Source organism: Solanum lycopersicum, chromosome 1 (assembly GCF_036512215.1).
Source record: "Solanum lycopersicum chromosome 1, SLM_r2.1".
NCBI lineage: Eukaryota > Viridiplantae > Streptophyta > Magnoliopsida > Solanales > Solanaceae > Solanum > Solanum lycopersicum.
In genome coordinates, this window is record NC_090800.1 from 80,149,918 (window position 1) to 80,217,365 (window position 67,448).

Genomic DNA, 67,448 nt, shown 5'->3' on the forward strand with positions numbered 1-67,448 from the left:
ATTGTGTTCGATTAAATACTATATATATTAAAAATGAAAAGAATAAAATTTTATTTCGATAACAAACTTACTATTCATCATTTCAAACAAATCAGAATCAAGAAAAAAATAATCAAATTGATTGCCTTCTCTATCTTCCGACACACTTTATTTTTACTCCGACTTTAAGACTCTCCTATCCTACCACCCTTTACACATATCCTTCATCTCCACCTACCATTATAAATAAATATTTTTAAAATAATATATTTTGCTATATATAAAGAATAAAAAAATCACTTGTTTTCAATAAAAATTATTAATCATCGTAACAAATATTAGAAAAATAATAGAAAATATATTTGAAGAAAGAAGATAATGTTGAGGTGTGTAATCGATTTTCTATAAAGAAATATTTCTCATATACATATTAGGGTTAATACAAATAATTCTCTTCAAGATACAACAGAGCTTTTAAATATATATGCAATTATTTTTTAGATTACTTTTAGAGAATTTTTCTATTTATATATTTAACAGATAATTTTTTATAAAAATTATATTATTTCTTAAACAAATAACTTTTCATAATAATTATAACGAATATTTTAAGACCTCTGCGTGTTACAAAATATCCAAAACACTCAAAAGTCTTGTGCGGAAGATAAATGGTCATTAATTTCAGTAACTTACACCACCAATCTCTGAGCAAAGCAGGCTCACAACTGCCTCTAATTATTATTCTCACTACTTTCTCTCTCCCTATTCTCTACTAAAAACACTAACATATACTCCGTCCATTCACAAAGATAAATCTGATTTAATTTAGCACAAAATTTTAAGAGTATTTCAAAGAATTTTGTATCTTCTGATTTTAAATTAAAATTAGATTAATTATACAAAATTGTTTCTTATAGTTATAAACATGTCACATGAAAAATTAAAATTCAACTATTTTCAAAAAAAAAAAACTTTTTTAAACAAACTAAAAAGAGAAGGAGTTTTAAACAGAGACAATAAATTTGATTTGTTATATATATTATATACACTAAAATTAACTTGATTTGTTAAAACAAAGAAGTAGAATAAATTATCTATTTTTGGTATAAATATCATCAATACCTCACACAATTGATATACTTATATCATTGAAATGGAACGAGTACTTCATACGTCTTAAATCATGTACATTGTATTCATCTTTCTTTATGCTTTTATTCAAAAGAATATATTAAGATATATCTTTTTAAAAACCATATATAAGAATAAATTTTTTTTAAAAAAACTAAAATTTATTTTTAAAATAATAAACAAATAATTTAATATAGCCATTTATAAAAATTACAATTCATAATTGAAACGTAAGAATAATTAAGATGAACAAAGTTAAATTTTTAAGTTTATTGGTGATTTTTATGTAGCCACTTGAATGTATGATAATTTACTTTTTATATTTTTTTTAAGAACACTCAATTGACAGTAGTTTGGATTAATAATGTGACGGGTTCATTAATTTAGAGGGATTTAATTAGTAATAGGTGAGTAGTGGATTGATTTATAAATTACATTAATAAGTTAAATTATAACAAATAGTTGAGAGCCACGTATTTTAAAAAATATTTAAATAGTTTAATATAAAACTGTTAAATAAGTGGTCAATTTTGAACCAAAAGGTGGATGACAAGGGTATTTTGGACCAATAGGTGGATAGGAAGGACATTTTGGAGTCAATAGGTGGATGAAGGATTATTTTTATACCATTTTTTTAATACTTTAAAGATATTTTAGACACTTTTTTCGTTTATAAAAATTACGATACATAATTTGAATGAATGGAGTATGAAAGAAGAGAGAGAAGGCAATTATTGTAGCGTAAGAAAAAGAAAGGTGACATTATTTGATAAAGAAAATAAATGCGTTTACCTTATTGAGTTTAACTCATTTGAGTTTGTAATTAATGACCAAGTGTTTTCAGCCCTTCTGAATGGCTCTCTGTATGTCCAACACTTCCAAATTAAATATCCTAAGGTCACACTCTTTTATCCCCTACCCCACCACCATGCCCAGCAGATTATTTATTTAATAATTACTAAAATAAATATATATATACATAAAATTTTTACTATACCACAACAACAAATTTTTTTTTATCAATAATTAAGATCGACTATATGAATTTAGTGATAATATTTTTTATTTAAGTTTAACTGATATTCTTATCATATTATTTAAAAATATGAGTCAATCAAATATTGGTATACTATGAGATAAATTGAGACAAGTAAAGAAAGTTTTTTAAAAAAAATAATATTTAAGAACTCTAAAAAAAATCAACAATTCACTTAATATCTAATAAATATGACCGCGTCCTGCTCCTCCAAATTTGTGCAGGTTAATGATAACAATATGACCATGTCCAGCTCATTCATGTTAATATTAAGTCTATTTATTGATTTGACCAATTTTTTATTTTTTTTTAAATTCAAAGTTATCTAAAATTTGATTAATGTTGAATAAATAGATAGTACTTGGTAATCCTTAAATGATCTTGTCAAAATATTTCTTTCAATTTTTTTCTTCAATATTATATGCAATCATAATAACAATTTACAAAATACTATCACTTTTTGATTACTAAACAAACAACGAACTTAGAATGTAGTCACGCTATGACTCAAAATTTAGCTCTTATTTAGTAATAGATTTTGTAGTTGAAAGTTGTGTTCCACGTATATTTTGAGAGTCCGAAGTCTAAAGCGTAAAAAAAAGTTGAAAATTTTTTCAAAAGTGTATATCAAAAATATTTTAAATTAAAATGGTAAAATTACTACATCAGTAGCGTTTTTGCATAATTTCTTTTAAAAGGCAAATCGCTGTAGGGGCAGCGTTTTTGCATTAATTTTTCATATTTTTTTCTGAATTGTCTGCCTTGGCAGCGTTTTCTCAAGAAATGGTTTTTTTATTTTTACATTTTTTAAAGGCAAATCGATGTAGGGCCAGCGTTTTTGCATTCAATTTTTTTTTATTACATTTTTTTAAAAATTAAATTATATATTCATGAATATTATTTCAATTAAAGTGTGTCATATTACATGGGAGAGTCTAGCAATGCTTTCAGAATTTTTTTTCATCGAAGTCGCTTGATAGCTAAATAAAGTAATGCTTTTTTACTTATTAAAATTATTTTTTTATATGCAATATATTTATATTATTATTTTTGTAAGTATGACCAACTTAAAAAAAATTTAAATGCAAACCCGTTGTTCCTGCAGCGACTTTTCTTTAAAGAAAACGTAAAAAAAGAATTCTTGAGAAAAACGCTGCCAAGGCATCGAATTCAGAATTTTTTTTAAAAAAATAATGCAAAAATGTTGCCCGTGCAATGATTTGCCTTTAAAAAAATAAATATACAAAAATGCTACTGGAAGAGTGATTTTCAATTAACAGCGTCAAACTAAATCGCTACTGACATCGCAATTTTATCGTTTTAATTTAAATTTTTTTTGATATATCCTTTTGGAATGGAGGTTGAAATTTTGCGTCAATATTTTAACATATTAGAAAAATTATCAAATTTTATGATCGAATAAAATTTATCAAATTTTATAATCGAATCGAATGATCTAATTCATTCCAAATAGTTCTAAATCGAGTCATAAATCCATATATTATTTTAATTTTAATATTTTTAGAATGAATTAATTTATCCATTTGACACTTGTGCTTTGAATTGAATTAGATAGAGGAGCAATTGGGTAAACAGAGCCGCCTCACATCAGTGGCTACTTATTGTTCTATCTTTCCCTAGCTAACAAACACAATCATATACTAACACTCTGTACACAGACTAAACAATTATTGTAGCCTGAGGAGAAACAAAGATGCTCCGTTTTATATTACTTGTCTACTTTTTTTTTATAAAAATATATTTTTACTATCTATTTCATTTTAATTGTTTTAAATTATTTATCAATTTATGAAATTAAAATTAAAAACAAATATAGGACGGAAGAAAATAGTATTAATGGTCATGAAGGACTATATTTAGTTGTTGTATCTTTGAGTTGTAATGAATGGCTCTCTTTTCATCTCTCACTCCTCCAAGTGTTTTGCCTACTTCTTTTTACACACAATGGAAATAATTTAACTTTTTTTTAAATAACATTAATTTATATACTAAGATCTCCATGTGGCATTGTGTTGAATTTTAAGCCAATATATCCCAACAAAACACCTTTTCACTTTCTCAAACTTTATTATAAGTTCAAAATTAAATACTTAATATTTATACAGCAAGAAAAGCAACAAGTTCCTCATAACCCGACATGTCTCTTTAAAGCCATTATAAAACTTCACACATAAACTCCTCTTTTTTTTTTTAATTATTGAACACAAAAAGATAGGGCAAAAAATGCTCTTTCTTTTATTAATATTGTTGTTTTTATTAAGTATACATACATATAAGTCCTATAAAGCAACACCTATTAAAACTCTTCACTGAATGCTGAACAGTAAAGTCTTTAAGCTGCAGCTTTTTCCACTACATAAAATCTTCTTCTACTTAAAGCTGACAGATTTCCTCTCCCATTCCTCCCAAATCCCAACTACAAAATATTCCAAACTTTTTTTTTTCTTCTTCATTTTCAAAAATTCAATTTCCCCACTCTATTTATTTGGCTATCAAAGTGAGGGGAAAAAAAAATTGAGAAAAAATGTTGGACTATGAATGGGAAAATCAATCTAGTTTTATGTTTACAAGTGATCAAAACACTCAAGAAGAAAATGACCAAAATAACAATCAATTTTTGGATCCTCAAGCACATTTTCCTCATATAACAAGTTACCAACACCCGCAGCAGCAGCAACAACAACAATTACAAAATCCGCATTTTCCCCAATTTCAAGCAACACCAAATAACACCCATTTAATTAGCTCCATGTACGATCCACGCGCTTATGGCGTTCCGTACACGCAAACACACGACACATCCATGCTTTCTCTACAACCAACGGGTGGATTTATGGTAGTGCCGAAGAGCGAACCGCAATTTGGAGGCGGAATTCATGATTTTTCAAGTAGCAGTAGTCGGATTGGGTTGAATTTGGGCGGGAGAACTTATTTTGCTTCGTCATCGGAAGATGATTTTGTGAATCGGCTTTACCGGCGGACTCGCGCGGTTGACGCCGGTTCAGTGAACTCGCCCAAGTGTCAAGCTGAAGGGTGCAATGCCGATCTCACTCATGCAAAGCACTACCACCGACGGCACAAAGTGTGTGAGTTTCACTCCAAAGCCTCTACCGTTATCGCCGCCGGTTTGACTCAGCGTTTCTGCCAACAATGCAGCAGGTTATGTTAATAATACATAATTATTCTTAAATATCAGGTTAATTAAATTGATCTGGTATAATTATAATTTTCGAACTAGTTTAGAATAAGAAATCATAGTCAGACAAAATTTACACGAGATTCAACAAATGAACCTCTTCCATCTCATATTTGCGTTGAATTTGTATGAAAAAAATGTATAATACGTACTTAATGATAGATTAATGTGAATTAGGATTTGTTACGTTTGATACGAAGGTGATCAGGTGCAAATATAATGGGAAACTTAAAATGACGAAAAAGCCCTTGGATGTGTTAACGAGGTAATGATTGGGGGGAGTAGAAAAGTGGTACGTTGATCCCGAGGGCAATTATGTCCGTAAATTTATGTCCCCCAATGAGTTTGCTATTCCCCGTTTTGGTGTGTTACGTACTGGTTTGATTTTGCTGCTTATAGTAAACACAACTTTTTTTGTTTTTTCTATTTTGGCTTAATCATTAAAAAGAATCATACTGGGAGTATCAGCTTTTAATCAACACAGAGAAAAAGAGAGTATTTTTAGCAGTACAGATATATACTGTATTTCTCTTTAAAGAGTTAATTTACATGTTAAGTTATATTAAAAAAATATCAGTAAAACAAAGCATTGGTTTTTTGTTTTCATAACAAGAGAATATATCATTCATGCACCATACTAGAAAACACCGAATTAGCTATAAAATTTATCAGTAATCTTCAACTAATTTGTAGCAAAATAGCTCCTGGCTAATTGAATTTTTTAAATAATAATTGCTATGGTTTTTTTTTATATATATATATACACATTTTTATCTGTCACTAATTCTTTATTTTCTAGTAGTTTACTAGAAAATTACATAAATGACAGTTGTAGAAGAATTTACCTACATAGTTTTCCTCATGTAATTGTACGTTAGTATTTAAATGACTTAATATGCACAAAGAGATATTTATAAGATTTGCCATTAAAGTAAAAGGACAATTTATGTCATTTCCTAATTCTTTTTCTTAGGTATGAGTTATTTCGTGAAAAATAGGCCTAACATGAGTGATTTTATTGTTTTAAGTAAATAATTCATTTTTAAATTCAATTGTTTCATGAAAAAATATATATATATATATATATATCTGATCATAATTATATTTTGATAAAAAAACAGGTTTCATGTTCTGTCGGAATTTGATAACGGAAAAAGAAGTTGCCGGAAACGGTTAGCAGATCACAACCGGAGAAGAAGGAAGAATATTCAGCAAGAAAACAACAAAAAGCAGCCTCAGCCTTCATCAAGTAACTTTATTATCTTTTCTTAGTTTTGACATATATCCACGTATTAGAGTTTTACTAATTTTAAGTTTGATATAAACTTTTTTTAATATGTTATTTGTTTTTACGTATATCCATTTATTAGAGTTTGATTAATTCTGAATTCGATATAAATTTCTTTTAATAAGTTCTTTATTTTGATATATATTCACGTATTAGAGTCTGATTAATTCTAAATTCAATATAAACTTCTTTTAGAGTGTGTTTGGTATGAAGGAAAATGTTTTCCATAGAATATGTTTTCCTGGAAAACAAGTAGATTTTGGACTTTTTTTTTCATGTTTGATTGGTGAGTAGAAAATATTTTTCGTGTGTTTGATTTATGAATGAAATTAATTTTAGGGGGGGTGGGGCTGGTAAGGGGGTGGGTAGGGGGCTGGCCAGGTGGGGGGTAGGAATTTAAAAATAAAAATTTGAAGTTGAAAATATTTTTAAAAACAAAATTAATTTTTTGGGGAGGGGTGGGGTTTGGGAGGCTGGTTGGTGGTGGGTGGGTGGGGGTCAGAGATCAAGTGAAAAAATAAAATTTTAAAATTGAAAATATTTTTTTAAAATGGATGTTTTTTCGAGAAAAAAAAATGTAATAAAGTTTTAGAAAATGTTTTTCTTAATTTCGAAGGGAAGTCATTTTCCTTAATTTTGAGGAAAATGAGTTGATTTGGAAAATATTTTCCAAAACTTTTATTTCAACCAAACATGTATGAAAAGCTGGAGGACTTTGTACCATCCATTCCGGTGTGGTTGGATTCTGTTCAACAGCCCAAGGACTTGGAGCAAATGATCTTATGGATCACCCATCCCATCTTTTAGGTTCCATTTGGGCAATATGTATCCCGCTGGGTATGGCTCGTAGTAAACCTCTGTAAGATAAGGAGGATCCTAGGGTAGGTAACCCTTTCACCATTCTTTGTGAATGGTACCTTCCAGTAAGGAAGAAGCCTAAGCATCAATCTTAAATGATTGGCTTTCGACTCCTATTTCCAGGATTGAGTAAGATTGACTTCGATTTCATTCGTTTCAGTATTTCAGTTAGGCCTGGTTATGGAAACTCTTTAAGCATAGGAAACTCCAACTTAAACAGGAACTGGCCTGGAACTATATGTAAGGGCCAATTGGGAGTTTTCACGCCAGGAACCGCTTCGCCCCCTAACTTTGTTCTATTCTATTTGCCTTCTCCAACATTTCCATAAATGCGGCTAGCTCTTTTGCTAACGACTGTACGACCAATCTTGTTGCGCTTGCCTTCACTTAGAAACTCTACGCCCCCTATTAGAGTAAGGCATGCTCTCGAAACATGAGAAAATGAGAACACATTTTTCAGAAAATATTTTCCTTCATACCAAACACGCTCTTAATATATGCTTTATTCTGATGTATATCCACTTATTAGAGTTAGATTAAATAAGTTTTCATCTCTTTTTTTTTTGTTGATATATTTATTTTTATTTTTTTTGTGTAGAGTCTCCAGCAGAATCAGGAGCACAATCATCAACAGTGACAGTGGCCATATCACCACCAAGAATTCCAGTGGATGGATTTAGGCAAAGAACATACCAGCAAGTTACAACTTCTTCTTCTTTTCCAATGGGTGACTAAAATATTTTTATTTTTCAATAATTAATTATTAGTATGATTATTATTTCAAACTTATGCTTTAATGGCCATAACAATCTAGTATATGTTAGTACTAATTACATTATAGGAAAGTTAATTTAGATATGAAATTATGATTAATGATGTAATGGAGAGGATCAGGTTAATGTTAACCCTTTCTAGCTTGTGTGCTCCACCTAATTCATCAAATTATTGTTCCATCTTTTTAATTTATTTGTCATTTGAAAAAAAAAAACTTTTTTTTTAAATTTTTTTTTATATAGCATGTTTCAGATCATAAAATTTCGTAATATTTTAGTACATTCTATAAATATTTAATTTAAGCTCACAAAATTCAAAAATCTTCTCTATTTTCTTAAATTTCATTTCAATTCAAAATTACAAAATACAAATTGAAACGGATTAATTGTTTGTATAAAGAAATAAACTTTATCTTATTGTTCATATGCATGCATGTACGTAGACACTGATTGATGTTGAATTGAGAAAGATTGGATAAATATTCCAAATTTTCCTCACTCTTTGATTTGCATTTTGGCCTAATCCGATCCCAATTTGTAGTACGTACGTAATTAATATTATGGGTTAAAGAAATTAAAAACCAAAAAAAAAAAAAACAGAAAACAGAAAGTGGTTTCTCTTTTGTTATATAGTCATAGGATTTAATTAAATTAATTACCTAACACTCTTAACAAATGTTTCATACCATTCAGAGTAATTAAACATGATTAGCTTGTGATTTTAGTACATTCACTTTGGATTAATAATAATCGATACCCTAATATATTAGATGTGAAATTTACCAAACTACATTTTTAGGACAAGATGTGAAATTTCCAGTTGCATCTAGGGATGTTCGTTCGATTTTTTGTTTTATATTAATTAGTGTGGATTTTTTGGTTTTTAGTATTGAAAAAGTGTAACCTAATTTAAATCAAAATAAATTTAACTTGATATGATTTTTCTCTTTTCGATTCAGTTTGATTAGTCGACTATGTTATTAATTTATAACATGGTAACAAATATAATTTGAAAAAAATAAAATTATATATATATATATATATAATATTCAATTTTTCTGGTTTGTTATTTTGTATTTTTCTAAATTCGAAATTAAATCAAAAATTTCAAACAAATAAATTATTTATCCAATAACCAAACAAAAAGACAAAAAAAAAAAACCAAATTAAAGCTTATTTGATTTTTGGATTTAATCAGCCAATACACGTAACTTCATGGATACCATTTTTGTAATAAAAAGAAAATTATGGGGGTGAGGGTCCACAAATGAGATTTTTAATGATCAAATTCTACTGAAATAAATAAATAAATCTCTATTTTAATAGCCTTTCACTTTTCCTTTTCAATTTCCTCTTTTCTTTATTGTTTTTTCCTAATAAATGATATATTTCTCAATTTTATTTTTTTTGGGGGGGGGGGGGGGGCATTGTGATGTTGAGGTGGGGTGAATAACTGACTGAACAGCGATATTTTTATAAAAGGAGACATTAATTTAGTATGTATACTATGCTATAATTAATTATATCAACGGTTGTGTATGAAAAGTATTAGTTGGGATACCCAAAAAATATAATGGACCCGAATTATTATTGGCACGCTTAAGTTATTAATAATTTTAATTATTTTTCTCATCGACTATTTGATACTATTTTTATTATATAGTAATTTTAAATTCTTTTTTATTTTCAAATTTTATAATTATTTTTTTTCTAGTTAAATTGGTAATAAACACCTTTTCTTTTTTGGGGGGGGAGGGGGGGTTGGGTGGGTGTATTTTATTTGGCTAAAATAACGAATTTCAACCAATTGTTTTTAAAATTTTGCCCGAAAATAATAGTAATAATCATTACATCAAAATAAGATTAAGATACAACTCAAATTATACAATTAAAATTCAGTATTATGCTAAACTTTTTATTTAGCTGAAATAAAAAAGAATTCTAACCAGTTTGTTTTTTTTTTTTTTAAAAAAAAAAAAGAAGAATTGATTTGGTTTGACAAAAAAAAAAAGAAATAGATAGAAATTGCAGATAAAATAGAAATAAAAAAAAGTAGTACACAATCACTCTAATATTTTGGTTGATTGAATCTTTATTTATTTGACTAAAACTAATGAAAATCGGAGTTTTTTCTGGTTGCGGTTTGAAAAAAATGTATAGTATCCAAAATAAATATACATGCATAGTATCAAATAAATATACATGGCATGTAAAGGAGAGATACAATTAATAATTAATAATTTGGGAAAAATTATTCTCTCTACCAAATTGACTTGGAAAAGATGAAATTAACGTTAAAACAACAAGAGTAGGAGAGCATTAATTTTTAAATATTTAATTATTAATTAAGTTAAAAAGATGTTTATTAACAACTTTAAAAAGTGTGGATAACCAAACAGAACTACTCAAAAATTAAGATGAAGGGATAACTTGTATATCTCGATTAATTTTATAAGGTGTTTTTTATTATTCATCAATTATCAATATATATATCAAATAATTATGTCCAATAAAATTCAAACAATGAAAATGTAATTTAAAATCTGCTATTAACTTATCCATGACAAGTAAAATTCTAAATTTATATACTATTTTTTTAAATTATGAAATAAACTAGAAAAATTTCCACTCCTTTCGAATTATAAAAGGCGTAAGTATATTATATAACTTACTCTGCATATTGTATATAAATCAACAGCAGTTGAATTATACTATGATATTCATGTAGTATATGTCAATATTGATAATGTATCACAAAAGAATTGGTTCATTTTCTTAATACCAAGTCAATATAGATATTATATATTTATATGCAATTATATATGGGAGGTTTCATCATTAATAAAACACTACTTAATCCTCTATGATGTCTACATTTTAAACATAAATAATCGGTTTGTTCCCTCAAAAGAAAATACTTTTCGATATTTTGTGATATTCATATGATATATCTAATATTAGTTGAGTATTATTATATAAGACTGATTTATCCCTTTATAAAAAAAAACTCAATTATGTATATAACACACATGGCGTATATGATATAATTACATGGTATCACTAAAATTGATAATTTTTAATTTTAAAGTAGTATATCGTATCTATATTTAAGTAAATGTCAGATAAGACGATATTGATATTTATCTTTTTTTTTTGTCATATGATATATTTTTTTAATATACAAAATAGAAGTTTTTTTGGATTTTTTAATACAAATTAATTATATGTACATAATAATACGAAATACTTACTATGGTAAAATAAATTTCAAAATTATATCTTATGATTTTAAGAAAGTGAAAATACATTTCCAATTCAATAATGACTGTCAAAGGTTTATAGAGCAACATGTTTTTTAAGGATAGGATACGAGTTGGGGTCACAAATGAAACTTGGATCTTTCTGTTCTTCAATATCACTAGCCCAACTGAGGGACCAAGAAAGCGGAAAAATCACTTAAATACATATTTTGTTTCGCAATAATCTCTAAAAAATTTCATTATTTTAAAAAAATTGAAAAAAAATACTCTTAGATACATCAATCCTCTTTCACTAATACATTCTTATTTCTCTCTCGAATACATCCCCCTCTAATATATTCCGCTCCTATGTATTTAGGTGTCATATTCCTTCTTTGATACATCCCTCCCTTATGCATCTGAATGTCATATCTCTTCTTTGATGCATCCATTCCCTTTCGGATACATTCCTATTTTGTATGTTTATATGTTCGCACTGATGATTTCCAACACTTCACGATTTCTTGACTTTCAACTTTGTAGAAGTGTATAGTTGGCAGAACTTATTTTCTAATTTTTCAGAAAAAAAATTATTTTTATGTCTTTTTCATATGAGAATTTCATGAAAAATCTTGTTATTTATTGGCTATCTCAACATCCACCACCTTATAAGTGACTAGTCAGGTTTCAATAACAAATCTTTAATATTACATTTAAAAGATTTAAAAACATCATTTAATAAAGGGAACATAATCATCAATTATTATTCTATTCAAATAATAAGATGCACTAACCTCATTTGTAGATTTTTCTAAAGTATATATGTTAGTTATTAAATTGCTTTCTTTATTTTATTTATCTACCGTTTTTATTAAAATTATATGATTCTTAATGTTTGTTATTTCATACAATTAATCTATAAATGACACTATTTTCGAGATTAAAAAATAAACTCTTGCTTAGAATCTTGGCTACAAATATAAATCAATTCATTTCATTTTAATAAAGGGAACAAACATAATTACATCGATTATAGCGTTGCCGCAATTATCTCAATTTTATAAAATAGTTATTGAATCAAAAAGCTTATAATAAAATGTACTCTATGGGTCGTTATCATCGTTGCCCTCAAGCCTCAACAATAACTCTCATCAATGACGATGCCGTAGACACTACCTTTAATAATTAAATAAATCGTCCTATGGCATATGGGATGACGATGAAAATATTTAAAATTAATTTTTTTTTATCAAAATATTAAATATAAAAATATGATTTAACTATTTCATATACAAAATAGAAATGGGAATTACTAATTTTATTAATTACCCCAACCATGACATATCTTACTATTATTATAGCAAACGACCCATTAAGAATGACAAAAAATTTCAAAGTTGATATTTTGGCTAGTGAATTCCAAGTGTCAGAATGATAGAGACTTCAAATATTGATGAATGACACATCGATCTAAATTATAAGTAAGAAAGAATTTTAAAAATAATTATGTGATGGTACAAATTTTTGCATGCACTATTTAATGAGTTGATTTAGTTGATGCTTGATATATAAAGAATTTATTATTACCAATATTATTAATATTGCAGGATAGGTAGATGACTCTTTTGAAGTATATATACATTAATGATCAAATAGACATTTTGACTTTATTAATGACAGTAACATATCTCGTAAATCTGTTACGCTGGCATATTTGTCTTCCACCCAAATTTAAGCACGTAACTCTTTTAAAATTTAAATGTCCATTCAAAAAAATTCGGATCTAAATAAAAATTTAACCATTAAATCCTAGAATAACCCCAAAAAATCAAAAGGCCCAAAATATAAATGTAAAAGGAAGGAAGAATTTGGGAAGAAGGAAGATGTGTCGTAAAAGTAGAAAGGTTATTTTTGAAAAATTTACGACTGAATTAACACTATTATGATAAATTAAAAATGTGTATAATTAATGGCTGGCTCGTCATTATTAACGCACTATAATAAAAATGATCATTAGCGGTGATTGTCGCTCTTTGTATATGTCTCTAAAATATTTAGCGATATAAATTATAATGATACTTAACTAATGTCGGTAAAGACTTTAGCACTCTTTATTAATTTTCCCCACACGAAGTTTATGAATAAGTGATTGTCTGATAATGAGCAAGGAATATCCGTGTTTCTGCTAAACAGGATAGATTGAATTCATAATTTATTAAATGCTTTTTATGAATGCCAGACGCTAAAAATTGTTTTTATTATAGAGACGTGCTTATTAATTGGTGTAACATTGAATAAATTATTCAAGCATTTGCATATTATGCATGTATAGTATTATATGGTTTTTCCAAATAAACTAATAAAAAGTCGAGTAAACTTTACAAAAAGACACGTACTTGCAAAAACTAAAAAGAGAAACAACAAATGAAAAGCACATATGTAGCTTGAAAATAGTGAAGATATATATATATATATATATACCACGTTAGCAGACAACATTGAATGGATGGAAAAAGAATTGTCTGCGGAAAAGTTATAATTAAGATTAAATTGGCTGACTAATAGTAGTAGTATTTTTTTTATATATATATAACATAAGAGCTACACATTTACGTTATTTTCTTGCTTAAATAATACGTTAAAATGAATCGTTTAATAGCTAAATTAGAGATAAATATATATTAAATCTTGCATTGATAATATCACGTGTGTTTAGGAAATAAATTATTTAAATAAAAAATTAATATGATATTTTGCTTTGTCATCTTAAAATATGTATACATTACGAAGGAATCCACATATATAATAAAACAATGAAGAGCAAGCTAGGTAGAATATTGCATGCAAATCAGTGTTGCTTGTAATAATCAAAAGTTGTGATTTGTGAAGCCAAGCAAGCCCACCATGTGGCTTCTCCTTTTTCATAGTTTACAAACCAAGAAAAGTGAAAATAGACACTTGGATATCCACAACTACTAGTACACATAGAGGAAATTTTGTAATTCTAAAATAGTAAATGTATGAATGACGTATCAAAATATTTTTAAATTTTATGATATTAGTTATGATATATTAAAATCGTTAAATTATTATTTTTAAAAAAGTTATTCTTTCTTAAACATGCTATCAAAAGAAAGGTGAGTTGGATATTTTTCGTTATAAAATTATATTGATTAAATAAATTAAATATCTTTTTTTTAATCGCATGTTTTACGTGAATTGAAATATATAAAAATAGGTTTGATTTGCTTCACCTATGAGAATTTCTACCAATTCTTCTTTTATTCATCAAAGCTCATCCTAATCTCCGTCGAGATTACTGTTATCCATTGTAATAGTTCGGCAAAATTTGCTATTCATTTTTTTAATTGTATAAATTTTGTATAATTTGGTCCTTGATGATATAAATGTAAAATTTGTAAATTCGGTTGCTGACTATATAAACAAAGAATTTGTATAATCCAATTGCGGACGATATAAATTCAAAATTTGTATAATTTGGTTGCTGTATAAATATAGAATTTGTATATATGCTTACCCTAGCTAATTCTATATGATGTATGAAAAATTCATGATAAATTATTCTATTTATATATTGACAAGCAAAACATACCAATGAAGTTCCAAAAAATTCTAAATATATAAATAGAGAATTTCTATATACTTATCACGATTGTATTCGCAAGTGAAATATGCAAACTGCATCCTCCATTTAGATATTACCATGTTATCATTTTTGCGAGCGATATACAAACCACAATTTTCATAACAAATAAAACTAAAGCTTTAGAACGTAATTATAAAAACTATAGTATATAACTTTATTATGTCTATCATCCTTCTATTTCGGAAAAAAAAAGTACGTACGTAATTTGAGACAACCCGATCACACAAAAATGGCTACTCCCTTTTTTCAATTTATATTATATGATATATTTTTCGGCTTTTTACTTTTTAAAGTTTAATGTATACTTAATAAGCAGATAATCTTGATTAGCTAGCAGATAAATGTCACTTTATTTCATATCAATCTTCTTAAAATCCCATTAATGCACATAAATATCACTTTATTTACTTAATTCTTACCGATCTTCTTACTAAAACCCCATACTAAAGCAATTCTACTGGAGTATTACTCAAATGACATAATACATAAACGTGCCCTTTAATTTGGCTTCAAATCACATTTATGTCCTTCTACTTTGTATGTGCACAAATAGACACTTAAATTGGTATAAAGTTGAACAAATAGACACATATGTCCTACATGTCATTTTGTGTCCTACATGGTGTCCTACGTGTATTGTGTCATATAGGACTCATTTGTCTTTTTATTTAAAAGTTGGATAGTTAAAGTGTTTGTTTGTGCATTGTGAAAGTTGGACGTCAAAGTTAAAATTTGAAGCCAAATTTAGAGTCTAATATATGTATTATGCTTACTCAAAAGGAGAAAAAAAAAACTTTCATATAGATCTAATATTTTCCTAAATGTTTTCCATAAATATAGTATAGATGTCTCATAAATAGCTTCAATGAACCTGGAGAAAAAAAGTTATGAGCTTTAGATACTATGAATTCTTATGGAAGAAGGAATCAAAGGTGCATTCAATTCCTCCTTTAAGAGACTCAACTCATAGAGTGTACAAGTGCAACTTTAGCCCCACCAACCTGGATCGTAGTATAACGGTGTAACTATTTTATGTTTAATCATTAAATTCGAATTCTGGTTATGAAAAGAATAATATCAAAATCTGAATTTTAATTGAAATTTCAATATAGACTATGAAAATCGAATGAAAAAAATAAAATGCAAAACTTTAGCCCCATCCACTACCCCTACCCCCACCAAAGAGACATCTATCGAGTTGTAAGTTCACTTATAGACGAAATCTCCAGCCCCTACCATACAAACCCTATTATATCAACAAAGTTATCCCTACTCTATAACCGTGATGTATACACAAATTAAGTCTTTGTATAATTAGGTATTTAAAAAAAAGACTCATCACGTTTTATACAAATAACTGAAAATACCATTAGATATACCATTTATACTCATAAATGTCGTCTAAAGTTTGAATCGATTAATCTATATAATGGATGTCTTTCTCGTATGAACTACGTACTTAATCATTATCATGTATTGCGAACCCATCGGAGGGGTCTCAAACGTCACCTTGGGAATTTCAATGGCGGGATAAGAAATTTATAACCCCCTTAAACTTTAGGGCATTATCATGAGATTTTTATCGATATAATTTGAAATGCAAGTTGGAAATTCGTGACAATGATATGATTGCTATTTCTACACGATTAAGTCATGCAAGTCCCAATCCAAGTTATAAATACATCAAGAAAGATATTAGGCGAAATTAGATAAGTCAACAACTTTATATTTTTTGGAGGTTTCTTTAATGTTCATCTGAATTCACATCAGATGAGAAATAATGCAACTTACTTAGAATTTTTTATATTTACGATTCAAACTTGAAACTTATGAATTATAAAAGAACAATTTCATCTTCCACAACCAATTGTTTGATGATAACTTAGATAAGAAAATTGAAAGCTAGGTTATGGTTCACCCATAATTATCATCTACTAATTTGTACATATAATATATATATATATTAGAGAGAGTGAACGCTACATTGAGAACTTATTCAGCTAGCTAGCTAGGTAGCATAGGCCATAAAAGTAGTACTCTACTAGTCAAAAGTACAAAAAAAAAAAAAAAAACTTACAATTATCCTTAAGGAAGATAATTTCCATAATATTAACATATGAAAAGTTTTTATTTATTTTTTCCTTTTAATTTAACACATGACATCCTTGAGAAGTTTGTACCTACGGGTGGGCGTACGAGGCGATGGTGCACCACCATGATTATTCTTTGGTTTTTGATCATGAGCCGTTGATTCTTCTCTATGACTATGATGATCATGGTTTTGCTGTTTGATTTTGTCGCCACCTGGATATTCTGATCTGCTGCTGCTCATCATGATCCCTTCAGCTGATGGTTTTCTGGAAGAACTTCCACGCCTTGAACTGCTGTTTCTTTCTTCACTTTGACACCAGTCACACACCTCTATTCCCTCTGACAATTCACTATAATAATTGCTACAATACCTGTAATACGAATTCAAAATTTAAATTTTACGAGTTTCAGTTATTAATTGCTATAATATCTGTAATACGAATTCAAAATTTAAATTTTATGAGTTCCAATTCTTTATGCATGGTCTACTACAACTAATTAAGTATCATATAATACTAACGGTTGATCACTCAATCTTAAGGATCTGCGGTTGATTGATCAAAAGACCTTTGTTTTACTCAATTTAAGTTTGTGTGTCGTACTATATAAAATTAACACAAACATAAAAAGTAGAACCAGAAGTAGTTGTGTATCTTTTCTAGTGATAGATAAAATTTCTGACATGACTAAACGGTTCATAGAAAAGTTAGAAACATGACCTAATTACACAAATTAATAATAATAATAATAATAATAAATCATTAATTATTAATCTGTTGAACATCCTGAGAAATAATTAGTACAAAATTGTTGGTAGAATGTTGGTTCCCTCTATGGTGGCGGTGGGTGGACGAGTGTCATGTTTGGTTTGCCACAAAATAAGAAAGTAAAAAAATAAATAAAATGATAGATGGAGTAATAATAATACGGACAGAAAATCAGTCAAAAAGACTCTAATGAAAAGCCTGACTCAAGACGAACCCCAAACTGTGGACTAAAGTTTTACAACAAAACTACTATTTCATGTAGTGAATTGATCATAAAAATTGTGAAAAAATTCATCATGTACATGAATGTGTGCGCCGATTCAAATTCAATAGTTCCGATGCAAATTCAAAAAGTTAAAAAAAAATATCAAAAAATTCAGAACTCATACACTAAAAATTCTGACAATTACTTACGAGTGTTGGTAACGTTGGTGGCACTTGCAGCAGCGGAAGAGCTTTTCCGGGAAGCCAACGTCGCCGCACATGGAACATACCTTCTGAAGATCCACCATTTTTTCTTCTTCTGTTTTTTTTTTTTAGTTTCAAAGCAAAAAAAAGAAAGAGAGAAGCAAATGCCTAAAACAACCAAAACAAAAGCACTTTTGAGTCGGTGTTTGCGCGTCATATCTCATTTATATAGAGGGACACACTCTTGGTTTCTTATTTTATATTAATAAATATAAACTTTTATGTATATTAAATATTGTGGAGCTAGTCTCGATATAATTTAATAATTTTAATTAATATAATAACATATTTAAAATTTAATAAGTTAATTTGATTAATTAAATGTATGATAATTAATGTGAGAGGGATATATATATATATACAGGTAGACCACAGGTAGCTTGCAGTCGTTTTCAGTTAAAGGGATAGAAGATGTGAACCTTAAAACACTCTCGAGATAAAATTACCTCTATACCCTTGTGCTTGACATAAGGGTGTGTTTGGTTAAAAGAAAAGGTTTTCCTAAAAGATATTTTGTTGGGATATAAGGATTGTGATAATACATTTTACTATATATTTATTTTAATCCAATTTTTATCATATATTTTTGTCATTTTCTGTCTGGTACTTTTTCAGGAATAAAGGTTTTGGTTTACGTATTTTGTTTTGAGTAGCCATGTTAACATCAAACCCATCTCCTTTAAAAAATAGTTGATATATAATCTGAATTGATTTTATGAAAGATTTGTAAAAAAAAAATTTAGAAAATTATTTTATCGATTTGATTTGTTGTATATATTTATAATAAAGAAAAGAAAAATTTATTAGACACTAAAATAGGTTTACAAAAAATAAAATAATTTAATAAAAAATTGATTGGATTGGATTTTGATATGCATTATGCAGCATAACCTTTACCTAACTCATTTTACTCAATACATTTTAACCTAAGTAAATTTAGATTGAGTTAGATTTTGATTCAATTATTATTTTAATTTATTATAATTCGTTTAAATTTAATTAAAATTACTTCAATTACCACCCGTAATTTTGAGATCTTTTAAAGAGTGAGGAACAATTCATTCCACAAGGAATTTTGACTAGAAATTCTATTTTCACCTTCTTCAAGTCATAATAATCAATAGAAAAATGGCGATGAACTCTTTAAATATATTATATCAAACAAGAGGGTGGAACACAACAGTTACATTTTCTCTTATATGAAACAAAATAGACTCAACATATTCCCTCTGTTTATTTTTATTTATCATGTTACATTTTTTGAAAGTTAATTTAATTAATTTTTAAAGTTAAATTAGATTACATTAATTTGAGATTTTCTTAAAAAAATCAAAAAAATATGAAAAATACCATAAATTGTAATTTTTGCATATCGATGTGAAAAAAATACATTTTAAAATGTTAGTCAAAGTTCATATTGTTTGACTTTAAAAATAACAAATAATAGTAGACGGAGAGAATTTTAAAGAGCAATATATTAAATATCAATTTTCTTCAACAAAATATATTAAATATAAATTTTACTAAAATCATTCTTGAATGAATATAATAAATGTAATGTTTTAAAAAGTGACTGTAGATAATAATGGTAAATCAAAACTAAGAGGTAAATTATTTTTTATTTATTAGATTGAACAAATAAAAGACTAACACCTATTTTCAATACAATAATAAGTAAAAAAATAAACACGGGAAGTAATTCATTATACATGGTATTAAAAGCTCGTGTCTGTTGTACTGATGCATTCTCTTTCTCTTGGCTAAAGTATTATTCCTTCTTCATTTTACGGTAACAGCCTAAAATATTTTTGAAATATTAGAAATAATATAAAATTATCTTTCATCTATTTATTGGATTCAAAATGATCTTCTAATCCATTTATTATTTTAAAATATCTTTGTTATTCACCTTTTAGGTTCAAAATTGATCACTTATTTAACGATTTTAAAAATATATTTTTTAATATACTTGACGCTCAACTATTAATTATAATTTAATTTATTAATATAATTTGTAAATCAATCCACTACTCACTCAAAACTAACTAAACGCCACCCAATTAATAAATCAATTATAATATCAAAATCGACATAAACACTACTAAAACACGACGAAATTATAGATTCCTGAATGACATCCTAAATTATTTGAGTCTAAATCGAAGCCCCAATTAAATTTAAGTTGAGCCGCTTATTTAGGAGGACACTTTCAATAGAATTCTCTTTCAAGTTTGAATTCGAAATTTATGATTAAAGGTAAAAAAGTAGTACATCCCGAATTAATTCATGCGCTTTTTTAATATAGTTTTATAAATATTTATAATTTGTTTTAAAACCTTTAATATATTATTTTTTAAAAAAAATTATCTGTGAAGTAACATCACGTAATTGAGATGAAAAAATAATTAAGATGAGCATAGTCGGACTTTTAAGTTTATCAGTAATTTTATTTAGACACTTGAATGTATGATAATATACTTTTATAGCCATTTTCCCCTCAAATATTTAAAAACACATAGGCAGTAGCTTTTCTGTTGTTGCATTAGTAATTTGACGGGTTTACTAATTTGGTGGGTTTAATTAGTAATGAGTGGGTAGTGGATTGATTTATAAATTATACTAATAAGTTAAATTATAACAAATAGTTGAGTGCCACATATTTAAAAAAATATATAAAAATAGTTTAAATTTAAAACCGTTAAATAAGTGGTCAATTTTGAACCCAAAGGTGGATGACACGGGTATTTTGGAGTCAATAGGTGAGTGAGAAGAGTTTTATGGAGCCAATAAGTAGATAGAGGATAATCTTATAACATTCCAATACTTCAAAGATATTTTAAGCCCTTCTCCATTCGATTTATTCGTTAAATTTTGACGTGAGATGATTTTTTTAAAAAAAATATTTTTATTTTAAAATAAAATAGGTAGAATATATTAAAATATTTTGTACTTCCTATATAACTCTAAAATATATCATATACAACATTAAAATTATAAAATTATGCAAAGGAAAAAAAGGCGTGTTTTTAAACTTAAAACAAATAAATTAAAATACGGGCGTAGTATACACAATGAGTTACAAGTTACAACCAAGTTGTTTCCATGAGAATATACATACAACAAACTGTATACTCCATTATTTTACTTACCACATGTAATAACAGGTGTAATCCTTATCTAGTTCATCAAATCAAAAACAATAAATAATATGCTATTCTGATTATTATTTATTTATTTATATGCAGGTTTCTTACCTTGTAGGCTAATAAATCAAATGACTGCCCATACAAGAAAAAGATCTCATCATTAGACTTAACAATATTCTCACATAATAATTACTATATAGTTAACTAAAGAATGACAAAATATAACGTACCACCGATATAAACATTCTAATGTGTAGTACATTCTCTGCCCAAAATAAAAAGAAAATATGCAGTATATCTTGATAGGAAATATTCTTTATTAATAATTCTTACATAATATAAATTGAAAATTAATTTGAGTTATATATAAAAAGTAAATGGTGTATGACGTTGTACTTAATATTATGCAATACGTTAAGGATTTTGATCCTCTATCGATCGAAGAATGTCGATAAATATGTCATTGATCAAAATTACAAGAGGTAATTTAATTAGAATTAGACTTACTTACTATCATAAAAGAGATAAATTATAACTATATCCTGATTTTCAATACTTTTCTCATTTTTGAAGTTATATTTAAAAAACAATCAGCGTATGAATATTAGTTCAAATTATTATTTACATAAAATATAATCAAACATAAATACTGCACTATTATATCTTTAACTTCATTTTCTAAAATTTTATTTTTCAAGCACATAATTAATTGGGAAGAACATGAACACAGATCAGAAGGAGAATGTATACACATAAATGAGAGACATGAACACAGAAAATATTACTGGATTTATTTTAGAGATTTTCCTTAAGATTCTCTTATCACACGAGGCCCCTTAATATTTTGTAAAAAAAAAATTAATTTATGTATTATCGCTACAAAAAAATCATGGCACGGCTTTGCTAAAATAACTCTGATTTAATTAAATTTATAAGAACTTTTTCTAAAAATAAAATAATAATTCGTTTTAATTAAAAATAAATAAATAGTTTGGCTTACAAATAATTGAAAATAACAAAATGATGATAAAGATATACATATAAAAGCTCTTCCCTATATGTGATCAGATCAATACTTGTAAATGAGTTCACGTTTTTCTTTCGTTTTTCAATCTTTTTTTTTTTTTTTGGGTTATTGGAAAATGAAATTGCTTTATTTTTTTTGTTTTCTTGCGTTTCTTTCCAAATTTACTTGTTTAAACTTGGGAAAAGGGTCTGATATATCCCTCAACTTTGTCATTTAGAGCTAATATACCCCTTGTTATGAAAGTGGCTTGTATATATCCCTACTTGTAAGTAAATGACTCACATATATCCTTTTCCTCTAACGGAAATGAAAAAATAATAATTTTAATCTAAATTTTTATTATTTTTTTCTAAAAAATATAATCCTATATGAGTAAACTTAATCCTCACCAAACATATTTTTTTTGACTTTTCTTTTGTTTCAATAACTAATTTATAATTATTATTTTGATAATCAAATTTATTTATGTTTCACTAATATTCTTGTAAAACTTATTGTAGATGACCAAATTTTTTCTTCGAATACGAAATTAAATTACAATACACACAAAAAAAATACTTTAATTTTTTTATTTTAAAGTAAGGAATGAAATAAAAAAACAAAATAAGAATAAGAAATTCAAATAATTATAATAAAAGAAGTAAAAAATAATTTATGTATGGAAAAAATTAAAATATACCTTGAACTTTGATAGAACAATCATATATATCCAAATTAATTTTTTAAAAAAATTAGAAGTAATAAATATAAATTCAAAACTATTTTTTAAACTTCCGTTAAATGAAGGGTATATGTGAGCCATTTTGTAACGACAGAGGTATTTGTGAGCCATTTGTATAACGGTAAGGGCATATATGAGCCACTTTTATAACGAGGGGTATATCAGCTCCAAATGACAAAGTTGAGGGGCATATCAGACCCTTTTCCCTTTAAACTTTAAACTGCCGCCTATTCATAAAAAATAAAAAAATACTCTTTCGGTCTACTATTGCTTGTCATGATTTTTATTTTTAAAATTAAATTATAATATTTTTAACTGACATTTTAAGATAGATTTTTTTATTATATTGATATGCAAAAAATTGTAATTTATAGTACTTTTCATATAGTCTTTTGTATATCTAAATTTTTTGTTTAAAATATCGAATTAATATAATATAATATAACCTTAAAAATTAATCAAATTAAAAACGTAACATGACAAATAAAAGTGAATGAAGGAAATATATATTTAATTATCATATTAATATTAATGAAAATTAGGTAAAAGGGAAAAAAAATTACATTAAAAAAATAACTTAAACTACGATAGCGGCTAATGTGATGCACTAAAACTTGAATAGAAGTTTATGAAATATTTCTTTTTTATCAGATACTGAACTAATATTATTTTTCGTAGACTAGTTTATAGTAATAGGGAAAAAAATAATTAATTTGACTATCGAGTTCCACCACTCTTGATTGTAGTTTTAAATTTCTTTTATTTATTTGATTATCAAGATCTATCACCTCGTAACTTGCTAGACTTTTAAAATATTTTCCCTTTACTTTGATTAGACAATTGAAATGAAAACGACCTAATGACAATAACATAGAGAATAAAAGTTCTCTTATGTCGAGCATCGAAATAATTACTAATTATTAAGTAGAGGAAGTCATGGTGATAGTGGGATGGGAAATAATAATTGTTAATGAGCAAGTTCGAGTTCAAACCAATAAATATTATCTTGTAAATCTGTTATGCAAATACAGATAAATCATAATTCAATTTGAAAATTAAATATTGAGCTGAGTTTTGTGTTATGCAAATACAAATAAATTATAATTCAATTTGAATATAAAATATTGAGCATAAGTAAAAAATAAATAAAAATCCATCTGTCCTAATTAATATAACACATTTTAGTCAAAATAAAAACGAATGACATACTTATATTTAATGCTCTTTTTGTTTGACTTATTTCTTTTTTAGTTTTTATTTATAAAAGAATCACCCATTCTGTTTTTAACAGCTTTTTAATTTTAATTTTTTTAATGACATATTTAAGATTATAAGATTGATTTTTTTGATATATTAAAATATATAATTAATTTTAGATAACAAAATTTAAAAGTCTTTTATTTTTTTAAAATTTTGTGTCAATTCAAAATAAGTCAAACAAATTAAAATAGAAGAATTAACAATTATCTTGAAATATTTAATTCTTAATGGAATGATTTATTGTCATAGAAACATCTATAAATTGATCAATATACAAATATCAAAAATCATTATTTCCTTTTCAAACTTTGTTCAAGCCAGATAATGTCATAATTATTCAATCTAGCTCGTCATGGCTCGATCATAACTTTAGAGTGATTAGTCTTGGCAGGATGAACGGAAAATATCAACAAGCATAAAAAAGATAATTTATATCAAATTAAATAATGTCACGTACATTAGATCGAAAAAAATAAATATTTTAATTAGGTGAGCCTTGCTAGCTAGCTAGCTAGTTAGTGAAGGGAGACAAAATAATGGGGAGCAAAGAACATGTTCTGTCAGTTTACTTTTTTCGATTGGTAGCTTTCCTCTGCCCTTGGGGGGAAATAAAGGTGATTTACTTGTCACATAGGGAAGAACCCTAGAGAATATATCACCACATTTTTAGAGATTTTTAAAGTACTGATTCTATAGAAGATTAGGGAACAGATACTCCTAATTTAATTTTAATTTTAATTTTTCATCATGCAAAATACTCCAATAAAAATACTTTAATGGTGTGGTAAGATGGAGGCAGAAAGGTCATATCTTTCCTTTTATGAATTTAAAGATTCTCTTTAATTAAATGCTTTGTTGGTGGACATGATGAAAGAAATAGACGTTTTAGTATATGCTCAAAATATTGAGTTACGTTACATCTTTTAGTACCAGAATCGATATTTAATTATATATAGTTTTTAAGTTATATTAGATTAACTATGTAAATATTTTTTTAATTTTATATAGCTATCATATCAAGACTGTGGAGTGTGAAAGTCTGGTGTATTATGGTCTTGCTTTTCTTTAGAGGAATTTAGTATTAATCATTACTATCGATTTTTCTTATTTGTAACAACTTTAATATGTTATATTCGAGCTAAGAATCTTTTTAAAATAGTCTGTTCACCACTATGAGATTGAAATATAGTTTATGTATAAAATATTTATTTTTGACTATAATAAAAAGTTTGCTGTGAAAATTGAAAGTTACATATATATAGTTATCGATCAATTTAACACATATATATATATATCTAACGGTATCAAAAAAAATTCATATGAGTACACGTAACATAAAGTGGGAAGTTGGAATGCATGATGAATAAAAGTACACTCAAAATCAATAAATCAATTTAATATGCACACTTGTTTGATAGGACTTCTTTTTATATTTGTGATTTGAGTATGATCAATCAAATCTTCATGTGAATATTTTAGTTGGCACCTTTAAAAAGTTTCTTCGCTTATTCTTTATTGATATTTGTTTCTCCTTATATGTATTTAAATTCTTTTGCATTGCCAAAAATGCCATGTACAAGTTGTTTTAAAAATACATAGTATATATTTAAGAATTGCCTCTAAATTGTCCCATCCACAAAAAGTTTTCATCCTATAACGTGATATGATATTAACTAGTTGTAAAAGATTTGCAAGGAGAATAAAATAAAATCGACATACCACTAGGGATCGCACCTAACAAAGATTGTTTTAGAGTTTATAATTCATATTCTCAACTTATACTCTTCTTTTTTTTTACCACCTGATATCTGGTAATCATGTATTAGAATTTGATTAAATTTATTTTTGTGTCAAAAAACTTTACATGAAGGATTAAGTGTTTTCTAGCAAAGGTGATTTCGTACATAGACAAAACTCAAATTCGAGACATCTGGTAAAGCATGATTTCAATTTATAGTTAATAGGTCCTTCACATCAATATAATGTAGATATGAATCAGTACTATATACTAATTCACTGGTATTTTTAAAGTATCAACATCATATTTTTAGATTGAAAATGACTTAAAAGGAGTACTGATTTTAGCTCCTTTTTTTAATTCCTTTTTAAGGAACAGGACTAGAGTTAAAAGCGGAGCCTTCATGCAACAGTAATATTTATGATTATACGATTAGAATGTTTACTTTTAAGAAGCTTAGTACCTAGCTCCTTCATATATATAATAAGATTTGGTAGGAGTGAAGTTGTATGGTCCATCACCTAGTTATCGTTATCGCTCGAGAATTAAAATGAATAGGCGTCCTATATATCTCCACGATGACAAACTCTCATCTTGTGTGTTAATCGAGTTGTTTTACTCCTTATAGACAAATCAATAATTAATGGAATAAGCTCAATTATCGTTAAATATGTACTTTTAGTGATAATCTCCTTATGTATGTCCCTAAAACCTTTTTATTACATCAGATTTAATGACACTTAACTAATAGTGGTTAAAATTTTAACACTCTTTGTTAATGTATCTCATGTACTGTCGTTAAAAATTGTTTTAGTTATAGTGATAGAAGAGAATGGATTAGTGGTTTTGATTGGAGTCAATAAATAGTCTTATGCGCAAATGCAATATAAAATTTAATATATTTTGATTATTTTTTAGATTTCACAAGAACTTAGTTAGTGTGCTCTACTCATTTTATTATTGGAGTAGTTTATAAAAAGCGTTTGTGTTGGGTTGGGGTGGGGTGGGGGGCGGGGGCTATATTAGGGACAAGGATTTGATGTTAATCCAATGATAATTGTTGCTTTAAGCTAGAATTAGTATAAAGAAACCAAAGGACAAGCTTTAGTACCTATATACAAGGAACATTAGTGCATATAGGTTTTAGTTAACTAATTATGATTTAGAGTACACAGTGAGTAGTAGATAAGACACTTTTATTCAGATTTGTGCTCAAGAAAGACCAAAAAAGAATGGCTTGAAATTGGATTCCATCAACTTTTGCAATTTTTTCATGATTCCTAAATTAAATCTTAATTAAGCTCCAAACTTCAAACCCTAAATTATATTAGCTATCCAATCAATCTCCTTCATTACCCAATCGACTACAGCTGGAACTCATCATATTAATTCGTGCTACTCTCTATTACAATCGAACCCTAGCTAGGATTTTGCTTAAAGACACACCCCACTATCGACGAACCCAAAAATTCTATCGAGGGATTAAATTATATAATGAAATAAACTCAAAAAAAAAAAACATATATAAACAATAATATTATTACATACTAGTATAATTTTTTGTTATAAGATCCGGATGAACCCCTCGTACACGCGTGCGTGGCTTTGCTCTTGACCCCGTCGACCATTTGCGAATTGTTCTTCTTTGGTGAAATCCTATGTTTAGAGTACCATCACTACCGTATTTGTTACTCATGTAATTATTTTTTTATGTTATTTCTATTTTTTAAAAACATAATACAATTATATTTGTTCAGATTTTCTAAAAATGCTTCGATTTTGTAAAAAAAATCAAATCATTATACATCCAACAACACATTTGAAGAATCTAAGCAACATAGCATAGCTATGCATTAGTACATTATTTGTTTGACATAGATTTATCAAATAATTTCCTCTTGTGATCCTAACTCGATTTCTTTCATAGAAAACCACACATTTTTAATCATAGACTAAATGCATTGTATAGGTAACATACTAGCATGCATGTAGCATAACAAGAATTTTGCACAGCGGTGTTCGGCTTTTATATATATTCACAATCGAAATAGTTATACTCATCATATTTTTCGTTTGATATTTTGATACCTTTTTTAAAATTCAGCTAATAAAATTTTCCATCAAAATAATCTAAATGATAAAATAATTAATTTATACACGCAAAGAAAAGGGATTTCACCCCCACCACCCACCTACCCCTTATCTCGTTCTTCCACCCCATACCCCTTTTTAGGTCCCCCAAAACCAAATTGAGCCCCTATACCATATAATCCTCTTTCAACGTTTTTGGTAAGAATATGTTTGAATGGATTAATTTTAAGCGTTTTTAAGATGAAATGATTTTAAAGTATTTGAATAAATTAAAAATGATTTCATAGCGATTTATTTTTAAAAAATAAATTTATTTTATCTTACAAGTTAAAAAATCAAAATCAATTCAAACAAACTCGTAATTCGGATAAGAATGAGTGACCTTTAGCATAGAGTGATTTTTTTTCCTAAAAGAAGTAGAGGCCCAATTCTTCTTTTGTTTGGTTTCGTCCTTTACAACCCTTAGTGGGCCCACAAACCCACATTAAACCCCAAGATTTTCCGTATGATTTTCTCTCTATCAGTACAACTCCCAAACGAAACCTTCATGTCCATCCACGTGCCTTCTTTTTCATATTTCCAACTTCCTCCGACAAACATCATTATAGAGACAATAATAGTTATCTAAAATTATATTCCGTAAGTTTTTACATATCTTAATTAATAATTTTATAGACATATAAAATAGATCATCAAGTGTTTTAGTTTCTATTAAAATTTTAATTTAAGATTTCATATTAATGGTCAGAAGGGATCCACATAGAGTTTGGAGGGCGCTTGAGCATTTATTGATTTCATCTTAGTAAAAATAGAGAGAGAATTAAGAGGTATTTATATAAATTAATATAGAGCATCGAATGAATAAATAATTTGATTAATCTATTGGCTCTTGTATGGGTGGCTGCTTAAGGTTCTTTTATTATTATTGAGCCTGAGTTCGAATCTCACATCATAAAATCGCCACTAATTAATGGTTAACCACTTTGTGACATTAATTTAAGAAGAAATTTCTCAGATTTTGACCTTCACATTAATGGGAGGGTGATCTTGTATTGATCCTCCCCAATGTCTTGTAAGTCGAGTTTATTGCATAGAATTTGACTAGTACAATTTACATCTCATATGTGATTTACAGGTTATTACATAATGGGAGATGTACACCATACACAAAGTGCTCATTCAAAGGATAAAAGTCGTAACAGAAGTTATAACGAGTACAAATTATTATAATTTTTTTTAAAAAAAATATCGTTATATTGAACAAAGAAAAACACGATAAGCAAGCATTAGGTAGCAATTTAATGAGCTGAAAGATAATTTTAACCATCCAAAAGATGAAAAGGACAACCAAATTTTAATTTCAAACAGTAAATGAATAAGATTTGAGCTTTTTAGGAGATAAGATGTGTAAAAATATGAGGTCTAGATCAAGCCTCAAGCACAAAGGGAAATATTGATGTGAAATGTACCTTAACAATAATAATGTACCATTTGCATTAGCTGTAGTAGGCCGCAGTTTTTCTCTCCAATGATCAAATAAAGCAATTTTACTACTTTAGTTACACGTTATTTTCTGTATAAGATATTTATCATTTCAAAAAATCATATCACACACTGTTCTTCCATTATCAAGTACATTATTTTTGGTTTTAGATAGTCATTTTCTCTAACTCTCAAATTTATCCACTCCACTAATTACAATTGACGCGATTTAAATTTGAAATTTCTGATTAAATACGAAAAAATTAAATGATTTTGATTATGAGGAGGCATGAGAGCCACACAAATGGCAGGTCTGTTTTTGATTTTGCCGTATATGATTCATGTAATGACAAGTACAGCATACGGACCATTTTGCTCCCTTGTGGGAAAATTATGTAATTAAGACTCATCATATTTTTGGGAAAAGTAGTAGGGACCTTTTTGGATGTAAAATGTGAACTGCAGGTGGGTTCCATTTACTTTGACCTAAAGTTTAGGCCATTGATGCAATTTCATCATCAATGAGGGACCATTACCTGCAAAGCATGTGCTTCACACTTTTCTTGCCAATGGACCTTTATTTTCTGCACACAAAAAAAGAAAAACTATAGTATATAAAGTTGCCCAACCAGCACAAGTACATGACATAAGAAATAGTACATGATAGAATTGCAAACACAATACCGGAATTTTGAATTTTAATTTTACGAGTTTTGAATCGATAAATTCATTATTTGAGCAAAAGTCATTAGCTTTCACCTTTGACTAGACTACTACCATTTCTATCCCCATGCAACAACCATAACTACGTCTTATACTCAACAACAACCCATAACTATGTCTTGTACTCAAAATTGTCAGGGTTCTATTTCCATGTTGCTCAGACTCTTCCAAAATATGTTATCAGGTGCATGGTGGATCCTTTGCAATTTTGGAGAATCCAACAAAGGTGCATTAACATTATTGGAGAGTTCGAGCAACATAAGTTATAACATTCAATGTTTATTGAATAATTACTATGCCAATTACCAATTTTTTACAGTACAAAAGAGGATATGGTACTCCAAAGTCTAAAAATCACATGATTAGTTATGGCTTGAATTGTGCATAATTGGAGACAACCCATGTACAAGGTTTGAGTAGTGGAGAAAAGGAACAAGGCAATTAGTGAGTGCTGACTGCCTTCAGAGTTTGTGACAGACAAGAAAAGTCCAAAGACAGGAAATGGATGAAATTTTTAACAGAACAAAAATGACTTTTCTGTTTAGCTAGACTAGACAGAAGATGCAAACAAAGATATAAATATGTAATTTAGTTATTGGATTTCTCCTCAATAAACAAAAATTAAGAGCAAAGAGGAAATGGACTGTGATTTGCTTCAATTTACAAGGTTGCACACTTGAAGATGCATAATATCTTCAAGTGTCAATTAATTAACAATAACAGCTTGATTAATTGTGGCTAAGTATATTCTTTTAGAGAAAATTAATTAACACTCTTTATAAATGTTGCTAAAGTCTATAGCGACATTATACCCAATGACAATTAACTAATGTTAATAAAGATTTTAGCACTTTTTGTTAATATGCATAGTTATTGCCGCTAAAAGATATTTTTGTTGTAATGTACATTTAGATGGTGGATCGAATCCCCTCGCTGAAAAATTATATTGTGCATATAGAGTTAGGGCCTGTTTGAATTGGCTTTTGGCATATGACTTATAAGTCAAAGCCATAAGTTAGTTAGGATTTCTAACTTATGGCTTTAGGCTTGTTTTTGTTATTTTAGTTTGAAAATAAGTGCTTATAAACACTTTTTAACTTTATTCAAACACTTCAAAATTGCTTAAAATCTATTTTAACTTAAAAGCATCTAAAATAAGTCGGTCCAGACGAACACTTACATTTTTATTTTATTATTAATTTATATATATCATTAGACCTCTTGACACAAACAATAAAACATAGCTCAATGGTGAAGGGAGTGCAACTTTTCTTAGATGATGATGTAGATTCAATTTTCGTTAGCCACAGTTTTAATTTTTTTTTTCAGCTTTTGCGTGTTTGCTTCTTTAATTTTTTGAATTCCCTTGACAAAAATCTTGTCTCCGTCACTATGCATCTCATATACAATCTGTAAATGTATATGAGACTTGAGCTATTTTTTTTCTTCTCAGCAATAGTTGAGACTTAGTAAAACAAGAGGTATATATGATACATCTACTTAGAAGAAAGAGTGTTATAAATATTTATCTCTCTGTTTCACCCAAAATGGTCAAAGCAGTGTGTGTTGCTTTGTCTAAAATGCCTCGTGGAGTTACACTAGTTCTCTTTTTTGTCAGAAAGTCATTTTAGTACTGGGATTGTTTGATGTGAGGAATAAAAATAAATAATCTGAGATTTATTTTGTTTGGTTGCCATGTACGGAATAAGTTATCTCTTATATGTGATGGAATAAGTTATCTCTTATATGTGATGGAATAAGTTTTCCTATGATAATTGGTTTCAACCAAATAAAACTAGAAGTGAAAATAATGTTATAAGGTAAGACCATTTTGTTGATGCAAGTATGAGACATTAGCTAGGTGCATCTTAAAGCACAAACGAATCTTTTAATTAGTTTTCATACCATGCTCTTTGTGTTACAAGAATGAAAACCTCCAAACTAAAAGTATTTTCTCTCTTTCTTATCATTTATTAACAACTAAACTGAATATTATAGCATTGCAGAACATGTAACAGTATTGGCCTAGCACTTCCAATCAGAAAACGAATGCAAAAATCTCAAATGCACACGATAGTACTCCAAATAATTAAGAATATTTTTTATAACAATAAACTTTATAAATATATACATATCTGATACATTGTTATACATTATCACTAAACAATATCGATATATTACAACCACCTACACGGCTATTTTAGTTGAAAAGAATTATGGACAATAGTACATTTATGTAAGAAACCTATTTTTATTTCTCTATAATCTTGTATGTTTTTTTGTTTTTTTTTTTAGCAATATCTCCGCAGATGGTTATATTAACAAAAGTGAAGCTCCCCTCCATCTCAATTTAACGAGATATGAAATTAAAAGATTTTTTATCAATTTTTTTAAAAAATATATAATTTTTTTATGGGCAACTTTCACATATAGCAAATGAAAAATTCAAAACAAACATATAACTGTATAATTCTCTATACATATACAATTGTATGATTCTCTGACCTAAATTGTATAATTCGCTGGCATCGCTATACATATACAATTGTATAATTCGCTAACATAAATTGTATAATTCGTTGCAATTTTATAATTCGTTGGCGTATTTCACTGCAATTGTATAATTCGCTGGCCTATTTCGCTGCAATGTTTGTATAAAATTTGATTTGTATACAATTGAGTCGAAGTAAAATGTTTGTATATTGTATAGTTATATGTGTATATGAAGAATATATGTTTTCTCTCGCTTACAAAAACAGAAACACAATTTATACACTTCTGGTGTATAAAGCGAGAGAAAATTGTATTTTACTGCAATTGTATAATTCGCTGGCCTTTTTCGCTACAATATTTGTATAAAATTTACATTTGTATACAATTGAATCGAACTAAAATATTTGTAAATTGTATAATTAAGTGAATCTCAACCATTATGCTGCAAAAATTTTATGGAGACTATGGTGTTACCCAATATAAAATTGGGCAACTTTCACATATAGCAAACAAAAAAATCATATTTGTATAATATAGCAAACTTTGCATAATTGCGCTCCATAGCAAACATAAAAACTGCATAATTCGCTATACATATACAAGTGTATAATTCGCTGGCCTAAATTGTATAATTCACTGGCCTATTTCACTGCAATTGTATAATTTGCTTTGCATATAGTTGAATCGAATTAAAATGTATGTATATTGCATAATTATAAGTTTATAGCAAAAAGATATATGTTTTTCTCGCTCTATACAAAAACAGAAACACAATATATACACTTCTCTTGTATAAAGTTAGAGAAAATTGTATTTCACTGCAATTGTATAATTCGCAATTGTATAATTCGTTGGCCTTTTTCTCTGCAATTTTTGAAGTAAAATGTTTGTAAATTGTATAATTAAGTGTATAACACGAAGATATACATTTTTGCATGTGTATATACAATTTTCTCTCGCTTTATACAAAACAGAAACAGAATTATACACTTCTGTGTATAAAGCGAGAGAGGCGAGCGAGAATGGAGAGTGGCGAGCGAGATTCCTGAGAGACGCTGACAAATTTTAGATAATGTTTGCTATGGAGCACAATTAAATCAAACCCTAGTTATTCTATTTAATTTAGGTTATTAGTTTGCTATTTTATACAATTTTCCTATAAAATTTAAGAACCAAAATATCTGCGTTCATCCGTTTTGCATCGACTATATAACAACATACATTATCGTCAAGCTTGTTGACAATGTCGTCGAAATTCATTGTCCGTTTCCGAATTGTAACCAATTTTTGGACCCAATCGGTTGCCAAAATATTGTGGATTCAGATCTGTTTGATAAATGATCTGAAAAGTTGTGTAAGTACTTTGTTTTAGGGTTGACGCGGTGTTACTGCCCTAATCTGAACTGTTCTGCTTTAATTTTGGATGAATGCGGTGGCATTACGATGGGATCAAAGTGCCCAAATTGCAAGAGATTATTTTACTTCCAGTGCAAGATTGCATGGCATGCTGGATTTCAATGCGAGGAGAGTGGGGCATTGAGAGATGAAGACAACATCGCTTTTGGTAAGCTCGCTAAGGGTGAAAAATGGCAGAGGTGTCTGTTGATATTATGTAAAACAACTAGTTAGTTATTAGTTAACACATTCAATTAGTTAGTTATATTTTCCACTAGTTAGTTATTAGTTACATTTTCCATTAGTTAGTTAAGAGTTAGTTAGTTGTTGATACTTTGTTAATTAGCTATATAAATAGCTGCTACAGATTCATTGTAAGTACTCCTTTACATTGTATTTTTCTACAACTCTTATCAATTCAAGATCACAGAAGAGTTCTATCTCTTCTTTCTCACTTCTTCTCTTTCTCTTCTTCCTTAAGCTCCATCAATGGAGACCTTCTAAGCATGTTTTGTTCCTTTGTTTAACAGTGTCCTAAGTGTCGCTCTTTTGTTCAACTTAGTGAAGGTTGTCGTCATGATACTTGCAGGTTAGTTACATAGACAAACGTTTGTTATGGGACACAATTGAATCAAACAGTAGCTACTCTATTTATTTTAAATTATAAGTTTTCTATTATATACAATTATCTCATTTTTTATTGACTTGGCGGTTGATAATGTATTTGGACCTAGTAATTTCTTCAGCCCAATTTGAATTGGATTATTACTGCCATAACTTGTTTTAAATAATTTATTTAGAGTAGCTCAGAGTGTTGTATTCTGTTTTTCAAAAGAAACAATTATTATTGATATATTTAATTCCACCTAAAGTAACTTTTAAAAATATTATACTTGAAGTAAACAATTTTGACATTTCACGTAAACATGAGGCGTAATATTGGCACTAAATTATCTAATTATTCTTAATTATTTTTTATATTTTGCTCATCACATTTCATTTCATCCTTTGTCAATTGTCATATAAAAAGCACTATCCACATTAATTTGTCTAAATTATTTTTTATATTTTACTTTTCTGCTTTCATTTCATTCTTTATCAATTGAAAAGAGTGAATATATTTACTCTTTATATTTACTCTTAAATGAGTGAATATATTTATTTTTGAATATGTGTGAGAGAAAAAAATCAAATTTCATTAACATATGGAGTTCAATTTACAAAAACTTTTTATAAGATCAAAAAATAAATTTATAGCAATATATGTGTTGACAAGGAAACTAAGATTATACCTCTCATCTACCATGCATCTTGAGCCAAAATGTTCACTCTTTCAAACACACTACTATCAATTCTAATCCATTGCAATACAATGACTTTTTCAGATTATTTTTTTATTTAAATTGTTGACAAATCTCAATATGAACCTCATAAGAAGAGTGGTATGGTGTATAGAAGTTTGATTATATTTTTATATATATATATATATATATATATATATATATATATATTCAAATTTATCATTTTAGAAATGATATTTAACCATAGGCTATATTCTGAATGAGCAAATTATTATCATTTGGAAAGGGTCTTTCTTTAACGATCTAATCGATGAGTTGTTTATATGTCCACACACATTTTATCTAAAATAAATAATACTAAGTTTCTCAAAACTTAATACAAAAATTATTTAACACCATTAATTCAAATCATTTAACTCACGCAAAATTTTATAGCAAAATTTTAATTTAGTGAAAATTTAGTGTTTTTAAGCTTCAAGCCATACTAATTTTTACACCAAATTTGATGAGTGAATAATATTACATCGAATTGGGTGTAACACTATTCATCACAGCAAATCCGTTTTTGAATATTTTGATATAATTTTATTATACAGACTTTTAATTAATATTATATAAATGTTATATTTTAATTAAATCTTTTGTATATATAATTATTTTTATGTAATATTTTTATAATATTAATTTTAGATATAAATTTTAGTTTTTTATAAATTAATTTTTCTATATATGACTTTTTTTAAAAAAAGAAATAATGTTAATTATACTATAAATTATAATTGGATGCAAAAGAAAATAATATGAATTATATATGATGAATGTTTTAGAAAGAATTTGTTTTATGATATAAAAAATATAAATAAAATAAAAAATAATAATACAATAATAAAGAGAGAATAAAATATTCTTTTTTTGATATAAAGTTCAGTGCACATGATTGGAGTTGATTGCACAAAAAATAATACTAATACCAAATTTGATGTTTTGAATCGGAAATACCTTCAACAATGAATTACAAAAATAGTATTACATGACCAGTGATTTTTTCTTGAAAATAAGTAAAACAATTGTATTAATTTGGAGGAAAAACTATGCGAAAATTAAAATAAAAAAGAAATAAATTGAAACTAATATTAGCACAATAATTGTTAGTTATTATTGTGAGAATTATGTCTTTTACTTGATTAAAAAAATAAATACTTCAAATCTTTGAATTTGGCTTATGATACCGGAAAATTATAAATAAATAAATAAATATATATATACACGTCAATATACATTTGATACAATTTTTATACACTCAAATTTTCTCTAAAAAGCCTCAAATTTTAGGTTTGAGCTCTTCTCAATATATTTGAGTCTTTTTATATATTATTGATTAAAAAATAATTAACGTGTGTATCACGTCAGATTTTAAAATCAAGTTTTGAAGAATCTTTAATGACTAGTAGAGTCTTTCAATCCTAACCAATTTAAATTCTCCTTTTAAAAGAATCAAAATTTTATATAAGCTCCTTTCAAAGTTTTAAATTTTCGATATATTATTCACTCGAAATGATTCATATTTGCAGTACATCAAATTTTAAGTTTGAGCTTTAAAAAATCTTCAATAGTTGAACATAGAGTTTTTAAACTAATAAAACCTACCAACCAGTTTTTAAGGTCTAAAACACCACTATCCAACTTCAAATAATAGGTAACCAAGAAAGTAATTATCAAACTTCCATCATAAAATAATATTTAAGCTTTTTTTTGGAATAATATTTAAATTCAACATGAATTTTTTATTTTTTCAAAACTCAAATTCAACCAATAATTACGGAGTATCTACGTTTTTCATGTTTTTCTTCTATAATTTTGTTCCATTATATGAACAACTCTACAGAGCATTCAATGATTTCTAAATGTTAAGATTTCAAAACTCTCTAATCCTCAAGTTGAACCACAACCGAAAAAGGAAGAGATGAAAAAAGAAAATATTGTGAACTTTACAAACAATAACAAATGCCAAGTCGCTAATTTTTGTAATAAAGTAATAATTAGATTATTATGCATTAAAATTTGTTGACGCAATAAATAATTATGATAATTTTCTCTAAAAGTATTCTATTTTCCATAGTTCAAACAAAATTAGTTTTCATTTATTTTGTAATTTGTTTAAATATTTTTATTTATGATTTATTTAGAACTAAGAAAGAAAAAAAACTTTAGGGCCAAAATATTTATTCTCAAGGGTACAACAAACCTAAAACCCTCACGAACGAGCAGTATATCTCACTTTGCTGCTTCTCATTTTTGTACTCAAAACATTCCACACTACAAAAGGGCCTTCGGTTTCTTCGAGAATCTGCTCTCTTCTTCACTCCATAACCCGATCTAGGGTTTTTTCTCATTGCCGATCTCCTCGCATTCCCAACATTCTCATCACTTTCCCGGTCAGATATATAGTCGGAAATGGCGTATTCAGCACAAACTCTTGATATTTCCGGCGACCGCCAGTCTGGTCAGGATGTTCGCACTCAAAATGGTACTGTCATATATCCCTTCCTTCCCCTCTTTACATGTATTACTTTACCCTTTCTACTTAGTGAAGTAGTGATTGTGTGTTGTATATTGAGATTTTCAGTGACTGCATGTCAAGCAGTAGCGAACATCGTCAAATCTTCGCTTGGACCTGTTGGCCTTGATAAGGTTCGTTTCTATTTTTCGTAGCTCTTGTATCTGTTTGTGTACTCGTAGTGTATTCTACGCTACTAGTAATTGTTGTTGAAGAAGTTTAACTGCATCTAGTTTGCCTTAATTGTCAAAGTTACTTACTATTTCTCTTGTGGTTATGAATCTGATTGCCAGTTCTAGGAGGATGTTCATACCTGGGGTTTTGAGATGTTTATCATGTGAAATTTCTAATTTAAAGATAAATTATTGATCATTGGAATGAAACAGGCTCAAATTTAGAGGAATGGTGTAATAATGAAGTGGAATCTCTAGGATTCTTAGTTGCTGAAGTGAGCTAACTTGCATATTCACTTTTACGGATAAATGCGCAGAGCAATTTAGAGAAGTTTATGTGAAAGCTCGATTTCTGTGGAGAGCCTCTGGGTGGTTGTTATTTGTGTCAAATTTGTTCGCCGTTACCTGAATGATTTAAGGACTAGAAAAAAACAAAAAGGTAAGTGAGCATATTTGCCAAGCTTGCTCATATTGAGAGCATTTTAGCCTGCAATTATCAATAATCCCGTAGACAGGTGTAGTATGGTATGACTATGGCTTCTGATCAAACTCATTTCAGTTTATAAGCATCAACACTTGGTTAACCAGTCAGTTGGTGGACTTACAAATAGTTCAGAATCAAAGCTGAAGACTAGTGCCCTGATATGTGACAGCCACAATAGATGTAGAATGACACCCTTAAACATTTATTACCAAAAACTATTGTGTACTAGACTGGTGAGGTAGCATAAATACTTGAACAGAATAATCTGTCCTGTTCTCATCCTGACTGTGGACACTCGGGAGTAAGTTCAGTTTTGAAGTACCAAGGCTGGCTAATCATTTGCCAGCCCAACTGATTATATTTTGACATTGAACAGGATGTATCTGCACTCAACACTTATTTTATATCTTAAAAGTATGGAACGGATTATACTTATTACTTAAAATTGGTCGAGTTAATTATTTTACTGCCTATCATATATCTATTTGTCCTGTTTTCATGAAGACGGAGTCAGTCACTACCTCAAAATTTTTCGCTTCTGTTTATTACAAAACTATTGATGCATATATTCATAGGCTCGAACGATGTTTGATATAACACAATTGGATCCGGTCACATTAATGAAAAAGAATAAAATGGCTTTGGTTCAACATTTCTAGTGCCCCCACCCCCTATCCAACACATATATTTGTTGCTTGAATGGTCGATTGGTTGTTGACTCATGCATTGCTATGAATCTCAGATGCTCGTTGATGATATTGGGGATGTAACAATTACTAATGATGGTGCTACAATTCTGAGGATGTTAGAAGTTGAGCATCCAGCTGCCAAGGTAACCACATGAACCTTCTATTTTCTCACTCAGGCATACTGTATAAACTCTTTGTATAAAGTGATGAACCATTTTAATGCACTATGTTACAGGTTCTTGTTGAGTTGGCTGAACTCCAAGATCGAGAAGTTGGTGATGGAACAACCTCAGTTGTTATTATAGCTGCAGAATTGCTTAAGGTATTCTTGCTAACGTACTGCAATGCATGCACTTCTCTAAGTATTTTCAATTCAAACAGTTTGTGCTCATAATTTTGGTTGATATTATCTGTATTAATATTTGCAGGGAGCAAATGAGTTGGTGAGACACAAAATTCACCCAACCTCGATCATCAGTGGATATAGGGTAACTATCTGCATTCTTTTTACATGCAACTTAAAAGAATAATGACAATCCCAAGAATAATGACAATCCCTTTATTTGTGATTCCAAAAACAGAAAGCCTTTCTAATATTATACTTCTTGTTTCTGGCAGCTAGCAATGAGGGAAGCATGCAAATATGTTGAAGAAAAATTGGCTGTTAAGGTATTGATTCCTGTTATTTGGCCTTCACGTATGTAATACTGTGTATTATGCTGATGTGTCTACCACATGTGAAGTAGTTTGTTCAAATTCTAATCAAGCTTGCATTTTCTTTGAACTGTATAATATACCTTGTGGACCTTATAAGAAAAGGACATTGTCTTAAATCTATGGTTATTAAGTCAGAGTTTCATTCCTAGGGAAATTGCAAGTACAGGTTGCACTTGCAATTTCGAGTATCTCGTGATTTATGTCATTGCTAAGATGTAAGAACCATTTAAATCCTTTATCCAATCAGGTTGAAAGCATGGAAAAGGTTTTCATCAATCTACTGCATTAGGAACCTTAGACTGGACATTTTGCCTCCTTATGTGGTGCTTTAGTGAAGCTGCATGGTTAAGTCTCTCATCCCTCATGGGCTCTGCTATTAAGCGCATAACGTTGGACAATTAATAATATTGGCAGAATGATATGTTTGTTGTTTAGGAAATGGCATTAATGGATCTTTTAGTGATCAGGTTTAGCATCAGAAAACTAGTTCCTGGTCACTTGTAACTATATGTTTACATCTAATTGGAAATAAATAGTTTTTAACTTGGTTTATGTGTTTTTACTTCATAAAATTCAATGATTATAATTTCTTTCCAATTCTTAAATTTTAGTAGTACTTATTTATTGTGTTTATGATTATATATTTGCATGTATTGCATAATTACACACACACACACACATATTAGTTTGTTCTTTATTAAAACCTTTCATTGATATAAAAACTGTGCTTTGCACTTGAAACCCTAGCAGACCATGGTGCATTTCACCACTATTCATTTTTTATGTCTATTTTAGTGCAGTTCATGATCTTTCCAGTTTGTCCACTGTTTTTTCAGGTCGATAAGCTTGGAAAAGATTCTCTTATAAACTGCGCCAAGACAAGCATGTCATCAAAGTTGATAGCAGATGATAGTGACTTCTTCGCAAATATGGTATGCTGGTTCTTGAAATTGGATTATCTTGAATAAGCTGCCCGTTCTTGAAAAAATCCTAAGGATAAGCTTTTTAATAGTGCTCTGAGCTTTGTTCTTATACAAGAGGAGAGTATCAATGTTCACATAACCTAAGAAAAATCTTATCTCACACTGCTATCCAAGAAAACACACTAGCTTTTTTTTGAGACCTGTTTAATCTGAGTGATCATTTTGTGCAATCTGCATATGCAGAACATTATAACACATGTATGTGTTGTGTAATGGTTTCGTTATATTACCTGCTTTAGGCTGAACCACAGCTTAGTTTTCTCTTTGATGTTGCTGCCTTTAGGCAATTGATTATTAGACTCGTCATGTGTATGCTTCCTGATAGTAACATTCTCATACTTTGCTTTCATACAATTAGTATCGTGTTGATGAGAAAAGAATGAAAACCAGGGGTAGGTTTTATATTTCCTATTGTTTGTGATGCTTCATAAGGTGGATAGAGTTGGCCTAACACTCTACTAAATTTACCGCTGTTTTGTGTGTAGTGTTTTGAAATATCAGAGCTACCTTATTTAATATCTTGTGCCATTTGTGCATTATTGGATAAAAGTTGCTTCTTTTTTTCCGCTTCCTTTTCACATAAAATTTCCCAAGACGTACATCTGACTTTAGTTACTTAAATTATGTGGTTAGCAATATTGACCCTTTTAGTTAACTTATATATTTAATTCCTAATATTGTGGTTCTCTTTTTTGGGGCTAATAGGGCCCTAACAATGTTTGTTTAACAATTGTATGTTTGCTCCTTGCATAATTTTTCATACTCATTGAGTGTCAACATTTGAAGATCTTTTTTCGATGCTAATCCTTTTGGAATGTCAATTTTATCATGCATGTGCAGCTAAATTATTCATCCCATGTGTTTTTCTCTCTAAGGGTCTTTTGTATCATATCTTTTGTGAAACATCATTCTAAGGTACCATAATCTTTAGCGATTGGTCTTTTGTAGGTTGTTGAAGCTGTACAGGCAGTCAAGATGACTAATGTTAGGGGTGAAATCAAATACCCTATAAAGGTGTGTTGTTAATTCAAGAAAACTTGTTCTGATAATTTGGAAGGTCTTGTTTATAGTTTTGTTAATCAGGAAGCACATTAGAACAATTTTGGCCTGTTTTTGTTTTATTTATACTTTCTGTTGCTTTTTGAAGGTTGCCAACATATCCTTAATGTTGAGGTATACAATAGTATCAGTTTTAAAAAATTAATTTTGTGCAGTTCTATTTAGTAGATTCCCTAGATTGTTTCACATCTAGATCAAGCACTAATATAAAACTGAAACTTTATTTCTATCCAGGGTATTAATTTACTTAAAGCACATGGAAAAAGTGCAAAAGATAGCTATCTATTGAAGGGTTATGCACTGAATACTGGCCGTGCTGCCCAAGGGATGCCTCTGAGAGTTGCGCCTGCACGGATTGCTTGTCTTGACTTCAATCTTCAAAAGACAAAAATGCAGATGGGTGTTCAAGTGTTGGTAACTGATCCTCGAGAGCTTGAGAGGATTCGCCAAAGGTGATATTTTACTGGACCATTGAGTCTATTCTGTTGCTATCAATTTGTTAGCATCAAACCATTGTTCTTCTTGTCAACTGCTCATAACCAAAACCACGGAGTACATTTGATATCTTATTGCTGGTACTGAACGATGAGGCCTAGACTGTTGTTTTTGACATAAGTTTGTTATCTCCAATGATTTCACAAGAATTTTTTGCTTATATAACTTGGGATAACCGATGACACTCTGTAGCTATAATTCACTACATATTGGTTAAACCACAGCAGCATGTTGGAATTCAGCCCTAATGTAAATTTATGTTTACAGAGAAGCTGATATGACAAAAGAACGGATTCAAAAACTTTTGAGTGCGGGAGCAAATGTTGTTTTGACTTCAAAAGGAATTGATGACATGGCACTGAAGGCAAGCTGCTAACTTTGGTTTTTACTTTTTATGTTTTCCCGTCTCCTTCACATGCTCTACTCCGTTGAATATGAGTTCCTATATCTAACTCATACAAAAGTTCCTTTGAAAAGGCAAGAAATGCTTTGTCTAATACCGGGCTTTGTTTTATACATTCTAGATTTCTCTTAGGTTTTTCTGGCACCTACTTGATAACTGTACCCTTATTGTGCCAGTATCGTTGCAATCAACTTCGATGAATGCACCTAAGAGTGTGCTCACTGAATTGTTGGGGTGTTTTAAAAGTATAAATTTCAGCAGAAGCAAAAAACACTAGGTGATTTCTTTCCATATGCCGAAGGCTTGGTGGGCATAGCTACTTGGTACCTGTTTGCTGGTGGGAGGTAGCAGGTACCTGGTGCTGATTAAAATTTAGCTCTTCTATAAATTATTTACTTTAGGATAAAACAAAAAAGGTTAAAAAGACTAGCTCTTGTTGTGGCGGTAATGGTAATGCTTGTTTTGGAAGGATGTGTAGTTAGCAATGCTGATATCCGTTGTAACTTGTCTGTGGTAGAGAAATTCCAATTTGGGTACCTCTGTTTGTTTCTTGTTTCTTTCTAAAGTGTGATTGCATAAGCTGGTGCTGTTATGATCTAATTACATATTTTCCGGTTTCAGTACTTTGTGGAAGCTGGTGCCATTGCGGTCAGACGTGTTCGCAAAGAAGATTTGCGCCATGTTGCTAAGGCAACCGGTGCAACTGTGGTATGTAACTAGACTGGTCTGGGAATTTTCTTCTGCTTTTTTTATTTTTTTGGGTCATGGCAATTCATACCCCTTATCGAGGATCAAAATTATCTCTTTCCCACTTCTCTTCTGTCTCAAACTCTCAATCTCTTGGTTTGACGTAGAGTGCTCTTCCAACTGGAGCAACCTCACCTCATCATGCTGTTTCAAAGTTCTTTTTAATCCTTCTATGAATCTACGAAGTTAAGGTTTTACTCATCAGATAGGAAAAGACTTGGTGATACCTAGCTTTATCATGCATTTTTCATGATCATGAATGTCGAAAAGATACAATTTTAGAGTTCTGTTATGTAATCCGCTCACCAAGCTTTATCATGCATTTTTCATGATCATGAATGTCGAAAAGATACAATTTTAGAGTTCTGTTATGTAATCCGCAGTAGACTTTTAAGTTGAACAATGAGCGTCATATGAAGGTCAAAAAGGTTAGAGATTTCTACTTGAATGGAGTTAGGATCAAGAAGAATGGATAGAACTAGCTTTCAATGAGTTTGTACCTTGGTTTATTGATTGTTGGATTGACTGGAGTCCAATCGCGAGGACATGAAGAAGTCTCTGTTTTTTTTCTCCTGGAAATTGTATATATAATAAGCTGTTTAACAGCCCCCCCCCCACCCCCACCATACCACACCACACACACACACACAAAAGCAGGTGGTTGGAGGACCAAAGAGACACAAGATATGAGTATGATAGTGGGCGATAATTTTGGGCATATAACAATAGCCATTTCTGGTAATTAGTAGCATAATCATTCCTAGGAACATGACATATGCTCATGTTCTGTGCTTTACAGGTCTCAACATTTGCTGATATGGAAGGAGAAGAAACTTTTGAACCATCATTTCTTGGACATGCTGATGAGGTGGTGGAGGAGCGAATTGCTGATGATGATGTGATTATGGTTAAAGGAACCAAAACCTCAAGTTCGGTATGTAGTTGCACTGAATTTTGAGTTTATTTTAACTGTCTCATTACTTATTTAAAACTGCAAAATAGTTTGACCCTATTCATCCCATGACTCTCATTTGTTGTCTTCGATAGAAAATGTTGTGGCTCTTATGGGTTTTTTTTCTTTCCAAAATGAAGATAGCTTTGTAATTCAAAGGTTATGAATATGGACTCTGATCCTGCTGCTTTTATCAGGTTTCATTAATACTTAGAGGTGCAAATGACTTTATGCTTGACGAGATGGAGAGGGCCCTCCATGATGCTTTATGCATTGTGAAGAGAACACTAGAGTCAACAACTGTAAGTCCTTGTGTCCAGAAATTACTTCTAAATGCAGTTGTTGTTTACTTTGATGAAGTTATATAGATAACAGGTTATGTTGGGGGCATCAAAATTTTAATTCACGCTGTAAGGAAGCTTATTCTCTTAGACTATATTTAGATCAATAATAGGTGTAGGTTATCAATTTAACTTGTTTGATGAGCTAATGTACCAGTGGTGTATGCAAACCTTATCTTCCTACCTTGTGTAAGGTAGAGAGGCTATTTGCAGTAGACTCTTGTCTCAAGAAAAGTATCTTCAAAACATGTTTGGAGAAAATACACAAGTGAAAAAGCTATGATGAAAATAACAAAAGTTGCAACTCCATATATTAATAGTGTAACAGTCTCTTATACTTTAATGACCTTATACTTCAACAAGGAGAAGCGCGCATCCTGATTTTACTGCTATATTTTGTGGATATCTTCCAGCACAATATTTGATTTGGCATGGAGGAAATTCACTACCATAATCTCCATTTCCTCTTGGCTATAGGAAATAGCAGTGAAAATTTGTAGACATATAAATGCCTGATCAGTTTGTTACCGTGGTAAACAGGTCGTTGCTGGTGGTGGAGCTGTTGAGGCTGCTTTATGTGTCTACTTGGAGTACCTAGCTACTACTCTTGGGTCAAGGGAGCAGCTGGCTATTGCACAATTTGCTGAATCCTTACTTGTCATACCAAAGGTGCTTGCTAGTTGTATAAAAAATGGACGATACTCTTGCACCATGTATGTACATCTTCATGATCAATTTTGGTGAATTTTTTCTGGTGCAGGTTCTTGCAAATAACGCTGCAAAAGATTCCAGTGACTTGGTATCTAAACTACGTTCGTGCCACTACCTTGCACAAACCAAAGCTGATAAGAAGCATTTGTCAAGGTATTCTTGTTACATCTTTGTGTCGTTTGGTCAAGGCTTCTAGGCCAAAGCTGATGCACTACTTTCTAGTTTATATTTTATGTTACCAGGATTTCAAGTTTTAGTTTCGTAAGAATATGGTTTTTTTGGAGATTCTTGTGGGTTAAAGTTTTTTCAAAGCCTTCCTTTGGTGAAGGGATTGATGATTGCCTCAAGTAGGATAAAGCAAAGACTACTTCTATGAGATGTAATATTTTCTTGCTATGCAAGGTGTTCGTCTGGCCGGTCCTGACAGTCTTTCTCAAACCTCCTCAGACCCCATCACTGGCACACACTTCTACTGAGTTCTACAGTTTCCCAAGGTTGATGGGTAGAGGAGAGAGTTAGTTGGCCATTTTTCTTTACGACCAGCTAATTGTGTGAGCTAACTATTTGCCCCAAAATTTTGTGCTACCTACGGTTGGACCAATTTTAAGTTTCTAGATTAATGGCCCAAATGTTTAAAATGGCACTAAATAAAAGGGATCTGAAAAGTGATCAGCTCACCCTTGAGGCATTTACTTGAGACATATTGCTTCCCTATTTTTTTATGGATGATGAAGCACTGCTAAGCTGAATGAATGGTTTTAATCAATACATCTACCATCCTTCCTATGAACTATCATAATCAGGTTTTGTTGTGTTTACAGCATGGGACTGGACCTATCAAAGGGCACTGTGCGAAATAACTTGGAGGCTGGGGTGATTGAGCCTGCAATGAGCAAAGTAAAAATTATACAGGTACATCTACACTAGTATGCTGATCTGCTGAAAATTAGGTACTTGTCCTTTCTAATACGGTGTAATTTCTTATCAGTTTGCTACAGAAGCAGCTATTACCATTCTGAGAATCGATGACATGATAAGGCTTGTCAAAGATGAGAGCCAGAATGATGAGTAGGATTAGGCAGCAGATAGACCTGGACTTGTCCTAATGGAGCCAATGCGAGTGTTTGATGGACTTACAGTAGCTGTGTTGCATTTTTCATTGCCCTTTTGAGAATTGATCCCACCAGCTCTTGTTGATCCAGAATGGTTTTTGTTTTCCCCATAAATTATTCCTTAATCCTATGATTTGTTGTGAGTTTTAATATTTAAGGGATTTGTTGACACTGTAGGAAAATTTAAGTAAAATCATTAGGATACTGAATAGGTACATTTGAAGTTCTGTTGTTTGCTGGGTTATCCTTGTGTTTAAAACGTTGAGACCGGTCCATATTCTTAAGTACTACATTGGTATTTCCCCTTGAAAGAATGTCAATCACATTTTGTATGTCAAATGACAATTGAAGTCAAAGATAGATACTGCACAGATCTTCTAATCTATTGTTATCGATATGATACTGATGCTTGTAGCAGCTCAAACAAATTTTCCACTTTGACATTTAGATGAACTGCTTCAAAATGCCAACAGTATTTTTTTTGAGAAACGGTGTATAGCTAGGGAAGACTGGGCTTTTTCCTATTGCAGTTTCGTTGTGGACTGTGAATAAAGTGGTACGAGTGTAAACTATGAACATTTAAAAAAGTAATACAAAACGGTTGTCTTAGACTGAGAAACTAAAGAGTTTGTTTGACCTTTGTGTTGCTTAAGATTTCCATCTGCGTTAACAAAAAAATAAATATAAAAGACAGCACTTAGTTTTTTTCCCTTACGAAGGGGTGGAGGTTTGTGCCGAGGCCATTGTTTTGTGTATCAAATCAGTTTTTAAATAATAGAAGGTCAACTTGAAATGCAGAAAATAGTGGCATCTCCATATGGGCACACGTGAATTTGCCAGCCTTGTTAATATATGGTCTGTCAAATGACCCTTTTTTTTAGTGTGTGTTTTCTCGTTCATACTTGAGCACAAATGACATTTTCTTTTTAATGTAGAACTAGTAAGTAGTAAGTAACCTGAAAAAATGAGACTCGTTACTTTCTAATATATGATCTGTCACTGATACAGTTTTTTTTTTTTTTTTATAATGGCATCAAAATATTGCCAACATTATAGTATATCGAGAAGAACAAAACTCTGAAGATGCCAAGCTACTACTTTTTTTTATCCATTTGGATCTTAAACCATTTGGTCGGAGGAAGAATTTTGCGAATGGTTTTAATTTATGTACATTGATAGCATAAACTTATAGTATATATTTTAGCTAATTATAACATGTTAGTTCTTCTTTTTTTGAAACTATTAATCGATGCTAATTATCTTAGAACAGAAAATTAAGTTCCAATTTTGTCAAAGCTTAGCAACTCGTGTACATAAATATTGGCGCTAAAATAATTGAACATGGATGTTACTCTCTTCATTTCTATTTATATGTCATTAATTTGGATTCTACGCTTCTTAAAAATTTATAATTTTTTTAAAAATATTTTCTCAAAGTCAATTTTCAATAAATGAATATAAATTAATTTATTTTGATTTTAAATTGACTAATTGACATGAATTAATCATTTAGTTTTTCTATATTGCTTAAATTTATACTTTCAAAGTTAATAGCTCTCCAGGTGTAAAATAGGAAAAATATTGTCATTTATGCATAGATTTGGTGAAATGACAAATACTGAGAATCGTATATTTTTTTTAATAAGGACGACACATAAATAAAAACAGTTAAAGTATCTATAATTATTGTATATGCACTTCCTCTGTCTCGTATTAGTTATTCTTGTCACACTTTGATTTGATATATCTATCAAAAAAATTATGATTGATATAATGTATTTTACTAGACTTTCCCCTATTGAGTAATGTCTTGAAAAAATGATTTGAAAGCTGAAGGTAAAACATGGAAAAAAAAATTTATCTTTTCTTGGTGGGTCAAAAGTGACATAAAATTAAAAATTTTCACATTTGTTGCAAAATTTACCAAAAAATTTTAAGGTATGCATTGGAATTTTTTTCTTTCTTATTTATGATTTTTAATATGCATATAAAAAAGAAAGTGATCAACTAATATGAAACAGATAATTTTTATTTTTTTTACCGAAAATGGGTAGATAATATCTTCTCCCTCTATTTTTATTTAAGTGATATAATTTGATTTAATACAAAGTTTAAGAAAGAAAAAAGTATTTTGGAAGCTCGTAATATTACTTAAATTATAACATATATATAGTTATAAATCATTTTATTAAAGAATAAAATAACCATTATAAAATTAAATTCTTACTATTAGATTAAATATGTTATTTTATAAAATTAACTAAGTGGTATAAAATGAAATGTAAATGCACGAATCCGCCCCTCAAGGACGGAATATTATCCAATATCCAAAGTCACAAAAATTTAATTTTAAAATAAATATATTTAATTGTTTTTAAAAAAAGGATGCACATGGACGATGCACGTGCCGAGCATTTTGCTTAGGGATCAGCACATCCCCCCACCCCTTTTACCCAAAAGATTTATTTATTTATTTTCTAAAAAAATAAAAATAAAAACTTTGATGTATCCTTTCTTCCGTGCATGTCACGTGCTTCAGTACTGTCTCATCCATCTCTCTCCCAATGTGTTACTGACACACTCTTGTCATCTCTCTTTCTCTCCATATTGGATTCTTTTTCTCACTCGTAATATTTAGACCTCACTCGTAAGATTATACTGTTAAGTATTTTTAAGAAAAAGTTTTATAAATTCGAATTTTGTATTTAACAATAATTTTATTAGTAATTAATGTAATTCTCATAGAGTGAATGAGAGGCTAAGGAAATCCAAATTAATGGCCTAAAAAAACTTTTGAGCTTTTTGTACATTAAATGTGACCTAGTAGCCAATTAAGTGAATTGAATATTCAGAATTCATATTGAAATTTTAGTAGATAATTATAAAGCACTGAATAATTTAATTTTTCGTATTTGTGAAATTAGATGGGACATGCTTAAACACCATGATTATAAAATAAATGAAAGAAAGGTTTGTCATGAATGACAAAACAATGACAAGTTGGATGCATCATCTCTTTGTCTATTATTTTCCCCCCCTTTTTTTTTTCTTTTGCTATATTGTCTAGTAAGTATAATAGTAAAAGTGTAGTAACAAATATAATACTAAAAACTCTATTATAAAGGAAAAAACTTTTTGCCTAGCTCCCTCTATAGAGGTACGGACCGTACGTAAATTTTATTTCACCCTCAAATTCAGTACCAACTGCCCCTTTCATTTTATTTTTTTCACTTGTAATTTGTTATATGAGATTTAACAAATTTTATTCTCCAAAAAAATCATCATTAATGGCATTACATCACTCGTTCGATCATAGTGTAAAGTCAGAACCACCTAGCTGGAGCCAACTGTCACCACGTATGAGGCCCTACTCAATCTATAATATTCCGTCTGTCTTGATTTATTTATATCTATAAAATTAGTAACTTTTTATATTTACTATTTTCTTCGTCTTAAATTATGACATTTTATTAGTTTGACACATAATATGTGAAAAAGATAAGGACTTTTAAAATTTGTGATATAGAGCGTTTTTTGATCATCTATGTGGCTATAAATCATTTACTATTGGTAAAAAATAATAATTTAAAGTTTAAAATATTTTTAACTAATGACGCATGTTATTCTTTTTGTTACGGATTAAAAGTGAAAGTCACCATAATCTTACATGACATATTTAAAACTATAAAATTCAAAAGGTATTTTAGTATATTCAATACTTATTTAATTTAAGATTAGAAAATTGAAACTGAAAAAGAAGTAATTACTACAAACATATTTTTTAATATCTAGATTATAGCATATGGTTTACATTAATTTCTTATCACCAAACCACGATTGTTAACTATCTAAATATTTTCTATCTTGTTTTATAAGTTGATTGTATAAATTGATGAAAATAGTATATGCAAGTAAATTTGATATAATAGTATGGAGTATGTGAGCCTACTAATTAATTCATAACGGGAAGAATAATAAATTAGTTTATTTTTGGGAATAAGGAGAATCCATGCAACTAGCAGCCAATGTAGGAAAATACATGCAAACGGGAGGTTTTGGTGAATTTAAAAAAATCTAAATCAATATATTCAAAAATTAATAAGATTTTATTTTACATATTCTATTTAAATTAAAGAAGAATAAGAAGAGTGAGCACCGACAAGGGGCAAATAAAAGAATTTTTTTTTAATTTTTCTTGTGGATTGATTATTTATTTATTAGTAGTAAGTATAAGTATGTATAGTATAATTGATTGGTCATGTGATTTGATTAAATGGTCACATGACAAAGGAGGCAAACCAGTGTGCTTTCTGCAACTGTGTTACTCTTCTTAATTTTTTTTTTTCCAGATCTTCTTTTCTTTAAATTATTTATTACTACTATTATATAGATATATATATACCAAAGTGATAGGAATTGAATATAAAATTTTAGTACAATAAAGAAAAGGAAATGATACCCATGGAACTAAATTATTCATGATTCCTCTGCTCATATATTCACTACACTCCAAAGGAATCCCCAGAAAATGAACCACAAATGTTTGGTTCTAAAATTAACATAACAAGTGCTTAAGTAATTAATGTGAGAAAAATGAAAAAACTTCTGCCCCCTTCTATAATGAGAGGTTTTCATTTCTAATATTTCATATGGAATAATTTTTGGTGAAAAACCAACGCTTGAATGGTTCGTATCCATTGCGAATTTAGATTAGTCAAATTTCAAGAACAAAACAAAAGTATTAAGAATTTTCGTATCGGAAAAAAAATTGGGAGTTTGGTCTCCTCATATGAATCTGGAAAATCCTTCTTTTATAAGCTAGCTTTTGAGATTGAGTTAGATTCAAGATTCGTTTTTATACAGTATTAAAAAGGCAAAAGGATGAGAATTTAATCTCTCATTATATAAACTTGAAAAATCCTCCGGAGCCCAACTAAAACTTTTGGCCCAGCACCTATGCTTTAGTTTAATGTGTGAGTTAGATTCATGTTAAGAAGTAGAAATGAAGTTAATTACATTTCATGTTTCCTGTTCAACTATTTGTATTATGATCAAGAGAGGAAAAAAATGTTAGTATTTTGTATAATTTTTTTGATCAAATACAAATGCAATGTATATAATATGTGAGTTACATTTTGAAGTTAATTTGATTGAATGTTTCATGTTCAACTATGTGCGTGATCAAGAGGGAGAAAAATTTGTTAGGATTTATTATATTGTTGAAAAAGATGGAAACTGACGATTGGGACAGATGTAACGCAGCTGACTGACCTATCTGCACACATGTCAGTCAGCTGCGTTGAACCTGTTTCAATCATCGATTTTCTTCTTTCTTCGACAATTATTACTCAATATATAGCTAAAAAAATTGTATAATTGGAGAGGTAAAAAACATTAGTGAGAAAGGATTGTGGATAAGAATTGAGGAAATAATTAATTTAATAGAGAAAATAGAAAAGAAGAAAAAAATGTTATGTCCGTATCTGAAGAAAGTGCAGTGGTCACTACTCACTAGCACGGAAGGACCACAATCGTTTCATCAAATTACTCATGAAAGCAACCATGCACTCATATATACATTTTTATTTATTTTTCTATTCAACCTTCACACCGATAAAGGTTGTAACATGATACGGCTCAAACATATTAACGATATAAAATTAAATTTTAACAATTATTAATATATTTTTATAATATATATTCTTCTAACTGCCTGAGATACAAAAAAATGTTTATCGCTTTATTATAATTAATTTCTATTAATAATTCTCAATCAATTGATTAATAACTAATCTCATATTTCTCCATCCATCAGTTAAAAAATTTTCTCCTTTTTACAGAAAAATTAAATTATTATTTTTTCTAACTCTTTAGAGCAAAAACTGATCGAAATTCTTCTATTTTTGAATTTAAGATTTTGTATTTGAGCTCTAAAAAGTTAAATAAAAGGATATATATATAGACATATATAAGTTTTTTTTTTATTGGATCGTGCCAGTATAATAGGTCAATAAAATAAGGATAGCCTTTTATTTCTTATAAATTATAGGGATAATGCCCAAGTACCCCTCAACCCGAAATCTCAGAAACACACTTATACAATCTTATTACCCCTGAACTTATTTTATTAATAATTTTTTACTTCTTTTTAGCCTACGTGGCACTATCTTGTGGGCCCAACAATGGTTCACTTTTTTTTTCAAACTAGTGCCACGTAGGCTAAAAAGGAATAGAAAATTACTAATAAAATAAGTTCAGGGGTAATAGAACCTTAGTATAATATAAGTGTGTTTCCGAGATTTCGGGAATAGATTGAGGGGGTACTTGTACATTTTCTCTAAATTATATATTGAATAAAATTTTCATATGAGCAAAATTAATGAAAAAGTCCGTTTTCTTGTTTTTTAGCTTGTTCATACACATTTTCTCTTTGTTTCTAAAAAAAAGGCAAGATTAAAAAAAATTACAAAAATGGATAACTTTTTGCAATATTTTAGAGAAAGGTTAGTTTGGATCAAATATTCATTACAAGTATAGCCTTATATAAATTCTTAGAGAATTGGATGATCATCAAAATTAAAGTTAACTCTCTAATTATTCTGGGTTAAAAGTAATTGTAAAATCATTCCAGAATAGTACGTTTGAAGGAAATTTCTAATCTAAGTCATAGAATTTCGAAAGTTACGTTGTCATTTGCAGTGATTAAGAAACTTCCCATATAACAGCTAGAATAAATCGATAATATCAAACGTTTAAGAATTTTATTTGTTCATCAGTTAGTCTCTTCGTTCCAAAATAAATGAAGATTAACTTTTTTTTATTTTATTTTTTAAAAAGTAGTGTTTTGAAATTTTAGGAATGATTTGATCTTAGTTTTTCAAAATTACTCTTGTTTAAATAAACAAAACCCATTAATTAGCTTTCCTTTGATTAGGGTTTAGGGGTAAGTTAGTCAAAATCACTTCTCTATTTTTAGGTTTTCTCAAGCTAAAAATATCTCTTATTATAAAACGAAAAAAATATTAGAAAATTTCGTTCAAAGTAAATATATATTTAATTAACGGCTCTATTATTTGATGGAAAAGAGGATGACTACTGAAATTGAAAATTCATTGCCCAAAACATGTTTAGTTTAAGTGGAGTTCGAATCCTAATCTAGAGGTGATATCTTTAACTTCTAATTTCTATACGTTTTTTTAAAATAGATATACAGATTTTTTTCGAAAATTAAGTTGGTGCGCCGATGTATATAACCTCGCCTTAATCCTCTATCGAATATACAAAAAACAACGAGTCACAAATATTAGTAATAAGCTCCATTTCAATGACTTATAATCAAAGAAAGAAAAATGAAATATCAATCTAACTCATCACAATTTGTGATTAATATAATACTCCTTCTCAAACTTTAATTACCTTACATTTGTGCATCCTTTTTCCTATTATGACAATTCATTTACTGAAACTGTAAATGACTTGCTTGAGCTTAAATATCTTTTGTGTTCTTGTTAATCAGCATGTTAGCAACAATACTCCATTGATTTTCTCATGTAAATATGCTAAGACTATAAAATCGTTTATAGAAATAGTTACTAATTTAAAAATGAAATAATTTAAGTAAAGTTGTGACCTAATATCACGAGGAAAACTGGTGATTTTCTCTTCACGTTGTTTTGTCTCCCCTCTTGCCAACCTTCACTTGCACTCTACTCCTTTATATCTATTACTATCACACTTTTCACCCTCACTCTCACACTCTATTTCTCTCTCTAAAACCCCTTCTCTTATTATTAGAGAGAGAAACTAGCTCCGGAGAGTCGTCGACAATAATGGATGTCTACGGTCTGCACTCTGCACCTGACTTGTTTCGTATCGATGATCTACTCGATTTCTCTAACGACGAAATTTTCTCCATTAATAACAACTCCAACAACACCGACTCTAACCACCACCATCAACCTCACTCACACAACTCCTCCGCCGCCGGACCCGCCAATTATTACGATGCTCTTCTTCCTAATTCTTCCGACGATTTCACTGATAACCTCTGCGTTCCCGTAAGAATTTTTTTTTTCATCAATACGGACTAGTTTACATCAATTATAGCTGTTTTTAATTAGTAGTATTAATTTATTTATTTTTTTTCGTTGCAGAGTGATGATGTAGCGGAGTTGGAATGGTTATCGAACTTTGTAGAAGATTCGTTTAGTAATTTTCCGGCTAATTCCGTAACCGGAACGATGAATATCACTTCCAATACTGCGTCGTTTCATGGAAGGTCGAGAAGCAAACGTTCTCGTTCTACTTCAAGCTGGACATCCTCACTACAGAACTCTAATGCTACTACTTCTGTGAAGAACAAGGAGAGTTCAGTATATACCAGAGAAAGGTCGTCTTCAATGGACGAAGATGTGCCACGGAGATGCACACACTGCGCTTCGGAGAAGACGCCGCAGTGGAGAACTGGTCCTCTAGGCCCAAAAACACTCTGCAATGCTTGTGGAGTTAGGTACAAATCAGGCCGGCTAGTTCCGGAATACCGCCCCGCAGCTAGTCCAACTTTTGTGTTAACACAGCACTCAAATTCTCACCGGAAAGTTATGGAGCTCCGTCGACAGAAGGAAATGATCCATCAACCGCAGCAGCAACAACAAATGCCGCCGTCGACAGAGGAGGGAATGTACGGACATCACTTTCGGGTCTGCTGACGTCATATAAAGAGAGAAGAGACACGTGTCTTCACCGCCGAGCTAACCGTGGACTCCTTTTTCTTTTTATTTATTATTATCATCATGCTAATTTTACAATCTGAAACGTTTTTTTATTTTTCTTTGTTTAGTTTTTTTTATTTCGGGGGATAGAATAATTATTATTGTGTTGGTGTAATTTTTTGAAATTTGAGCAACGCATTTTTATTGAATTTCGCAACTGCCGATTTGGGTTGCGTGATGGGAGGTGGGCTAGGCATTGCACGTGATTCGTATAGGCTTCAAAAATCAAAATATTTTACATTTTACGTCATGTTGGGTTAAACAGTAATCACATGGCTATCGACTGAATATAATCAAACTTACGCTTATCAAGTCAGCAGATTCAATGCATCCCTGTACTTATAAAATTAGGACAAATATATTTATTTGTGTATCACAAAAAAACATATTCAGTATAACTTTATAAATAAAAAAAAAAAAATGAGTTGTACGAAAGATTATTCAATTTAGTTTTATAAATAGAGTATCGAAAGGGTGAGTAGTACGAAGGTTGTAGTAGAAATATTATTTTCAATAGATTTTTGGGATTTAAAAACTTGCTTTCCCAAACAAAGTGGTGGATATGGTCTAGTGTTACTTGTCGATGAATTGCAGTAATAAGTTGTCATGATGGGTTGTAGTGCACTGGTGAGAATATTTTAATCTTTAACGAGAGATTTTGAATTTGAGCCCTAAATATGGAGAAAATCCTATTGAGAGCTTTACGCCCAAATGGATCTACAGTACGCGATCCGACTTTAGTCGGAGCTCCAATGTCTCCAGACACCGGATGGGAAACCGGATGGGAAACAAGAAAAAAAGTTGCCATGGTTGGAGTTGTAGTACAATATTGAAGGTCCATTTTGCATTACTTCGCCACTCTTTTTCTAATGTGCAAAAAGTTTAACCATATAGTTCTGTTCTGTAAAATTGCAGATATTCTGAGGGCCTGTTTGGCCATGAAAATAGATCTGTTACAGTACTTTTTTAAACTATCATATCTTGATAAAAGAGTCAAGGACAATAATGACATATTTCGATTTAAAAGTATAAGTCGTGACACAAATGTTCTTGAAACAAATTCCAGTGTACTAAAAATACAGCTTTCACATGTACTTGTCACTTTTAGCATAATAGTATATTTTTTCATGTTTTACTTTAACACTAATTGCTTATTCTCATAGTATTATGATCATCAGATTTTCTAACAGGCCAAACCTAGATATCTGAATCGTTATTTTCACGGCAATATCTCCATCTACTATTAACTTCACTTTCATTCTTCTTGTGGAGGCTAAACAATTGGTGCACATGAACCATCAAAAAACACTGCAATGTTACTTCTGTATTAACTTTGAATTTGCCCACCAGGTTGCAGTACAAACAGCATAACTAGTAGTTCAAATTGGCCACTGCTAGAATTTAATGGCACACAGCAGGAATATGATAGTCGTCACAAAAGTTTTTCTTTTTTTGCTTGTAAATTAGGGTCTGAAGTTGTACAAAGCAGGGGTTAGATTCAAGCAACACTGATCTCTAGTCAGTAAAAAACCCATGCCTCAAAACTTCAACACTCAAACCATCACTTATTCAGAACTGAAAGAAAAAACAAGCAGAATCCCCGACTCTCAAGGCTGTGCAGTGAAGTCAGAGTTGATAACTTGAACTATAAAATGACCAGAACCAGAGCTTCCTGAATGCTCTTTCGTAAATGAAAAGGAAAAGGAAGTAAAGTGAAAGGAGACAGAGAAACAGAATTTGGCGCCTGACGTCCACCATGTGTTGGATCATATAAAACAAGAGTGCAGTTCAGTCAGATGGATATGCCATAATTGCTTATCTTTGTAACTTCCTTGGTGAGAACATTCCTTTCCTTTTTTGCCTCTGAAGCAAGGTTGGAAACCTGATGACAGAAATCAATGTCATCAAGAGAAGATGGTATAGTTTCCACTTTTTTTTTAATGAAGTCTGGAGATTTCATTAGAAGGCATCAAGAAGATGCAAGGCAAAAAATTATGGTGTATATGGCCAAAGTCCGATAATTATCAACTTTTACCTTTTTTCTTTTTAGAGTAAATAAGTGGGAAATGGATAATTTCCACTTATTTATTCTAAAAAGAAAAAAAGTAAAAGTTAATATAATCGGACTTTGGCCACATACACCATAACATCACAGCATTCCTATAGCAAGTTAATGATTTGGATCATTTAACATAAGGAGCAAATATCCAAATTGAAACTCTCATTTTGAATTCTAAAAACTAACACTTAAAAATACATCATTTGAATCTTAATCAGTTGAACTTCATTACAATTTAACCCCACCACATATCAGATAAGTGAAATACGCCTAACGTCATACCTGATACCACATGGTCAAAGTATTATCATCACTAGTCGGGAGCAAATTCGGCAATTTTTGTAGTAAATTTTTCTAATATTATTTTTACAGAAGTTCATACAGGAATATTAGTTCAAATAATTGTAAAGTAATATTTTTGAACTGCAACAGAGTTCTGTGAGATGATAGAGAAATTATTTGTTAGTCATGCCACGTCTCAAAACGTACCAAAGTGTGCATTCCAGAATTTCTCTCTACTCTCAATCTGAAATTTATAGAATGTGCTTGGCTGCTGGTGTGAATTACATGTGGCAAGAGAGGAACAAATCCTACTTCCTTGCAATGTATATTTCAACGCAAATAGTGATTGTGAAGATGATAGTTCAGAAAGTTTACTTTCGAAGGAACTTGAAATCCAGGGTAGCTAGGAAATTGCAAACTTTGAACTTCCATCCTAGTTAATAAATAGGTCCGATGTCTAGAAGTTTTTGGTTGTAACCTTAATACTGTAGCTCTATGTACGGTTGTAAGGTTGTTTTTCAGCACTGCAATTCTCATTTTGGTAATGGAAAAGTTGTTAGTTACCCCAAAAAAAGGTGGTTCATATGTGTTAAATAGGCAAAGCAGCCAAAACAAAGTCAGGTTAAGATTGTACAGGCATTACATTATGCTTGATTTCAATTCTTAAAGTTACTACATATTGCAACATTGTTTAATAAACAATAAGCATATTTATATTAGAGGAATGGGCAGGTGGTGATTATAATATCAAAAGAAAAAAAAATGAAGTAGAGTTGGCTTTCGAGGATGAAAAGATTAAATTCCCAATTTCTTGTAACCTGTGTCTCCTACCAAATTTACATTGCAAGTAGGATTTACAATACAAAGTCACATGAGGAAATAGTCAACTAACTGGCTCAATCAGTCATGCTTTCCCATTTTAATTTTCTTGTAAGGCCAAATCTCAAATTCATAGTTCAACAAGTGCAAATATGTTTTCATCTCTTATTTTTTTCATAGCAAATTTAAGGTCTCGAGGAAATAGTAGACGAGCCTATTTAATATTCAGAAAGGAGCAGTGTAGGGAACTTACTTGTGACCGGAAGAGTGAAACTTCTCTTCGGGGAAACTCTTTAAGAACATCTTGAAGACCTAGAGAAAACATATATTAATCAGAGAAGCTCCTACCTAATATATCACTTATAAAAAAAAATTGATTTACTAAGCTGTCTCGTCCATATGACAAATGAGGATTATGGACTTCCTTGAACAAGGATAAACAGAGAGTTGATTGCAAACCTGTAGCTTGCCTTTCTATCTTATGTGCTGACTGTATGACACTACGGATTTGTTTGCCTGCCTGCCTGTATAAAGCATTAAGATTGAACAGAAAATCCAGCCTGTTAAGAAATATTAGTCATGAAGTATTCACAACAAGGCAGCTGGAAATGCAAACCTGAGTTTTGTCCTTCCCCGTATCATCTCTCCTTCAGCTTGTATTGCCTGATTCTGCAATGATAAGCTAAGAGTAAGATTCACTTCACTTCTTGAATAGATTTGTCTACAAAGTAATGTAGTTTATTGAACTAATCAAATAGGCAATCCTCACTAACTTTTATAGCTTGACAACCATTTGTCCCCCCCAGCACCAGTTAAAATGGATCCGTCCGAAAAAATATAAAAAATTAACAAATCATAACCTTAAATCAGGGAAAGAAAAGGACATACCTCCAATTTCGCACTTTCAGCCTTCAGAAGGTCAATTGACTTCTGTAATTCTTTGACTTTTGCATCTGCCCTAGAAAGCAAGGCCTGCTCCCATAATAAAAAATTAGAAATTCATTATTAATGTGATAAATTTTGTAACAAAATAACCTGCTACTGGTAAATGTCACAAGAACTCAAGTTACTCTAACCAGACAGTATACTCATGAACAAGAATTTCAAGTGTTACACAAGCCAAATCATAAAATCTCACACGATATATAAAGAATTAAACAATTTGTCCTCTTTTATCACTGGTTCCTAAGCATATTATGAATCTAATGTCCTCCAATTTGTAACAATACAACCAGCTATTGGTATTATTTGGTAATTTGTCAAAAGAACTCAAGCTATTCTAATCAGACGGTACACCCATGAACAATTATTTCCAGCATTACACTAGCTATATCAAATATCTCGCACTTGATATAAATAGAATAAGCAATTTGTCCTCTTTATCACTGGTTCCTAAGCATATAACGAATCTAAGATCTTAAATGAATTTCAGATATACTCCTGCCACATGGAGAACACCATGAAGCACTGGTAGTTACCTCTTCACGCACAAAAAGCCGCATAGCACTGTAGTACAAAAAACGCCTTGGCCCTGCAAGAGTAAGGATCACTCAGGCAAACAGGAAGACGAAGGACCAAACAGGTCGGACACACATGAGTCTTATGTACAAGAAGGATACAATACATTGACCTCCATTCTAGTTATTTCATAATAGCTTAGATCTTTAACCTCTCTTTTAGTCTGCATAATAACATAGATCTAAGTTAAGTTTTTCCAATAATTGCATTTACCTTGCCTCAGTTTCCACAAAGAAGGCCAAGTATTAACAAGACGATTAGCTTGACACTTCTTGCTGATCTGCCCATGCTATAAAATGTGACAACTAATAAATAAAAATAAAGGGCACAAGGTAGACATCAAGAAAACACAATTTTTTGCAAGTTCTCCTTATTTTTGACACGTTGTTCCAAATGAAATTGTTGCAATAAACCTCAACTGCCAGTAGAAGACCTGATGTATCAGCAACTTTGGCACATCAAAGAACAAACCTTATGACAAAAGGGCAGACTTTTGTACCAACTATTTGAAGCCCAATGCTGCAGCATGTCATCATAAACCAAATAAGAGGTCTCTCTAGTTTTAACAAAGTACAAGGGAGGTTAATTAAATTATGTAATGATATATTGTATACATACCTATGATACTCAACTAAGAAAAGTCCAATCCAAGCAAGATGATAATAGACAACTAAAGCTAGGCTAAAATGATCCAAAATGCACAATAAAACACCCTTTGAGTCCTTTATCGTGTGGGACCCAAAGGGAATGAGAATTAAGTAGATAACACTTTGAGTCTTTGACTATGTCAAACCACATGTGTCCATCCCAGAAATATCATTCAGCACCTAAAGACTTGAATAGACTTACGTTTCAGAACCAAGACTCCAACACCAAGAACAGCTCCAGTAGTTGCTAGGGGGTGTGAAGCAGCAAGAAGAAGACCCTCTGCAACATATTCTCCATTGATCAAAGCTAAGGCTATGGAGAGAAATTAAAACACAACATAACAATTGGATGAATGGTAAGAACTAACCTTTGATCTTCCCAAAAGCCAAGTCCTCATATACACTATATTCAGACTTCAAATCTTGCAAGGTATCCTGCAACCAGCATGCCCAAATTTAAGTAACTTATGCAATGACCAAAAGAATAACACGTAATCATTACTTAAAAGAAACCATCTTATTTGAGGTTAGCATAAGTAAGGGGTTTTCCTAGGAATAATAGGTCTCGGAAACACACAATAGGGTTGTATCATGCATCATCTGCTCCAGTTTTTATGCAATACAAGACAAATACTCCACCATGGTGGGAAGAGATCTGATAGAAGGGAAACAAAAGCAAAGATGATAGGGATAGTATAATCTTCTCATTCAAACGTGCAGCATGTCATCCGGCATCTAAAGCAGATGAGGCTTAATTCCTCCCAAAATCCATAATACTGTAGAGAACACCAAGAACTAAAAACAACCCAACAATCTCAGTAATTGTTGAATAACGAAAATATATCATTGCAGTTTTGGTTTCCTTAAGAGCTCATTATTTTTCCATGAACCGAAATTATTGACCAAGTCAGTGCTCAAAGTACTGTATAAGCTGTCTATACGATTCAACCCTAGCCATCCACAATCATCTCAATCTGCCAACAATCCAAATAACACATTTTTCTCTCTTTAGGCCTAAAACGCAAGTGGAATAAAAGGGATCGCTTAGTGATTTCTACATCTCTCTCAATTTTGAAACATTTTTCTGTTTCTTTCATTAGATGTGAGCCAAATGGGGATAGTGGTGTTGGACATTGACAAACTAAGATGTGGTAGTTAAATACTATTAATTCCTATGATTTATAAATAGGACAAACTTCAATAATCTCAGCAACAATGCTCCGGTTCTCAGGTCTTAATTCATCAAAAATAGATGCACATCTATGGTTCTCCAATTTCAAGAATTGGATTGAGATAGTTGTGTTTTGGTAACTTGTGCAACAAATTTCCAGTTATTTACTTTTAAGTGTTGGGAAAATATAGCCACCAAAGAGGAGTTAATGCTTCCTTCTGATTAGCAAATCTACCCTCACTTACAAACATCACACATCTTTACATATCACTTACTTCAATCAAAACGCAGAGACTGTTGTGAATATAAATATTATCCTACCCAGTACAATTATCATATCTCATCAACTTTAATATCGAAAAAACCATGGAAAATGAATCTCCCAATGTAGCTTAAAGCATTTAAACTGAAAATTGCAGCAATGGAGCGAATTGTACTTGTAATTAAGTTGATATGGAGCTACAAGGTCAAACTGCTAATTTGGAAGCAAATACATACAATAAACACTTGCACTGAGAAGTCATATAATTTCTAATGTGACATGAAGTAGGCATAAAGCATACATATAAAGCAATAATAATGGAACTTACAAGTGTTTGATTGAAGTGCGCAGAAGAAGTAGTTAAAATCCGATTGAGACGAGATTTGGTCACCACAATTGCATTCTCGAAGGTGTCTTCTGCGGTCTTCCGGGCAAGCTGCGCCTGTTGCAGTGCATTGTCGATCCATGGGACAGCCTCTCCCCAGGTATTTGACTTGTCTTCGTGATTAACTCTTTCTGGTGGTAACGACGGCGACGGTGAGTTTACATTTGCTTCCGATGATTCGGCTATTGCCGCCATTGTTGAGTGATATCGTTTTGTGAAATGGAACTTGGCGTGAAGGTAAAGGACGATCTTCCGTCGGACTGTGTGTTGGACCCGAATTTGTTGCAAGGATCCAGGTTGAGGTTATTGGAGCAGGAGAGTAAATTGCCAAATTGGTCCCCAAAGTTCACTTCGGGTTGCAATTTGTCCTCGTTCGAGTACTATTCTTTATTTATCCCTAACAATTTATAGAATTGAATTGAAACTATACATAAAAAAGGTAATTTTTGTGTAGAGGAAATTATATTTTGTTTACATCGAGTATTTAAGTTATATGTAATTATTATGTATAAGAATTCATGATCTTATATTGATATATATGCATATATGTTGTAAGTATTTAATGTTGTTTATAAAAAGAAATTATGTAATGTAATCATCAATTTATCGTATGAAATTCAATTCATTTTAATATAGTCATTAATTATTTTTTTTAAAGTTAATTAATAAAAATACAATAATTTATTTTTTTTAAAAAAAAAAAAGACGGTCTAGTAGAGTGAATTTTTCGATGGTGAGTAATATACTTTTTAAATAATTATTAATAATATTTAATTTATATTAAAACAACAACAACTCATTTTAATATTTAAATTAAATAACAAAAATTTAAAAGTTAGTTTAGGTAACACAAGTTATAGTTAATGAAATTTAAAATATTGACAAGTGAACAATTTATATATATATTTTTTACTCTCTATAATATATGTGCAATTTATAAGATAAAAAAATATATGAATACGGTGATGATATATGTATTGATAATTTATTTGAATATTTTTCATTGTTCAGATGAGAGGTTTTCTTTTGTTCACATGTCAGGTGGATGCAAATGAATTGTTATAACTAAATAATATTGAGTTTATATAGGTGAACTAATAAGTTTTTTTTTTTATCAATTAAAATTATATGTCATACATTTATATAATTGTCTCGCTCTATATTATATGTTCTTATTGTATGTTATGTATTCATTTTTTTACTTGCAGTATTATCTTTTTATTTGTCACATTCCAACATTTTTCATGAGTTAAAATAATTTATATAAATTTTTAAACTTAATAGTAATATTTTTAAATTTATATGTTGATTTCTCTCCCGCAATCTTAAAAAATACATTAACTACAAAAGCTAATGAAATATTTAGTTTTAATTTTAAATATTATTAGTGAACAATACATGATAATGCACAAAAAAATTATATAAAACATGTTTAATATGAAATATATTGTATGTTTTTTTCTAGTAGATTCTCAACCAATAAAATAAACCCATCTAACATAAAGTGAATGCTAAACTAAAACATGATAAATCATTACATTTCATTTGCTGGAAAATTTTAATTAAATAACTCACACTTAATTATTTATATTTTATATTAATAAATTTATCTTAATGAATTTTTTATATTTTTACAAGATATATGGTATTAAATGAAATTCAAAAGGCACTTTTTTAATCATCGTATGTTAAACAGAATTTTAAGTTGTCTAAATTACAATTCATCATATATATTGCTACAATTTTTTTTTTTGTATTTACATTTAACATGCAATTTTTTATTTTATTTTTAAACTAATTTGTATATCATATGAAATGCCATATTTTATGTCATTAAGAAATAATTATTGTCAAAACTATATTAATTTAAGTTGCATAAAAAAAAGTAAGAATTATTAATCTTACCTATAAAGATATTGGTTATGCAATGATATTGATAGGATATCACTGTCAAAATCATACCAGAAGGTATATATTTATGTATTCTTAATTTTTGTGAATGTTCCAACTAATTACTCGCAGTAAACTAAATATCTTCCTAAATTGTATTAAATAGTGTAATTTTTTATTCTAAATGATGAATTTAATTTTTTTTATCAACATGATAAAAATAATTCTCTTTCATGAATGACACTTAATGGACTTTTGTGAACCTACAATAATAAATTAAAGACAATCTAATGTAAAATTTATTTTATATCACTATTAATCACTTTACCTATTTTATTTGATATTATATTTTTAATCAATGTTCAAGAGAAGTGTTCATAATCACAAAAATACTATAGTATATTTAAAAATATTATTTTTAGAGGACACAAATATTATAACATATTTAAAATAATAAAATTTTAAAAAATTTATTTCTATATTAAACTTATTATCAAGCTAAATTATAACTAGCAAAATAAAAAAAAAAGTCATTTACACAAAAAAAAAAAAAAAAGGTCATTATATTCTTCACGCTAAGGTAAAATAATATAAAAAAATTCTTTAATTCAACGATTTAAAATCTCATGAAATTTTAGGTGGGCACACATACGCTTTCAAATATAAATACAAATATACATTATATTTATTTAATTCAGTTAAAATGATGAGTAAACATCAATATATATATATAAATGAGGATCTTCAATCAGCCTATGTGGCATGCCTCAATGATGAGAAAAATATATAATTTTTATTTTAACAAAAAGAGTTTTTTAGATTTTTTTTTACACAATAATATTATGTGTATATATATATAGATATTTCTATTAATAAATTAGTTAATGAGCATTACACCTTCTAACTCCTAACCTTTCATATTCATAACTTTCAAAATATTTAATAAAAAATTATAACTCCTAAATATTACACCTATAAAAACCCACTTTGAGATATTCCACGATGGTCATTTTATTTTTATTTTCCTTATTCTTCATTTTTTATACCATTGATTTGTTAATTTTTATTTTTTTGTCTTCTTTTATCTGATTTTTTGCAGGAGAGGGATGTATAATGAAAAATATTATATATTTTGCATATTTTAATTTTTGTGAGGTAAAATGATTTGATATGTCTAATTATCATTAGCACTTTGTTTAGTTGTAATTACATATATATTTAATATTATTAGGTTGAGTTGTTGATGATACAAATCATTATTCTTTTATAGAAAAAATAATTTATTCATTTTTTTTGCTTCTCTTTGTAGTTTTTTGAGATTTTTTTTCTTAATCTTGTAGTTTCTACCGACACTGATTGTCTTTATTCACTTCGTAAATTTGAAAAATCGTATATTTTAAATATTTTTGCTTGATTTTTTTTTTTTTTTTTTTGCTTGATTAGTTAATTAATTTTATGTATGTTTGTTGGTATTATTGTATGGATTGTTTATAGTTCTCCGGTTAAATCACTAATGTAACAAGAGTTGATTGGTTCTTTATCAGATTAGTTAGTTAATGAAAAAACGTCAATATATCTTATTTCTGATTGCGTCTAACAATATCCTCCTCCTCACTAGCTATGAAATTGTTATACAAATATATAATAAATATAAGTAATAAAAAAAGTAATATATCATATCTCAATATAAAGTAAATAAAATACTAAATATTAAATTCAAATATTATATAGCTAAGAATCAAATAAATCGATTCCTGTTATAATTTCGTATCTCACAATCACATAACAATAATATGGTAAAAATACATAATTTTAACGTTGCATTATTTTTTATATTATTCATATATAATTATTATTTATAGGCCAAATGTTTCACAATTTTGAGAATTTACTCAGCAAAAAATTAAATATTTTTTAATTTTATTTTAAAACATTCGTACGATTACTTTTTTTTTTGTTGATAATTTCAAAAAAATTTCTATTCCTTTTGACTAACTTTTTTAATTCTGTGTCCCTTTTTAAATTTATTTTTAATTAATTTTTCTCTTAATAGATATCTCTCCTATAATATAAAATAAGAGAAAAAGTATATATTGTTCAAAATAATAGTAATTACTAAAAATAATGTTTATTAGAAGCATATTTGGAGACTTTAAATTATTTGAAAATTTTAAAATGAGGTAAAAAGAAAATATGTCATATAATAAAATAAATCATAAAAATGGTGGAGGATTTTACTTAAACATATTTTTGTTTATTAAAAAAACATGTCACATTTTTTTTACATTTTTCTCTTATTTTTATATATTTATTTTTAATTTAATTTTTAT

General features: G+C 29.4%; 5 protein-coding genes across 5 annotated transcripts; 3 read left to right on the forward strand and 2 right to left on the reverse strand.

Annotated features, from left to right (window-relative positions):
• The first annotated feature begins 4,344 nt into the window (after positions 1-4,344).
• LOC101266455 (squamosa promoter-binding-like protein 8) lies at positions 4,345-8,471 on the forward strand. The gene is made up of 3 exons (XM_004229727.5): positions 4,345-5,326; positions 6,485-6,612; positions 8,108-8,471. The coding sequence occupies exons 1-3, from the start codon at positions 4,692-4,694 to the stop codon at positions 8,242-8,244; spliced, it is 900 nt and encodes a 299-aa protein (XP_004229775.1). The 5' UTR covers positions 4,345-4,691; the 3' UTR covers positions 8,245-8,471.
• Positions 8,472-17,112: 8,641 nt separating this feature from the next.
• Positions 17,113-18,844, reverse strand: LOC101266759 (protein PARALOG OF AIPP2). Its single transcript, XM_004229728.5, has 2 exons — positions 18,461-18,844; positions 17,113-17,650 (listed from the first exon to the last, which is right to left on the reverse strand). The coding sequence occupies exons 1-2, from the start codon at positions 18,556-18,558 to the stop codon at positions 17,338-17,340; spliced, it is 411 nt and encodes a 136-aa protein (XP_004229776.1). The 5' UTR covers positions 18,559-18,844; the 3' UTR covers positions 17,113-17,337.
• A 19,258-nt stretch (positions 18,845-38,102) lies between these two features.
• LOC101267060 (T-complex protein 1 subunit alpha) lies at positions 38,103-47,670 on the forward strand. Its single transcript, XM_004229729.5, has 17 exons — positions 38,103-38,418; positions 38,518-38,582; positions 39,848-39,937; positions 40,030-40,116; positions 40,223-40,282; positions 40,413-40,463; positions 41,348-41,443; positions 42,443-42,508; positions 42,788-43,005; positions 43,316-43,412; positions 44,073-44,159; positions 44,998-45,132; positions 45,348-45,452; positions 46,032-46,160; positions 46,252-46,355; positions 47,024-47,114; positions 47,191-47,670. Exons 1-17 carry the CDS (start codon positions 38,346-38,348, stop codon positions 47,272-47,274), a joined length of 1,638 nt encoding a protein of 545 aa, XP_004229777.1. The 5' UTR covers positions 38,103-38,345; the 3' UTR covers positions 47,275-47,670.
• Positions 47,671-55,022: 7,352 nt separating this feature from the next.
• On the forward strand, positions 55,023-56,234 carry LOC101267350 (GATA transcription factor 4). The gene is made up of 2 exons (XM_004229730.5): positions 55,023-55,371; positions 55,468-56,234. Exons 1-2 carry the CDS (start codon positions 55,144-55,146, stop codon positions 56,020-56,022), a joined length of 783 nt encoding a protein of 260 aa, XP_004229778.1. The 5' UTR covers positions 55,023-55,143; the 3' UTR covers positions 56,023-56,234.
• Positions 56,235-57,508: 1,274 nt separating this feature from the next.
• LOC101267648 (RGS1-HXK1-interacting protein 1) lies at positions 57,509-63,711 on the reverse strand. The gene is made up of 9 exons (XM_004229731.5): positions 63,172-63,711; positions 61,779-61,845; positions 61,613-61,690; positions 60,724-60,776; positions 60,134-60,217; positions 59,862-59,914; positions 59,705-59,769; positions 59,499-59,557; positions 57,509-57,967 (listed from the first exon to the last, which is right to left on the reverse strand). Exons 1-9 carry the CDS (start codon positions 63,421-63,423, stop codon positions 57,878-57,880), a joined length of 801 nt encoding a protein of 266 aa, XP_004229779.1. The 5' UTR covers positions 63,424-63,711; the 3' UTR covers positions 57,509-57,877.
• Between the last annotated feature and the right edge of the window lie 3,737 nt (positions 63,712-67,448).

Coding starts and splice junctions, on each gene's coding strand:
- LOC101267060 (XM_004229729.5), top strand. CDS start 38,346: ATGGCGTATTCAGCACAAACTCTTGATATTTCCGGCGACCGCCAGTCT. Junction 44,160..44,997: donor AGGCAACCGGTGCAACTGTG/GTATGTAACTAG, acceptor TGTGCTTTACAG/GTCTCAACATTTGCTGATAT. Junction 46,356..47,023: donor GATAAGAAGCATTTGTCAAG/GTATTCTTGTTA, acceptor TTGTGTTTACAG/CATGGGACTGGACCTATCAA.
- LOC101267648 (XM_004229731.5), bottom strand. CDS start 63,423: ATGGCGGCAATAGCCGAATCATCGGAAGCAAATGTAAACTCACCGTCG. Junction 60,218..60,723: donor GGCTTTTTGTGCGTGAAGAG/GTAACTACCAGT, acceptor TTATGGGAGCAG/GCCTTGCTTTCTAGGGCAGA. Junction 59,558..59,704: donor GATAGAAAGGCAAGCTACAG/GTTTGCAATCAA, acceptor TGTTTTCTCTAG/GTCTTCAAGATGTTCTTAAA.
- LOC101267350 (XM_004229730.5), top strand. CDS start 55,144: ATGGATGTCTACGGTCTGCACTCTGCACCTGACTTGTTTCGTATCGAT. Junction 55,372..55,467: donor CTGATAACCTCTGCGTTCCC/GTAAGAATTTTT, acceptor TTTTCGTTGCAG/AGTGATGATGTAGCGGAGTT.
- LOC101266455 (XM_004229727.5), top strand. CDS start 4,692: ATGTTGGACTATGAATGGGAAAATCAATCTAGTTTTATGTTTACAAGT. Junction 5,327..6,484: donor TTCTGCCAACAATGCAGCAG/GTTATGTTAATA, acceptor ATAAAAAAACAG/GTTTCATGTTCTGTCGGAAT. Junction 6,613..8,107: donor GCAGCCTCAGCCTTCATCAA/GTAACTTTATTA, acceptor TTTTTTGTGTAG/AGTCTCCAGCAGAATCAGGA.
- LOC101266759 (XM_004229728.5), bottom strand. CDS start 18,558: ATGGTGGATCTTCAGAAGGTATGTTCCATGTGCGGCGACGTTGGCTTC. Junction 17,651..18,460: donor CACCAACGTTACCAACACTC/GTAAGTAATTGT, acceptor TTCGTATTACAG/GTATTGTAGCAATTATTATA.